The following is a 66,140-nucleotide window of genomic DNA, read 5'->3' as shown; positions in this document are numbered from 1 at the left end:
TTTCTATTTTCCAATAAAAAAATTATAATGATGATACTACTACTATTACTACTACTACTACTAATAATAATAATTATAATAATGATAGTTAATAGTAATGATAGAAGTAATAATAATAATAATGATAATGAAATTATTATAATTATTATTAATTATTATTATCATTATTGTTATTATTATCATCATCATCATCATTTTATAATTATTATAACAACAACAACAATAATGACAATAGCTGATTTTATTACAGCGTTTTTCAGACTTTAAAAGAATTTCAATGTGCGTAACAAAACAAATCACAGTAAGTTATGGAAAGATACAGAATGATAGGAGCCATTTCACAATCAAAATAGCCATAACTGAATTTTGGCAAAACTACTTTCAATGAAATATGTGGATATGTATATTTTTATGCCTCCGCCACGAAGTGTCGCTGGAGGCATTATGTTTGCGGGTTGTCCGTCCGTCCGTCCGCCAGTCCTTCCGTAATCAATTTTTGTGGACAGCACAACTAAGATACTAGGTATCCTGAGTGAGCGAAGTTGTGCCTATCAACTTTTGGGCGCCCATGCTCAAGGTCAAATGTCAAAAGGTCAAGGTCAAATACTCAAAATTTCACTTTTTCCCCCATATCTATGCAATGCCTGAAAATATTTTCTTGAAACTTAGTGTATACATGTACTGCTAAATGAGGATTCTTACAGAGAGAGTTTTGGGTCTGAGTTCAAAGGTCAAGAGAAAATATTAAAATTTCACTTTTTTTCTCCGTATCTCACAAATGGGTCAAGATATCTTCATGGAACTTAGTACATATGCATGTACTGACTGGCAGGGAATTTGGGGTCAAATGTCAGGGGGTCAAAGGTCAAGGTCAACTCCTTAAAATTTTACTTTCCCTCTTATTTATGCAATGCCTACAGGATTTTTCTTGAAACACAATATATACATGTCACTTGGAAGTTTCTTGCCAAAAGGTCAAATGTCAAACGGTCAAGTGAAAGTGCTAATTTTCACTTCTTCCACCATATCTCAAAAGTGAATCAAGGTATCATCATGAAACTTAGTAATTATCTATGCATGTTCTACCTGACAGTGATTCTCTTGGGAATTTTAGGGTCATAGAGTCAAAGGTCAAGGGACAAAGGCCAGGTTAAAATGCTAACATTTTGATATTTAATACTGAAATTGCACCTTTTTCTCCATACTTTGAAAATTACTTAATGCATAAACTTATCAAAAGGTCAAAAGTCAAGTAAAATTCCTCAAAGTCCCAAATGCCTGCACTCTTAAACAATATAGCCATTCATCCGATTATACCTAGTTCAAGGAAAGTGAACATTCAACACAATATTGTGACAGGCCTGTCATTTTAATATTTTGCCAATTGTGCAAAACTATCATCACACATTGCCGAGACATTGTGCTATTAGGAGAACCATGCAATATGGCGGAGGCATACCAGTCGCCAAAGCGACATTTCTAGGAAATATACACCATTCTCAATGTCTTCTATATCTATATAGTATAATTCTTTTCTGTCAGAATACTGTTATTAGAAGAAAGTTTGTATTCAGGTATCCAGGTGGATCAGTGCTGATTGTGAAAGCAATCACTGGGAAGTTGTTTTGATAGTTGCACATCTGTTCTGTACGTGTGTTTGTTTGTGTATGTGTATGCGTGCGTGTGTGTTGTTTGTATGAGTGTATTGGGGGGGGGGGGCAGGGCTGCTGGGACTTGTGATCAACATATCCATCATACGTGCAGGAAGCCGAGTTTTTCTTGATAGTGAAGAGTGTTTATGAACTTTTAGTGACAAATAATATTTACAAAGTTAAAAGCTGGTTATTCATTGCAGCGATTGTAACAGTTCATGCAAATAGAAATGATTACATGAAATCGATCAAGATCATCAATACATTATGCTTCTCTTTAAATGTATGAAGGGAAAGTATGAATGCTGCTTTAAAAAAAAAAAAGGTTGTATAGTTACTATAAAAGCAATTGCATTGATGACATTTTAAGCAACATTGAAACCAATTGGATCGCTACTACTGTTTGCTTATCAGTTCGTCAAGTATGATCTAGCATTTTGGGGGACCATAAAGGGACTGTCATGACCACGCGACAGTAACGTCGCTTGAGTATGATGTAATATTCCGAAAATGGAAAGTTCCTAATTTATCATTTTTTAGAGGGAAACATGTTCTACTCAAGACATACCACAGACATAATGTCTTGTGGATGTCATCCGAAGAAGAGCAAGTGGTTTTACGTCTTGTACAGATTGCAGCTTCTTCTTTTTTCTCTCTCAACAGATCAAGTATAGCATGGAGACCTCATATCCGCGTGATCAAGACGGCTAATTTTAGGTGTCCATATGAGGTGACTATACCGACATTCAGACGGCCATAACTTTCTTATCATCTGTCGGAATATGTTCAAATGCATGTACTTACATTGAGCTGTAGCTTTTAAGTCACCCCCCGTCTTTCTTTTTTTAAAGACAGTTTTCTCCTGTGAGCAAATTCTTGTAAAGGGTGAGTCCAAAGAAATTAAAAGCATCGCACTCCTGCTGGACCCCTCTTAGCTTCTTAAAGGCCGCTCACAGTTGTGTGGATTACTATCACATAGAGCAGTAGAGAAGATGAAGAAAACTGCGAGGGCTAAAATCGTGTAGAGTGGAAGTAATGGTATAAAACGATTCGATGCAATCTATGACTTGTAGGACATTGTAATCTTCCCAGTACCGGATCGAAGTTGGTCGTTCAAAGTGACCATTTTTGCACGTGACATTTACGTCACTAACGTATTCCTCCTTGCTTGCTGTGGGCGCAGGAGGACCAAAATATCGTATTTCTTTGATTTGCAGTGAGCTCCTTCACTTTCTCTGATCTTGGAAAGAGTGAAGATTTTTTTTTTTTTTGCAGCGTCATGGACAAATAATTTTCGTCTGCATTGCCAACGGGGAACTGTTGTAAAATTGCCAACATTTCATGCACTGAATATTCCAGATGTATTTGCGTATCTTACCGGGATTTTGATTTTGCTGCTGTTTCTGTTTCTCTTGTTACATTTTATGACTTTTTTTTTTTTTTTTTTACACGGGTAATACCAGCGACAAAACGGTTGTTACACAACAGCAGCAAATTACTGCCAAGAAATGAGAGTAAAGAAGTCAGTTTTTTTTTGCATTAAAACTTTTCACATATGAAGAGTTCGAATGCAGAAACACCATTTTCAAAGTTTCCAAAGTATTTTCATCGACAAGTATATGTAGAGAAAAATAAAATCTTTTCCCGTTACGTACAAACCAAAAATACTTTTTAAAGATATTATTGATATCATTACAAACGTGTTAACTATTTTCTCTTTTTTTTTTTCAACATATTCAATTTCAAATATCTGAAGTTGATAAAAAAAAAATGGATAGGCCTACATATATCAGTTTTTGCGTTTAAACTCTTCGTATACATTAATATTATTATGCATATTCATTATGTGTGGGTTTTTTTTCTTGTGTGTGTGTGTGTGTGTATGTATGCTTGGCCTATATAGAAATCCAGTTATTTTATGTTCTACTTTTTTCAGCACATGAGTGGTTAATTTTCCTCAAAAATCATTAATCATAACGTTATAACTGTATAAAGGGAAGACAACAACATATCCGAGCCTGAACTTTTGAACCGGGAGCCCAAACGGCTGCGTAGCCACAGCTTAACTAATTTATTGCAGCCTTATCGCAAATATTAACCAGAAAGTTATGATGCAGTTTAGTAAGGAGGTAACACCTGATTTACCTTGTGGTTAGCGTCTCCTTAGAAAATAAGCCCCGCGGAAGGGAAGGCTGCACGAAACGTGATCGTATTCGTCTGCACATCGAGTCACAGCATAAATACAGTATGTGGCCTGCACCTAAAATCACTTCAAAACTCCCCGTATGTATCATGAAATTAGTTCCTTCTAATTACTGTTCTTTGTATTCCCGTACAAACTCGAGGAGATCAGAATGATTTTGAAACATTTGAATGCATGTAAAACCGTCTCCCCCCCCCCCCTCCCCCGCGGCTCAGGCCGTCATTTTGTACTGCATCGCACGCGTTCCCGATTTTTCGGGAAAAGGGGTATATTTTATTAACATGACGTGCAGGTATTCGACTTCAGACTGGAGGGTTTCGGACAATGGAATTTTTAGTTTTTGTGTATGTGCATCTCTCGCGGGCATGATCCACTGATGGGTGTCCGCTCCACATGATTGTCTCTCATTAGCATAGCAGCTGAAGAGTTTAACCGTTGAAAATCGATTAGACACCATACGTGTTTTCCGGAAGTGCATTTCATGGTACTGTAGAGTTTTCAAAGGAAGATGAGTCAAAACAATAGGCGGAATATCAAAATTATCACGGTTTTATAAACAAGTTGATACGTGTCTGCTTCTACGCTGAAGATATTTTGATACGTTCTTTCTTGTTTTTGTCGTACTGTTCAGTAGGCTATCTAAATTTTACATTGACATTGAGGACTTCTTTGCAGTTATTGTACATTTTAAGTGTAGTTGCGATAAGTGATAAGCATACTTGCGTCATAATGTGTCTGTAATCGGTCGGCTCGGGGCACGTCGCTCATGATTGTGTCGTATATTTTGCAGTGTGGTGATTGCATCATTATGTATGCATATCGAGCCAACAATGTTGAACCTCATGACAAACCAGGCGTGCGGGAAACCTCCCTGAAATCACAGTTTTGTCGATGACATTGTTTTTTTTTTCTTTTGAATTTCTAAGCGTTGAAATGAAGTCGACCTCTGAGGAACAAAAAAAAAAATCAATCATACACACAAACTAACGCAAAAAAGGGGTGGGCAAAACAACAGCATAATCAGACTATCATTATGAAAGACGTTAACATTCAAAGTATTATGTGGTGAAACTCGGCTGATGGCATTCTATAGACAAAAAGAAAATCGCTTTATTCAACAAAATATTGATATATAGTAGCCACTGCTTTTAAAGCTTTCTTTGAATGTCCTTTTCCAAACAACATACAATCTCTTGTCATGTTAAGAGAGAGTGCCTAAAAAGGGACTGGAGGGTGGAGGATGGGGGGTTGAGGGTACGGTGGGTGTGGAGGATAGAGGAGTGATGTTGAGAATAGGGGTGCGAGATGGGGGCTGGAGAGTCGAGGATGGGATGATAAAAGTAGGACAGAGATAGGAACGGGTGGTTAGGCGATGGTATGTTGAGAGCAGGGATGGTACCTGGAAATTGATAACCGAGAATGAATCGATTATCATAATTCTTTTCTCCCCTAGAAACCTGGAGGGTGGCAATACAGATAGAGGTATATGGGAGAAAAACTGGTAATATACGTATATTGGAGGCAAGTGGTAGACTATGGAGAGGGAATTGTGTGAATATGAGTGGGGGTGTAAAATATTGTCGAATTGGAATTGTGTAATGTATAATTTGTTTCGAATTTTGTGAACGAATGGAAATAAATCTCAACTGAACTGAACTAGAAGGAAAGATGGGAAGGAGATGAGAGTTACGTCCAGAGGTTGGAAAGTCGGAGATGTAGAGATGCGAAAGGATTGGAGAATAAGAAATTAAAAGAGAGACACTGGAGGACGGAAGGAAAGGTGAAGACGACAAACCAGGGATCCAGAGAGTGAGAAAGCAGAGGGTGATAATGAGTGACGTGAGTTTCTCTAGTTTATTCTTGTATTATTAAAAAAAAAATGAACACAAAACCATGAAGTGACAAACTAATGACATTTGTGTGTAACTTCAAGAAGAAGAAGAAGAAGAAGAAGAAGAAGAAGAAGAAGAAGAAGAAGAAGAAGAAGAAGAAGAAGAAGAAGAAGAAGAATTAAACAACAATCATGTGAACTTATGATTGGAAACTTCATCGGATGAATTCTACTATAATTTTTACACCAAAACAATGCAAGTCATTTTACGAAAATAGATGAAAAGACAGAGGTGCGCAGGAGACAGCGATCATAGTTACAGGTTGACGAGGATAGCGTCCTCGAAACATTATTGTGCTTTTGCCAGAAAATATAGAAATAATGGACCAGTTTAGTTCTCTGGACCCTTGAGGTGTCTTTCATAACAATGCAACGGTATAGCAAAATCCTCCCACCTCCCTCGTCAAGACGTACGAGCAGGGAATGATAGTTCTGCGGAAAGTGTCTGAAGGGCGCCCTCTTGTGCTCATATCTTCCATTATTCTTCCAGTGTCGACCTCGACTTACCCCTCTCATGCGCCCAACCCCTCCCCCACCTCCCCCCCCCACACACACACAGACACTCCCTCATTCCATCTCTCTCCAATTGTATAATATTGTTATGTATAATAATCGCTTTCTCTCTCAACTCTATGTTTGTCCCCAAACGGTGTTGTCTTTCTCGGTTTGCCGACTGCCGAGGGGTCCATGCTCGGGGGTAAACGAGGATTGACCTCACGGTATACTTACACTCTAAATAGAATAAACTAACGACAAACACAACGACAATGGGCTATCAAGTCAAAATCTCCCTACCGGAATGTCTGACCAACTGCGTGACATCCACACCTTTTAGGTTCCTTCGCTCTAATCCATCTCTCTTCCCCTCTCATTTCGTTCTTTACTCTTCACCTCTTCCTCTCCACGCCATTTCTTTCAAAAGTATTTTCATCTCGACTCTGTGAAATCAACTTTCATGCCTGAACTAAAACCATAATTGATTCGTCAAACTACAATTTCCCCTTCAAGCCTATACGAATGAGCTTAGAAGACTGTCCTCCGGAGGTCCCTCCTCCTTTTCTTTTATCCGAGAAGTGTATGTGTTAGGAATTTGTTATGAAAATTCTTACCCCATCGTTCTCCCTTGGGAACCGTATTCTTTTCTAGCTCCGCCCCTTTTTTGTTTCATCACGGCTGTTATTCAATTACGATATCAATCTATTTGCGTGGGTCATTATCACTTGCTGTACAGAGCTTTTTTTTTTCTTTTTGTCGGAACCGAGGGATTATATATCACGGTAATGTTTATTGCGAGGGGGAGGGAAGTTGCAGATTGTAGAAAATTGAATGAGCTCACTTTTCCGGTCATTAAAAAACGTTTCGTGTCGAGACATCACTGACTTGATTTCAAGATTGGAATAACTTGATAATTAATAAAGTGGGTTACGGTGAGCCAGGAGAAAAGTAAGCATACCTCAACTTGATCCCCCATCACTTTATTGGCCGTCCAGGGACGGAGAAGGCTTTAAAATTCTAAATCACGGAGTTGAGAAAACCTCTGAGTAACGACCACAATTTCGCTGAAAGAAAAGTAAAAGAAAATACCGCAGATGCCATTAAAGCATGCCGCCATTATGACAGTGTACTAGTGAGCAAATTTTCAACCTTGCAATGTCAGCTGATGCAAATGCTTGTAATTACTGTTTTTGTTTGTTTTGTTCTGAGGTAGGCCCTACACTGGTTATAAAGGATCAATCCTTCAATCCGTCCTTTTAACATTATAATCAATCCATTATCATCATGACAATCCTAAGAATTACTTTGTAATGTTTTGTAATATGTTTGAAATATCAAACAACTAGCAGCAATAATTGAATGTTCAACTGTAATCAAGGATGAATGATGGAATCGAAATAAAATATTATTTGAAACAAAAAATTAGTTTTTTTTTACCCCTCATCAATAATTTATTTCATTATTTGATAATTACTGTTACGACAAGTATATGAATGTAGTTAATGGATACTATATTTTGGGGGCAATTTTGGATTGTATATTGTACATATATATTGGTTTTGTTGACCCATTCAAAGAATAATATTGATTCTATTATCTAATAATTATTGCGGGGAAGAGTATGAATAGGGAGGTGACTTCTTACCTCCCTAGTATGAACGCAATTATGTCTTATTATTTGTGCAGTGTATATAGTAATTCGAAATATGACAAAATGACAGTCCACGAATTATTTTGTAATATTTTGTAATATGTTTGAAATGCCACGCAGCTAGCAAACAACAACTGAATGTTCAATTTTAATCAAGGATGGATGATAGAATCGAAATAAAATATTGTTTGAAACAAACACACAAAAAATGAATTCTTGATCCGAATTATATGTATGTATAACTCCTGGTAGCTACAAACACATCGCATAATCTTGTTTTAATCATCATCTAACATGAATCAAAACATGAATAGGAAGATATTTTTTCTCCCTCTCAAACAAGCTACGATACGATATTGAGTACTGATGAGAATAAGCTTAAAGGCATTATTTACCATTTGCAGATGATACAAAAACCCAGCTTCAGTGCTTCAAAATAGTTCTAAAATGTGAGTTAGGGATAGAACAACCAATGTAAAAATTTTAATCAGGAAAATCAATGCAAGTATTGTTAAATATACAAAATGTGAACAATAGCTGTAATAAAAGTGTTTCCAGACTAAACCGTCTACAGTTATAGGTCTCAGTATTGCAAAATTTTTATATGGTATCGGATGTTTTGTGATACAACTGACCTACATATATGAATATATATATCAAATGTATTAATTCGAATATTTTCAAAATCACTGCTCCCAATGGTAAATTGTAACTTTAATGAAGATACAGTTCACTTCAGACCACGTGTAAGCTGGGAAGAAACCTCATATGAATTTGGATAAGCTCTCCTGTCACAAAATACTATCAATATTTAAAGAGAGAGAGAGAGAGAGAGAGAGAGAGAGATTTGCTGAGAAGGCTTCTTAACACAAGGTTGGACGGAGATGAATGTCCCTTGAAATAGGTCGTCCAATATCGACAAATGTCACATAATTTGTCACCTGCGATTGAAATGGACCATTCCACATCTTAAATTCGTGTCAAAGATACCACAATGTATTTACAGAGAAATTCCATGTGACCTTGATAAACAAAGGGAAATCAGGCAAGTTAAAGGGGAAGGCTGGTAACTGATCAGTGGGAATCAGTGGAAATGCTGGGAAATGATTGTTCCAATCCTTATGGGATTCATTCAAGAGTTCATTGTATATCTATTGTTGTGTGAAAATGATTTGCTTCAGAACGGTCTCATATTCAAGTAATGTGCAGATTAATGCTCCGTCACTGACCAGGGACGCTAAACTGGAAGCATTAAACTGCACATTACTTGAATATGAGACCATTCTGAAGCAAATCATTTTCACACAACAATAGATATACAAAGAACTCTTGAATGAATCCCATAAGGATTGGAACAATCATCTCCCAGCATTTCCACTTATTCCCACTGATCAGTTACTAGCCTTCCCCTTTTAGCTGAACATTTGTTCACCAATTGGCACACATGTCTGGAGTGCTTTCTTCGCCAATTGTTTGTAGACGAATTATCAATGAACAGAAATTAACTAATCACCCTATCGTGTCATTATGTCCTTCCAGTTGGACTCGGGCAAATTGCTACAGTTGAGTGGGCTTGTTAATCTTCAGGGTTTGTTAATCTTCAGGGCTTGTTAATCTTCAGGGCTTGTTAATCTTCAGGGCAAGTTGGGATGGATTACTCAATGATGATGAAAAAAAAAAAAGACTTGGCAAGTGCAATAGGATAGGTTATACGTACCTGGGCTAATAAAGGTTGAATGCTACATGTTCTATCAAAGTAGGCCATAAACTATAAGAAACTCGTGAAATTTTAGAAATTCCAAATGTTGCCATCAAAATTAGTGGCATTGGTCACAGCCAAATTATGCAAATTATATGCTGGTGTATAATGGTGAGATGGTGTTACCACTCACCCACAAAAATAGAGTAATATATTGTTATAGTAAATACATAACAACTTTTATCATTTCCCACTAAAATCATCAATTCAAGATTTTGGGAAATTGAAGGAAAATATGTGTGGATATCAGGTCAGTGGGAGACCTATAAGGCCTCGAGATCATTACCTTATCTGTATCTACGTATTTATTGTGTATGGTATACTATTGTTTCGTGAGAAGATGTGAACTGTAGTTTCTATTAATTTTGATTTCATTATCTTGCCCCCGATAAAACATTATTGACAAGGTAAAGCACAAATGAAAGTTCAAAGAAAGGACCAAATTAATCAGTGAATAAAATTTGAATTGATGGATACCCCATAACCTATATTGATGTGCACAAACAGCGTTTTCTATAGTATGGCAGGGGTGGTTTTGTATCGTTAGTTACTATCAATATTTCCAAATGAGAGAGGTGTATTAGCTATAAGAAAAATTTGTTTTGCTTGATTTTTTAAATTTGGTTTTGTTGTTGCTTTGTTTTTGCGTGTTTCTTGAGACCCCCCACGAAGAAGTGGATTTGAGGCGGTTTGTGTCATTTACAGCATTCCGGTCAACGCAAAACAGGATACCCGCTTGACCCTCGCCTCATATCACAATCTGCTACCTGACATGCCCCCTGAAGAGCCCGTAACAAGAGAGAGAAAAGGTTTTCTTTCGTTCCGCAAAGGTGTCGAATTTCGCGGGCACGAGGGCGTCGTAATTAAGACATTGGCCGGCGTCACTGTCAATTGTCTTTGGAATAAATCATCCCATTAGAGACTAATCGAACTTATTCCTCTTTAGAGAGAAAAGACGATGAGATGATATTGCCTCGATCACGAGGTCTCCCTTAAAGTGATGATATAGTTTTTGTCGATATGGGGGATTCAGATATCAACTTTTTGCGAGAAAATTAGGAACCACCTATGGAAATATTAAAGAGCATGCAATTCTAAGAGGAATTCTAAGTTTACTTGATGATAATTGGTTTTGAAATGGCGGAGATGTAAAAAAAACAAAACAAAGGAAAACAAAGCGATCCTTAACAAGAGGTTCTTGCCAAGAGTCAAGAGAGCCTATGTGTGAAAATTATAAGTTTCTTGTCCAAGGACGTGAGCATTACTTGACAGGATTCGAACTCGGGACCTCTGTTTGAAAGCCAAGAACCCTGTCCTCTATACCGCAGTGCTTCTACTGAAACAAGTACACTGTTAGAGACATGAATTTGCGTTGCTTACGTATATAGGCGACATGACATACGCGGTTAGACAGTAACTGTATCATGATTCCGAAATTTGTTTTATTAATGTCGTACTGCGTGGAGCAGACCTATAGACTGAGCTGAATTGAAGTGAAATGCTCGTGACTAATTGCATTCATTGTTCGAGACGTTTCTCAAGTTATGTACAAGTTAAATTAAATTCAGTCATTTTACGAAAGGAGACAAACCAAAAACAACCACGCTATCCACCGACGCTCTAATTCGTGTTGCTGTCGTTTCGTTTGGCAAATTCAGGCGAGAGAACGCGACTAACACTGTGATACAACACGCTGGCTGCTTACTCCTTCACGACATTCATGTGGAAAAGACACACTCTATGTTGTAGCCCGATAGTATACCTGCTGTACTGCGAGGTGAGAGAACCCGTAACAAACATCCTCACACAGTATCTTCAAGTCACTGTATTTTATGTTGATTTTTTTTTCTCTTTTTTTTTTGCCACAAGAGAGAAATTGATTAGCATTTGATCGGTTTCGCATTTCTGATAATATTATAAAGACACGCTGTTGTGTCACGCTGGACACACATAAACGGGCAATTTTACAATAAAATTGGCCATTTGCGTATATAGGCTATTTTCATTCATTTTACGAAAGGAGAAAAAAAAATGATACAACCTTCATAAACGCAAGTATGTTTAAGTGCCGCATAATCCTTGTAGATATTTCATGTTGAGAAAAGAGTATATTTACCTGAGCAAGTTATGAGAAACAAGTGGAGATAAAGAATAGACGTAAGAATGTAATTACATGCACGCAATGCATGGAAACTACAGTTAGAAAATCACGTTTCCACAAATAAGAATAATTCAAGTAATGTCTCCACTGCTCCGTCATAATGGTGCTATGTTTGGCTTGACGAGACCTATTTTGTAGATCATCGCATGAAATGGTGACTGGACTATTGATATTGATATAATTTGTCTACTGCTTTAAAGTGTTCGTACTTTCTTGTACATCTATATCAGCTTGGTTTCCGTGCCCGCTTAATGATGGCAAAATAACATTGAGCGCAACAGCTTGCAAATGGAATGCTTTATTACGTCAAGTACATTAGTAACGGCGATCTTGCTGATTCTTCGATTCATTAGGTCCTTCGGAATCTAATGGCATAGAGAGGGAGGGGGAGGGGGAGAAAGAGAGGGAGAGAGATAGACAGAAAGAAAAAAAAAGAGGGGGAGAGAGGGAGAGAGAGGAATAACTTTTGAGGACAACGAACTCTTGGCATTTTTCCTGTGATATGCAGCATACGACAAGATCGGTGAGTGCTCTCCTTTTAGCGGGAAACCAGCTCTTTGCCGCAAGATAAAAGATATCTACATAATCCGTTCAGGTATGAATACCGAATGCGATGTTCCCGCAGAAACCATTATATTTGTGCCAGGGGAGGGGGTATTTGCTTTACATCATGACTTCCAGAGTAGAAAAATTTTCCAAATTGATAACGACAGACGGGGAAAAACGCAGCAGGTGAAAAAAAAAAATCCTATCTAAACGTAATACTATAGTTGTCTTGACCAGGGTCCATTGAACTAACCCTTCTTGCTTTCTTTCTGTGCCCTTAGATTTATTTTTAGCTGTCTTTGATGTGAAATTCGTGTAGATTAGACAGATTATTCAATGATTGGCCAATCCGACTTTTCCTCCCTAACCCCTTTTTAATACCAAACTAGACTGTTAATGTGCTTGTCTATTCGTATAGGGTCACGTCACACCTGATTAATAAGTAAATAAGAGCTATTATTGCATTTCTTTTATGTCTGTAAATGTTAAAATTACTATACTTCGTGCAAACGTCTACTTCAACCTTCACAACGAACTGATAACAACAGAGATATGATCAACCTGACTGTCCTAACGTTACAGAAAATGAGTTTTGAGAAAAATAAGACATGAAGAGTAAGAAGACCAAGAAGTAACACTGGAAGAGGAAGGAGAAAAAGAAACGAATACACGGAAGGATAGGAAAATACAGATAGAGAAAGAACCGATTACTACTCCACCTGATAGTATAGCCATAGTAGCAATAATACTGTCACTTATTCTGATAATACTTCTCTATAAAATATACTGCTAACAAGACTACTATACTGTACTATACTACTAGACTACTATACTACTATACTACTACTATACTACTATGAATAATGCGAATACTAATGCCACACTGACTAGTGATAGTACTATTACTTCTCATCATAGTACTTATACTAATGATGATACTAATACTAATCCCAATGATAATGTTAGTGCTAATGTTAAATATAATACTATGACTTTTAACTTTACAGCAATACCAATGCTAAATACTGCAGGCGATATTTACAAGTGATACTTTGAGTTTCACAGTAGATATGACTCTGTGACAGAGGAATATGGAGTAAACCATAGAGTTAATGTAAATTAGAGTTTAAATAATTTGTATTATAGAAATAAAAGATGAAGAATGAACTCATAATGTCACAAAACAACTTGAAGGGAGGAAAGGAGAGGAAAATGGATAAATCCATTAAATTAAGAAAGGAGAAAAGTCAAAGAGACAGAAAGAAATATCAAATCTATAAAAAGAGGAAACGAATCTAGTACATTGCAATCGAGAACTTAGTCAGTCTCGACCGCTTTCTTTTAAAAAAAGCGCTTATTTTTCTTGGAATACATGGAAGGGTATAGACTTTGAAAGAAAAAAAAAAAAGAAAGAAAGATCGAAATGTACCTTTTGAAGTATATATGAAGTATATGAAGTATATTTAAGATAGGGCCGCATCCAGGCCAAGCTCTGCTTTATGATGACGGTCCTCTCTATTGATTTCTCATTTGTTCATATATAAATACAGTATTCCTTAGCATGTTGCTTTGATTCATATGTTATTACAGACTGATGTTGTTGTGAAATTGACATTTCTTACATTGATTTGTATGTTATACTCTCCATTTTTTTATTTTATTTTTTTTTTTGGGGGGGCATATTCTGTATCACTTCGTTTTCATTTGTTATTGTATTTGGAGAAAGAAAATGTAGAAATAAAACAAACCAAACCAAACCAACGTATATGTTAGCAACGTATAAGTATGTATATTCAAGGTGTTATAGAGACGCTCAGAGAATTATACACTCAAATTGTGATATCAATTAAGAATTTGCTGTGCGACTATAAATTCACGATGGTATTTGTTAATTCTCTGAAGAAAGTGTCAAGCACTAACTCCTTGTCAGATTTCTACAGGCAATGGCGTTGTGCGAAATACAACGAGTGATCATCGAATACGCAGTGAAGTTGTATATGAAAAGTTATTTTAATGGCCTAAGAATGTGCGATATAGTAACAATGACGATGGCAATTCGCAGAAATCTGAAAGCAGTAACTTGATATAACTAGGTCTTTCAAGCATCACATGCAATAGAGATTGTACGAGCACTTGTTACGTGTTTCAACGGAGAGAGAAAGAGAGAGGGGAAAAAAAGATTAAATACGATGACATTGGAAAGACGGTTTGAATGATTTGGTATAGCTATTTGTTGAATCTATCTGTGACGAAACTTGAGGAAGACCTTCTGCTAGACTTTAACACATTCATTGGCTTATTGTTGTCGGATTCGTGTATTCTTTCTTCGCCATGGTCGTCGATAGATAGTGACTCCGCCTAAAAACACACACAAATAAAACACATTAATTTTGTAGAGAGACGCCTGTTCACCTAGTATACAATAATGTAAAGACGATGTACATTAACTACAGTTGTTCATCGATTTTGAGACATTAAGACAAAATTTATGACAAAATAGTGAATTTATTGACATTGTCTGAAAGGGGGGGGGGGGGGGGGGGAGAGGGGAGCTAGCCGTATCCAGAGGGAGTTTGAACCGGACTTTGCTTGCATGCACCTAGTTTAACTAGCCGTCATCTTCAGACATGCATCCAGGCCTCTTTCTTCATTCTCCTCATGAATCTTTGAGGAGAGACGCTTCTGCTAAAGTGTCGACACGGGAAATCCTCTTCGCCAGCACCCAACCGACCGTTAAACCGACACGTCTTCAAACCATCCATCAAGAAACCTATGAGGGCTTTCTCTCCTGCCTCCCCCCCCCCACCCACGAGCTCCCCTGACACGCCCCCTAATCAGGACTTCCCCGAATTTTGTTGACTGTTTCTTGCATCTATTTCTTTCTTTTATATGTATATATTATATATCCAGCAAAGCACAATACAATTCCTATCACAGTGAAACTACATAATCCACTCTTAAACATCGGACGTAAAGTGGAACATTCGATACAATAATTACTTAATTCTTCTTTAGTATTATTGTCATTGCTGTTCAAGGAATTTTGAATCGGTCTTACTCATGTTGTATGCTGATGTAAGAATGTTGTTGCATTTACGTTGTAACGTCTTATCAGAAGAAGTACTGCATGTCATTAGATTGTCAATGCTATTACTATACTACCACTGTCGCTATCATTGTTACTATAATCATGATAACTATCGTTAAATTATTATGAAAAAAAAACCAAACTATTAAGACTAGACTGTCATAGCATGAATATGATAATGTTGTATGCAATCGCATGACTATAAAAATTAATATTATTGGTGTCCTTTATCATTATTTGAGATACTTGTCAAAGATATACTTTATGTTGTTGTAAACGTTTGACATAACAATGGTTATAATATTGGTGTTTGATGATTATTGTGTATTGACAAATCCAGTTATACTTTAGAAAACAAGTCAAATGGGCGATGTTAGACTTACACTTAATGGCTACGACAAGCATGTTTTCTTTCATTTGAAGCTCTCCGATGATATCATTATATTCTAATAAGTATAAACCTGCTATTTCAATATATTTCAATATATAAATCTTTCGTTAAACTCATGTAATGCTTCAAGTAAAGCATATTTGCGTTGATTGAATTACAAGCATATAATGGACCACAACTCTACAGGGGTTATTCAGAATTTCTTTAAAGTTGAAGAAAAATCCTCAGAAGAGAAAACTTTGTTTTTTAAGGTTAACTTTGAGAGAGATAGAGTTTGATAATGAAAACCAGCCATTTTAAAATACGTCCATTAAATGGATATATGTGGTAAATTTTACCACATTTATGAATTTATTAATTTAAAGCATACTGTGGGAGATGGACTTGTCAGCTCAATTCATCCCATTCTTTCCCTCCCCTTTTTGTATACCTTATTAACAGTTTTCATGTGCGAGAGTAATTGATAAGAGTCAATATTTATTACGTCTCGATGTTTTTTCCTTTGCCTCCTATTCCTATCATATATATATATATATATATATATATATATATATATATATATATATATTTATATATATAGCTTATGTTCTATCCTCTTAGTTGCAAGAGTGTGTCTCTTTTTTTGAACGCATTCATGTCATGCTTGAATTATGCATTCGTTTGAACTTATATGTAGCTGCTATACCGTGTATACTCGCGTTCTTGTTCAATAAAAATGGGCGAAATTCGACACTATCTTGAAACGTCATTATAGGACATACCTTTGCACCATGGGTACTCCTTTTGTTCAGTAAACAGCAGTAGCAGCAACAACAAAACAGATTAGCCCAAATCACAAGAAAGTCCACTAGTCCTATCAATGAAATTTATAACAACTTACGACTTTTAGACCTTTAAAGGAACTGGCGAGCAATACTATACACTTACATTGTTGTTGTAACTGCTGCTGTTTAAATCACATTGACTGCGGTTTTTTTTTTTTTTTTTTTAATTGGAGTTCAAAGTTGTTTTTCCCAGGGGCCTGCCAAGGTATAGCAATTATCAAGGATACTGACAAGATAAACGCAGTCCTCTTTAGGTCCAAACTGAGATTGGGGAACACCTGGTGAAAGACATAAATTCCAAGCCTAGAATTTGGCGAGGGACATTGTCAGAGATACTGTACAATCTTGACTGTGATAGTTGTATTTCAATATAGAAGTATTCAAATTAAAAGATGCACGAAAAAGATTCACATTAGTCAATGTTTATCCACAGACATTAACCTAAATTAACCTGAATATACAGAGGGGGGGGGGGGGGGGGGGGGCGAAGGACTTCAAACAAAACGTTTGTCGTTCATTTCTCATGGTTAACTGTATGCATGATCACTTCATTTCTCGATTGGGTTGACAGGTTGCGGTAACACGTTTCTCTCAACACTGCGCTTGAAATCATACTGCTTGTGTTCCGCCATGACACGCGGAAATCAACCAGTCGCGGCCATTTCACTTGACTCCCTCCGCTCTTGTATCGTCTGCGCAAAAACATTTAGTTTAGATAAGGACGCATAGATATCTCCAGGCGCCATAGAAACGGAACATTCAATTTTTCGACAATGGAATTCTTGTATTGGGTTCATGTTTTGACTCCCAGTGGCCCCAAACACGGACGTGTCTGACAGAATTCTTGACTGAAATTGACGTTTTTTCGACAAGTCAATTTCAGATCAGCAGAAAGGCGTGACCCAAACAATTAAGACAAATTTGAACTCTCGGTCATTTTATTCAAATCATGTATGAATCAGAGCGGGTTGTTGGTTTTGTTGCTGTGATTGTTGTTTTGCACTTTGTGCTCCTTTAGAAATCGTCTGGATTGTTCTACAGAATCTCTGAATTCACCTCATGTGGAATGTGGACAATCGCAAAGCAACATGCAACAAAACAAAAAAAAAGGGGGGGGGGGGGAAAAGAAAAAGAAAAAAGGTGTCCTTAGATTCTCGAATCTGTGTCCTTTACGTTTCCCCTGCTCTCTCTTATGTCGCTGATGCCGTATAATGGCATTGTGTTTGAATTGAAATTGTTCCGAGTATTTACAATGTACATGTATTTTTGTGTTTCAGTCAGGTTGTCTGTCTTTCTGATAGCGTCAGTATAGACACGTACAGGACGAGTCCATTGTGTCAGGTTTGCTTTGTTTGGCTTTCGCAAATTTTCTCTCAGTGTTAGCGTTGCAGTCTGTTAACAACTTAACCACATCAACCCTATAATCGCATATCGACGTGCATTGTCCGCATATAAACAAAAACAAAAACAAATTAACTTTAGCGAGAAAATGGAAGAAGGAAAAGAAGGTGATTACCCACGGGTTTCCCCTTTTTACTCTTGATCATCGCCGAGTTTTCCTTTTGGCGGTGTCGCTTTCACTTTTGGCTCTCATACGATCAGAGTGCATTTTTGGCACATCCAGTATCGCATGCCCCGGTAGCTTTTCGGGTGCGCATTGTGTCATTCCTGACCTCTGCGATATTCTGCAATTTTCCTGTCAAAACACACGCCATTTCTAAAACAACAATAATAATAATAGCAACAACAACAGCAGCAGCAACAACAACAACAACAACGCGAATACAAAGATCATGAATGTCGAGTTGTAATTCTAAAGGAAATACACATTTCCTACAGAAAATGTCGCAACTTCAAAGTTATTGGCAAGCATTTTCTCCTTCATCGGATCTCATGAAATTTACTTTTTTCCCCTTTAGATCTTCCTGACATAACTAGTGTGGCGGAAAAGGAGAAATAAGGAATGTATCCGTGACAACATTATGCAGAATATGAGGTGACATTGGAACCACTGTCTATTTTCCACTTAAGAATGAATCAACAACTTTTTAAAGCTTTATATGATTATATATTGTGGCCTACATAAATTCATTCCTCGTCGCTGAATGTCTGAGGAAAAAAATAAAACAACCCCAAGATAAATATTTAGATGTCTCCAGGACATTTTGATTAAAGTTGACTCAGAAAATTTCCAGAGTACTCCATCCTTTGCTGCTGAGTTGGTAAGTGAAGACCAAATTGTATCCTTCATATTTCCCAACATTCCACTAATTTGGTAATGATTATTTTTGTGAAATAATGGGGTTATAGTTGCATAATTGTACTGACAAAAGAGACAATTTGATGCTATACATGTATAGGGCCTACTAACAATCGGGAGAGTTATGAGGCAATTACATGTAAACCTACACCTGTCTGATATACGTCTACAAGGGTGATTGTGTCTAATATCACTACTTTGCAAAAGTATGATCAACTTAACAATTGATAAATCTTATCCTCTGTCCAATCTCATTGAAAGTGTTATTCTCTTTGTTCAACTCAACTCTTCATATGATACTCAACTTGGGCATAGACTGGATTGCTCCTTTCACTTCCTTTTTCAAAATATTATGTCTCTCTCTTTTAACTTCATACAAAATGTCACTCCCTTCTCTCTCTTCCACAAACAGAGTTCTCTCTTACCTAACTCTCCTTGTTCAAAACCAATGTTTCCTCCACTCTACCCATCTCCTCTTCTCTTACTTCCCTACATTTCCCCAAACCATTTTTTTTTTCTTCTACTTCCTTCTCATTCCAATCATCCTCCTTTCATCATCAGGTCACATACTTTCACTTTAAACAGGGCACACTGGGCTGATTTTTGAGACATAACTTTTATTAAGTACTCTTACTTACTTTAAAATCTAAGCACTCATTTGACATTGGATCATATCTATGATATTGCAAATATATTTACTTATAAAACACCAAGATCCATAAGTCTTCTAAATACACACACACAAAACTAAAATGTACTCATATCATTGTGTCATAAGTTCCATTTGCTAGGCTCATTATATCATCATACATCATCCTATGTGAGCAAAACAATGAATTCAGCATTAGATGGGCCTTATAGTAGCCACTATTAAATTGATTAGTTAAAAAAAAAAATCATACACATGTGCATAGTTTCAAATCCACAGTGTCTACTTAATGTGTAATCATATCTGCTGCTGAGCCATCATTGTAGTGTTATCTGTACTGTGAACTGGATTGTGCTGGACAACAGACCTGCTATACAGAAAGCACTAACACACATGGAATCTGGAGCTAATGGCCTGACATAATAATGGCATGACATGATATATTTCTTGCAAACAATCTTCTTGATGGCTTTGACAGAAACTGGAACCAACTGAAACAACTTATGAAATACAGTCCATAAGAACATAAACACCACTGGGTTCAAATCAATGGATTTTTGGCTATACCTTGTTGCTGCAAATCACCATTGCAAAGAAGTGGACATTAATACCAGGCAAGCTGACATATACAACTTACTTTGCCCAAAATGGATCCATATTTTTTTTTCTTTACCTTAAAGTCAAAATAACTTGATTTTCCAGTGATGACAAACTGCAAGACACGATATTCGCAGCATGAAAATTTTGCAAATTGGAGCTGATGGCCTTCCTTGCTGCATAAAATTTTCGCGACTTACCACTGGCATCCAATGCATATTGTGTAGGCAAGAACTTAAGCGTGCATTTTAATTTCATGAATGTTGCCGCTTGCGAAATTCGCAAAATTAAAATGCACGCAAACATTCCACGTTTTACAGTACATGGCAAACCATTGGTATAAAAATATGATATACCTGGTAAACTCTAATTCATAGTAGATTGTACAAGTTATTGAACCGAGGTGGGCCAGTTGAAGGTTAAAAGTGGTAAAGACACCTAAAGACCATTTAACAGGTCTTAACCAGCAAAATAGGCCATGTCTACCTTTAATTCTTAATATACTTAATTGTCCACATTATGTCAAATGTTCTTTACTTGCTATCAAATCATATGTCTATTCTACAGCTTGAACAGTGGGGACAAAATAAATTTTAGTTCAAATGAGTCTCCAAAACTTGAAAACAGGCCTGGTTTCATCACTGGGAGATGATTGGTATAGATTGAAATACCAATCATCTCTCACTGCTGAAACCAGGGCAGCACATTTGCATCCATCTTTTCCCTTTATTTTAATCCAGTCATTTTAACTTGTCTGATTGGGGGTGTATTTACTTATCAATCATTATCATCTTTATTATTACACATCTTCTGTTATTTCCACACTTTGCCAACAGCTTATTATGAGGAATGAATTAGTCCACAGACAGTATCTCATCTTCTCAGGGAGTAATCACAGTATCACTGTTGATTATTGTTTATCTCTGAAATGACCAAGTTTTCATGAATTTGTAAACAGTGTTCCTCGATTATGCTAATGAAATAACGTATGCATAGAATGTGACCTTAACTTGCAAGGATCTTAATTGTTTCAGATCCAAAAATATATGAATAAGTAGCTTTGTCACAGTTTATATTCAGCAATACATGTATGTATCAAAAGAAAACCAATCCTCAGACTTCTGCCCCTAACTTGGCAAAATTGTGAAAAAGGACATTGACACTAGAACACTGACTTTTATACCAAGTGTATAAAAAAGATAAAAATAGCTAATAGCCCAGTCTTTAACAGCACATTGCCATTAAATATTTCAATCATTGCAGAAAATATGCATGCCTAGACTTTGATTTTCACCTATGACCTCTGATCCTTTGACATCGAAGCAGTGAGAGTCCATATTTGTGTGACCACACAAGCAGATATAAATTTTCGATGAAATACATATTGTCACTGGGGTGACAAGACCTTGTTTCTCAAAGTTTGGTGAAAATGATTTAAAAACAAAAAATCAATGGTCAGATAACCAGTTAAAGTGATGTCCTGTCCAAATCCTAGCTGTCTCACCCTAAAAATAAAGCCACCATGGCATGTCAAAGGAAAGACTATCCCATTTGATTTAGTGTTTTGGCTGCCATAATTTTTGCTCTCCTGAACATTTGACATGTTGTAGATATGAGGTCTTGTCGCCCCAGTGACAAATTATGCTTTAAAGCCATTGTAACAGCACCAACAAGTAACACAGAGATAGACAAACTGAAAACACACAAATGAACAGAAATGTTTCAAAACTTCATTCTCAATGAATAACTGTCCAATAGAATGAATTATGTATGTGCTTGACTTTGTACCGTGCCACACACGTACAAAATATATGACTGCATCAGAACTGATAACTCTTGTGATGAGAATGATTGATATTCTTAATACTGCGTTTACACCATGTTCCCAGTGGCCATGGCAGTCACATTTCAGGCTACTGTGGACTAAATGAAATGGATGTGAGACAACGTGGGGGGGGGGGGGGGCAGCATGGGCAAACGTGACAGGCCGTGATTGCCGTGGATGCCGTGTGAGATTTTCAAACTGTCAAAAAATTTGCCATGGCAGTCCTGGTGCTAACGAGAAGTCTTGTAAGCCATAATAAAACAGGGTGAAACAACAAAGTGTGACAGCATGAAATAGGCCGTAACAAAACTTGTGTAGTCTAGCCTGATCAGACACCCTAAGAACGGTGTCTGAAGTTTACATGTTCATTGGAGAGAGTACTGGAATGAACAAGGCTAGAATATAGAGGTGAAAAACATGAGAATATCTCATCCATCCACGGCGCACTATGTTTCAAGCAAATGGGGCTGCCGTGACCACTGGGAACATGGTGTAGCAGTAGCTTGTCAATGCTATTCTGCTCTGGTATGTGCTTACAGTCTCTTTGAATGTAACTAAATAATGTGTGATGGCTACTGTTGATGCAAGTTACTGTAAACAATGCTGAAGACCTACTGTGACCAGCTTCATTACACAATGAAATAACTGAATTGAAGCTCACACTGTGGTAGACAGAATATCTCATGATGTATAAACCTGTGTTTTTTTCAACCCATGGTAAGTGGAAACCGAGTACAGCATGTATTAAGTCTATGAGGAACTACTCTAGCTCAGAGTCAATAGGTAAATGGTACAGCATTCTGCTGATGTACATTAAAAGAGTCAGGGTTACATCACAGAGGGGCATGAAAGAGTGAAAGACAAATGGCTAACAAACACAATGCAATGTCTAATGTCAAGTACAGGTACAGCTGATGAAACACATCACTAGCTTAGCCATGCCAAAGGAAATAAAAACTATCAAACTGTATTGGAAGAAATACCGCATATAAAGTACACATAACTTTCTTATCATGAGTATACATGAGCCATCTTATCTATTTTATTTAATTTTCTTCTTTTATTATTATTGTTATCATTGTTATTATTATTATTATTATTATCATTATTATCATTATTATTATTATTATTATTATTATTATTATTATTATTATTATTATTATTATTATTATTATTATTATTATTATTATAATTATTATTATCATCATTATTATTATTATCACTATTATTATTATTATTATTATCATTATTATTATCATTTGGTGTGGGAGGATTGAGGGGGATTCAGAGTACAGTACTAGGATGTATACGACCATTTGCATAAATTTGTAAAGATGCTCACAGATTGATTTTGGCAGCCATCTCCTGCTGTAATACGATGTTATGTGAAGTGTCTACTATTTTTGGAGCACCTCTATAAGATATGTTAGTCTTATACACACTTGAAGTACTGAGTCTGAAATAGCCACACTTGCTGATACCATACTCAATGGTGTGAATAAATGCCACATCCTATGGCTATCTCCATATATCATATCTTATTTTTTTTTCCACATTTGATTTTCCTGACATGACCTATACTTTTCAGTACCCATTTACACATGTTGTGATTAAAATGATGTATGATGTTACACAGCATTCAATATTCTTTGCATATTTTCTTCAAATGATGTAACAAAGCAAGTGCACAATAAGACTCATAGGGTTACAGTACTCATAAGGAAGCTGCAATACATGAATGGAATGGTTTTCCACATCACCTCAAGTTTTGAAACTGCCTTTGATCGAAAACTCTTAATTCTCTTTAACTATAACTACATACCATTTTGTGCATCGTGTGCCAAGAGCATAGTTTTAGCATCTGTGTAGACTCTATAAATATATAGACATTATCACAACTATTATCACTTTCACACATATCCTCTCTGTTTAGATAAAAGATTAAATTATTCAGCCTAGGGATAAGCTTGTCTCATCTGATATAGCCAGCCTTTGGTATGTCTAGGGAAGACCATTTGGAATTCAAACCTGGAAATGAAATGGATATTTATCAATCTGTATCAACAGGAATATCTCAAAACAAATGATTCAAAGACAATTGAGAGGGTACTCAGACTGCTAATTTCATTTACTGTAAAAACTTTTGCAAGGTTGAGATTTTTGCGCATCTCATGTGACCAACCACTTGCACGAAAATAAAAGCACACAAATATTTTTGCTTCATGTATGTACCACTAGGTGAGGTCTTGATTCCACAGAAGAAAACTAGAAATGTCGCTATGGCGACTGGTATGCTTCTGCCATAATGCATGATTCTCCTAATAGGTCTAGATAGTACATGTGGACAATGTGTGATTACATTTTCACAAAATTGGCAAAATATTAAAATGACAAGTTTGTCACAAATGTGTTGAATGTTCACCTTCCTTGACCTAGGTTTAATTGGATGAATAGGAGAGCATGTATTCGGGGATTTAAGGCCTTTAACTTGACTTTGACCCATTCATACATTTATGCATTGAGTAATTTTCAAGATACCAGTATGGAGAAAAAGTGCAATTTCTGTATTGAATAGTAAATTGTTACCATTTTCATCTGGCCTTTGACCCTAAAATTCATAAGATAATCACTTTCAGGTAGAACATGCATAAAAATGTAGTAAGTTTCAAGATAACTTGAGCCACTTCCGAGATATGGAGGAAAAAGTTAGTTCAGAACTTTCACTTGATCTTTGACCTTTCGACCTTTGAGGGAAAAAAAAGAAAAAGAAAATAAAAAAACTTTACAGAGAATTTCTATTAGGTTACACATGTATACACCAAGTGTAAAAAAAAAAAAATAATCCTGCTGGCATTGTATAAACATGAGGGAAATAGTAAAATTTTGAAGTGTGCACTTGACCTTTGACCCCTGACCCCATGAACCCTACATTCTCTAGATAATCACTGCCAGTCAGTACATGTATTCTATGTTCCATGAAGATACCTTGAACAATTTTCCAAGGTACGGAGAAAAAAAAAAAGAAGTTTTGATGTTTTTACTTGACCTTCTGACCTTTGACCTCATGACACAAACTTTCACCAGAGAATCTTAATTGGGTAATACATGTATACACTAAGTTTCAAGAAAATATCTTCAGGCATTGCATAGATATGGTGGAAATAGTGAAATTTTATGTATTTGACCCTGACCTTTTGACCTTTGACCTTGAGCATGTGCACCCAAAAGTTAATAGGCACAACTTTACCCCCTAATACACATTCATGCCAAGTTTCATTAGGATACCTCAACAGGTTTTGATAGACCTTGTCCACAAAATTCATTACGGACGGACGGAAGGACGGATGGATGGACGGAAGGATGGACGGAAGGACAGGCGGACGGACAACCCGAAAACATAATGCCTCCGGCACCACTTCGTGGCGGAGGCATAAAAACATGCAAGACTCACATTACTCGGCAGAGCATGAAAAGTAACTCAAGTGAAAATATCCATTTTTACAAGTCCTACTGAACAAAAATGGTCATTCGTCTACAAACATTTCCTAAGGTTGGTGCCACACAGTTCCAAATTGGCACACGATGGCCATATGAATGTGGAATTTTCACTTTGTCCGAAGCTGGCCCCAAGCCTGGTTAAAAGCTGATCAATAGCCAAAGAAAGTACGACCTTTTGTAAGCAGCCTCGGAAACTCCACCTGCAGTAACACGATGGCTTTAACCCACTGAAGACTAGTCCCGAGTATACTCCGGCAGGTGTCTATGGGAAATGAGTGTTGCAGCAAAATTAGCTCTTCCTCAACGGGTTAAGATGTTCTCACAAATTACCCAATGTTTATATATATAGTGTGATCAGAGTCAAATTGGAATATCTCCTTTATCACGTGCCCATCTTTGCTCAACTTCAGGACAGTGTGACGCCTGCATAAATAAAGGATTGAAGTGTTTTCTGACATATATCGGATTATTCTCGGATATATTGGGATTATGCTTTTTTCGGTGTTGAGGGCAAAGCAGGGGAAAGTATACACAGATAATCTGGTCTAAGGGCACTTTCTGGAGTTTTACTGGGGAAAAAAAAAGACTTCTTTGCACATGGAAAATCTGATCCCCCACCCCCCCCCCCCCACCAATAAAAAGAAAGAAGGAAAACCTTTCCTAGAAAGTCTAATCTGAAACATCTTAAAATTTCAAGCACAGATCAGAAAATCTCAAGCCTGATGCAAAAGCCAACCAAGTGCAACAGAAAAACAAGGGAAGCATTTCACTGCGAAAAAGTCTAATAAACCTTGAATAGTACACATCACATCCACTGTGAACTCAATTCCACCTTTGACAGTGGAAACTGAAGATACGTATCTCAGCGCTGCTGTAAACACAACCTTCAAATAAATGAAGGAAAGTAACTGACAACTCACAACATATGGTTGTCATACTGTGCACCAATAAACCTCAGAGACAGACTGCATTTACAGAGATACATACTTCCTGGCAAAGGGTTTGATGACAGCGGTACTTTCAACTGTTAACCTTCACACACAGGGACCAAGTTGTCAATATTGTGACCTACAACACGCTGAAAAATGAAATAAACAACAGAAAAGCCTTCCTGCCGAACCAGCTGTAAGTCTAATATTTTGTGTGCATTGTTGGCACCACAGTTTGACACTGTCCAATATTGGCAAGCACCCAGCAGCATTCATGCCAAGTGTACATGAAACACTTGGGAGTGTGATTTGGACAAGGTTCTTGTCTGCACTCTATACACAAGCAGACTAGCAGTCTACAGGTCAACCTTATAGACTGTTCCTGCCGTGTGTACTGTCAGAAACTGCTGTTTTCTCTTTGTGTTGTTCTCAGCAGATAAATATGACAATATCCAATATACAGAAGTTGACTGTCTTCAGCAAGACTTCACACCGCTAAAACACATGGAGCATCAATGAGGTAAAGGCAAAGGGGTGGGGCTGTGATAGAACTATGCCTTTTCAACATCTCCAATACTTCATCATGTTTGTAATGTTTTTGCTTGTTTGTTTGTTTGTCCAACTTCAGTATTCAATGCGATGCATTTACCCTGGGTATCCATGCAACTCCCTCATATCACCCACATGAAATAAAATCCAGTTACAGAGACAAAGAATGCACCATGTCTCAGACCAGTCAATCATATTGTGTAATCACAATAGTGATAGCCCCAAAATATCCCAAATTTTTTATATCAGAACTGCCGTGTTTACACTGGAAAGCCTCAGGAAACTCAGACATGCCAGATAGGATGTACCAGGTACTTCCATATACCTGATTCTACAACACACATAATGGTACATGCATTTTACAATATCTTCATAGCTTCACACGCTTAGGACTATTTGAACACAGAATGAGTATCTCTAGAACCACAGTAGTTCTGTGATAGCTTTTATGAGTCAATATCTATCAAATTCAAATCATGAATATCATTAGAGGGCATAGAAAACAGTTCTAAGCTTATTTTCATGTATTCTCTTCATTTTAATATCGATGTTTATTTCTGTGTTCATTTTCACGCCAAAGATGCTCTTTAATGCACTGGTGACAAACACATTAAAAAAAAAAGATTGTTGCCCTTGTCATACTTGCCAGATCATGAGTGACAACTTAATGTGCCATGCATGGTCATCAGCTAACATCGAATGAGACAGGATATGGAAATTGCCAAAAAGTGTTGTTTTGCGGGAGGGGCAAGATTCTTGGAATCTGCATCCAGTGTTTCACTTGATTGGCACAAAAGAGTAATGACTCATGAGCTATGATGAACTTGGAAGTGCACAGGTGGTAGGAATCCTCCTTCAAGGTTATCAGTTTGACAGTTGGTGTCATGATTACCTATCAACAAAGTCAAGCTGATATGCATCGTTTTTAAAGGTGAGAATTATTCACTCAATATCCACTTTTCCTCTTTTAATGCTTCTATACTATCTTCAGTTTGTTGCCAAGGTAAGAATAAGTTGATTCTTAAAAAATAATAATAATATTATAACTCTGTATTCTTTATCCAGGATAGCCTTTTCAGTATTAGCACTGCTCTACTAGAGGGTCCTGCCATTATTATTACCCTAGTATTGCCAGGTACCCATTAATACACCTGGGTGGCGAGGGACGTGGTGGGTAAAAAAAATCTTGTCCAAGGACGTAAAGCACAGACGGTAATCAAACTCGGGTCCTCCGATTGATAGTCAATAGTCTTTTCCACTATGCCACATTGTCCCCGCTAACGTGACTATCGATACAATACTCTGGCACTTCTGCCTCATTATTGTCATTTGAAGTAGAAGTTGGCCATTTCCGATGGTGACCTCTCTATTCACACACTCTTTCCATGGTTAAGTTTTGGTAACTTATATCCCTGCATCCAAGACTGCTCCGACATAGAGCATATTTTTCTCTTGTGGAGCAGCATGTTGGAAAGTCAGAGTACAAGCTCTCCAGAAGCTATGTATGATGGTGCAACTGAGGAAGGGAGCAACCTTGTGTTTCACTTAATATATTATCAGCTTGAGGTCCAAGATAGCAGAAATATACTGGAGTGATTGGGCAACAATCTTTTTTTTTTTCCAAGTAAGTGGATGTCAGAACTTCATTCTTCTTCTGGAACAAAGCCATTGATGACAGTATGTCATTCTGATAAATGTTCTGGATATCATGTGTACGCAAATGGGTGCAAAATATCAGACAAGAAGCTCTGTAATGAAATGTGATCAAGCTTTGGGCTACTTTTGGGTTCACAAAAACTTTGAACATGAAGATCATACACAGTAATTTCATAACATAAAAAAAAAGTGTTCTCATAAGGAGTCATATTGCACGGAGGTGACAACTTTGAGCAAAGGCAGTAGATGCATGCACTAGAAAGAACTGCTATTAAAGCTAGTGATAAACTAGGAAGTAGTTTGCACTGAAGTAGCCATCTGCCCTCTTTACATACACACACTACAGTGGAATGTGCACCTGACATCAGAAAGGAAAAAGAAACCCAGTATGAAGAAGTTGACAGTGTGTGTGGGAGAGGAATAATATCAGAGTGATGGACAAAGTCTACACACAGTTATCAATACTCAGCTGTCCAGCAGGTTCTCTGATATCTCTGTTATATTGTAACAATTTTGATATGACTGATGTAAAACAATAAACCTTATACTAAGTCTCACAGGATGAAATTCTGCGTATTAGGGGAGCATATGCACAATCCCTCTCTGTTACCATGGCTACCAGCCTCTCAGTGTCTGTATAAAAGCATCCTCTCTACACATTTCTTTCCAGCAAGCCGTGCATACTCCTCCACTTCATCGGAGTCCTTGGCGTTGGGACGGTACTGCTTGTAAACGTTGTATGTCATAGCTACATGCTTGTGCAAGACCAGGATGTCTCTCAGCGAATATGGTACATCAACTGCAAAGATAAATATTGATTTAGATATCAAATTACTTCTTGCATCTGGTAAGTAAAATATCACAGCGTTGAAATCTCAACTGATTTTTCTAACCCTGTGAGGAATGAAAACAGCTAGAAAACTTCATTGGAATGATACAGTTAACATCAATGCCTTTGAGTAGGTATGTTCTAGGCTATTTCCATTCCCCCAATAACCACATGAATACAAGAAACTGAAATGTTCATCAGTTGTCATTGAGTCAAGAAAAACTAATATGAGCAACGCATTATAATGCCAAGCTTCATGAACTATACAACACAGGGTTTGTGCAGGCGTCTCAGTAATGGCAAGACATACAAAGAAGGCATCTTTGATAGGTATTGTGCAAGTTATTGCATTTAATCACTTCATATCACTTTTGATATAAGATTAGTCTACTTTAACAGTTGACATTTGCTGCTATTATGATTCCTTTATGGCTAGGATAAACCCATGGATGTTTCCATACTGACAGCTGAAGCATAGGGGCATAAAATGTTTCAGCTGTATCTATGACAGCTTGATTTGGAAGCAGATTTTGGAAGCTGTTTTTTGTAAGATGCTGAAAAACCCTGCACTTTGCAATGTAGAGCATAGACCTACCTGTGGTTGGGGGGCTAAAGCGGGAGTACTTGTTGGCATCCAGAAGGGGTCTGCATTCCTCCATGGGGTGCCAGGTGTACCCCTCGGGGCACAAAAGGTAAGAGGGGTAGTACTGACCCTTCAGGTTGAGGAGTTAAAGAACAGACATGGATTAAGAGGAAACAGAACGAGAGGCAAGATTCTATTGACTTATCTAAATGTTGAATTATTTACTTTAGCATGTGATGGTGCTGATACAGCATTAATAAAAAAAAATATGACCTTTAAAACTAGAACAAAACATCAATTGACAGCCAGTGAGTTGGACATATGATGTGTTAGGTTATTTTTCATATCATGGCATGTAATGAGCAGCACAGACCAGCATGGAGCTTGGCGTTTATTGATATCAAGAAAATCAATACCTATAGAATGAATGTCCTGAAAGATTACATTTCCCATTCAGAATAAATCAGCATTAACTAAAATAGACACAAATGCAATTATGGTGCATTTAAATTTTTTTTTTCCAAACAAAAAATCTCAGGGGTAAAAAAGATACATAACTGTACACACACTATAACATCTAAGCGTCATTTCCGCGACTTTTCTACTTTTTTTTTTTTTTTTTTTTTGGGGGGGGGGGGGGCTATTTCTTCTGTAAACTAAAGTGAAAGAACTAATGACCAATGAAGTTTCTTGCATGAACCTCACTTCACTCTTTAGAGTTTTGCTGACATAGGTTTCTATTGGAAATTACGCAAGTATGTTGTTTCATCTCGTAAAAAAAGAATGTGGTTATACCGTTCAAAGAAATCTGTGGTTTTATTTTGCACGTTTGCTTTGACAGCTGCTGCTGTTTCCATATTTTTTGGGTGGTGGCGACAATCATGCCATTCATCTTTAAGACTTTAAGGGAAATTCCTATCTAATCAATCTGAAATGGTGCACACATGACCAGGAAAGACCATGTTGACTCTACATTAAAGGGAAAGGCTTGCTGTGACAGTGACATTTCTCCTGCTCTGAAATAACAATTTTAAGCCTAAGATAACAAAATAATCAAAACACTGTCAGATGGCACTGTACACCATTGCAAATTTCAGTGGGTAGGTCAGTTGAAATAAAACACAGACTTACATGCTCTCAACTTTAATTTCCTTTGCTGATTAACCTGCAATGGATTTTTTGTTTGTTTAAGCACTGATGATTTTAGTGGAATATTGCAATGGATTCAGATTTTGCTGCATCATCACAACTATGGCCTATGCTATCATGATTTTATGACCCACATATTTGCAATTTCCCTTCCCCAAAACTCCTATTCATCTTTGAATGATTTAGATTCAGTCACACAATTAACTGCACAGAGGACCTGACATTAAGTGTTGATGAGGAGAGCTAGTTTTTACGACCAGTTACTCAAAGGGTCGATTTCCTTCAAAACAAACATAAAGTAGAAGCACAAAGAAAATCTAAAACTTTGACAACATACCTCCCGAAATTTTTACTCAGAAAGTGAAACCTTTCACACGCTCTAGAGTGGCAACATGACATAAAACTTACACAGACAGGGGCTAAACTAACACTTTAATGAGCATAACACAAAACCACTGATTAATGACTTTCTATTTCAAAATAATTAAATGAAGGTTCATATCTCTTGAATTTAGGGGAAAAAAAAATCTCTCAGAGATTCAGGGTCATTTCAAGCTTACATAAAATTGTTGAAACTTTGGATTTCAATGAGGTGCCAAGAACATATGTCTTGCTTTGAATACACGTGTTGTTGGTACCAGAGCACAGAATTTGCAAGATATAAAAAGAGGTGGAAAAACAACAAAAACAACAACAACAAACAGATTTCGAATTGATTGTTGATTGCACACAGCAAAGAACAGATTGACTCTGGGCACTGTCATAACTCTACTTTTATTTTCAATCTGTGCACTGTCTCCAGTTCAGGGATGCACTCCTTGCTACTAGGTGTCTAGATTGAAAATGTCCACAATTCATCTGCACATTGCACCATGAAGATGCTGTATTTCATGTATATATCGTACAGAATTACACACAGGAAGATTTCCCCCCCCCCCCCATCAAATGCACAACCCATTTGATATGCAAACGAGAGGAAATATAAAGTGATGCATTGTGAAATACATGGTATACCAAGATCACAGTCATGATCTTTCATTTCTTCCTAGAAGTGGTATCTTAATCACAAGGGAAACTGGTTGGTGCTGTACAGAGTCTACTGGGAGCCAGATCTCATACAATGTAGTAAATGAGGTAATTCAATGCATTCCCCTCCTAATAGTTTTGATGAATTAACAATGTCTTACCTTGTATCTCATTTTTCGGCAGGAGTGAACATAGAAACCCATGTAGTAGTACTCTATGGAAGGTGCTGTAACCTGTAGAAGTCTTGTGAAAGCTATTTCCCTGGAAGTCACATGGTGATGAGGGACACAAAGAAATTTGACAAAGAAAGTGTTTTATTCTGAGATGAAGAAATCTGGAATTCATGCATGTTTCAGAAAACTACATAAAATAGGCACAAAGCAAAACATGTGGTTATTGAGTGAGAAAGTAAAATTTTATTTTCTCACAAGTGAGTATGTTTATCGCATTATGTTGGCAAGCTGAATTGAAAGAAAATAGTCAAAGCTCGCTGGATCCAAGTGCTAAAATTAGGAAGTTGAAGAAGGATTATTGGTATTGGGACAAATAAGCCTGAAGGCTTTAATGAAAATATCAATGCTAATGATGTTGCAATGATATGTTGTATTAATGCATATTGAGAATTATATTTCAACACTGTGTACGCACGCAATGCAAATGGCATAGACTCATCTACCAGTCTGTATAATCAATTGGAGGAAATGTTCACAATGATCCAATGTGAAAAAATGACACAGAGAGGTATAATGATATTGCAATTGGGACCTAATGGGATTCCAAAATGCGCTAATCTAGATACATGGCTTAGTATAAACACATCAAGCAGTCTTTTATTGAATTTTTGAAAGCAAGAAAGAGGTTGCTCATGATTTTTGCTGGAGGGTATTAAGATCACTCTTAAAGGATTGCACCAAGATGTATTAGGCTATGGTCATATCATTCACACATCTGCATTTGTATGTTACATGATTAGTGACTAAATTTGCTCTAGAACTGGGCATGATTCTGCTCTTCCCGTCTACATTGTCATTTACATATAAAATTTCATGGAGCTTGTAGGTTGCTGCCAAAAATGGCTGCTGCCCTATTTCACAGTCACTCCTTGTATTTTTAACTTCACATACCTATTTTGTACAAGGCACTCAAAATGAAGTGAGGCATAGACCACAAAGTTGTTCCATTTGGGCTAAAATGAATAAAAGTACCGGGCAACTGAAGCCACACATTTTAGTTGCCTTGTCTATGTTGGTTTCTCAACTTTATGCACCACAAAGAATGGTAGTCCACATACATATTATGTGTCTATGGATGGTGCAGTTGCACCGCTGGTGAGAGGACACTGAAAGTTGGAATGTACCTGAGGGCAGAGAAGGTACCAAGGGTGAGGAACCGGTAGTCTGGGTCATAGTAGAAGTACACTGATGAGAGGCAAGTGGGCAGGATGTCAACAACGCCAACAGCAATGATCTTGCCATCCAGGACGTAGTGCTGATGGAAAGATCCGTAGCCACACTCTGGGGTCTCTTCTGAATGGTACTCCAGCAGTGGGGAGTCTACCAGGAATCGCTTGTACTAACAGAGGGAGGCAAAAAATGAGTGGATACACTGGATGATATAATGGCATTATGTAGATTGATTGTCACTGTCTCAATGAGGCATCCAATGCTACTTCCACCCAGAATGTGAGGATAGTGACTTTTCCTCACGGAACGCATTACATTTAATGCTTGAATATAAGAAATGAAATTTTGATGTCCTTGCCTGTGTGTTGTCTACGTGAGTTTAGAAGCTCTACATACACAAATAATTTCAATGCTTAATCACATTGCTGAGATAGGGTAGCTACAGCAAGTTCATTCAGCAAGGAGTAATTCTGCACCTTTACAGGCAACCAAACAATGATTTGATTCCATGAACGTAAAAAATCAAGCTGATCAACTTTACAATCACTTCACACACTGACACACAAACACACACACACATACACATACATACACTCTTTCTCCATTAAACTGTATCTTTCTCTCACTCCCATTACAGGTAATAAACGCTATACCGTATGTCCAAAAAAAAATTACAACGGCACCCTCCACAATGATAACTTTAAAAATAGTGAATCAATCCAAATACAACTTCAGGGTATGAAACTATAACTTATTACACACATCTTACAGAAAACCCCATCCAATTAGCTTCAGTAGTCACAGAGAAATTAGGAGTTTTGTATAACATGTCAGGAATCCCTCCCTCCATGTTCTGTCCATTGTGTTCACACATTATGCAGTTCCAAGAGCATCCAAGTGCCTAACTTGGAAGAATCAGACCCATGACAAGCATTACAATATATCTGTGAAACCACTCGACCAAATTGAATGGGGTTTTCCGCATAATATAGCTAAGATGTTATATTTTAAGACCCTGAATTAGCATTTAGATAGTTAAATCATATTGAAAGTTATCAATGCAAAAATCTGATCGTAATTTTGGGGGGCATACTGTATGACACTGATGGCTCATTTAACTCACATCTTGCAAGGCGCATTCCTCCAGGGGGTCATTGTGGACATAGGTCTGATATTTGACATACACCCTGTGGCTCTCCTCCTCCGTGGCAAAGTATTCACGACTGGGTGGATTTGTCCGGATCAATCTGACCTACAGGTCAGAGGACAAAGGTCAGGCCAACTGGGAAGATATTGACTTGTAGTATATCACTCAAACAAGTAAGTTGAAAAATGCTGGCAGAAAATTTTGATCATGGCAAATAATGGAGATGATAATAGAATCCCATCACACCTTTTGCATGGAGATTTGATCCACATCTTGAGATTCAACCCATAAGTTTAGTATCTTCATGAGTGTATTCATTTGTATATTGGGTATACACTCTGTGATATAAGTTACCAAAACAGAAATGTAACAGAAGAGGTAGCAGGATACAGGTTTTGTATGGCAGGACAGTTTGCATTACTGGTTTCTTCTCTGCGAAATGGATTACATGTATGCACGCAGGAACATGATATTTACTGCAAGGGATAAGAATATTTTGCTGTAGAGGTTTAAAGATAGATGAATTTGTATATTCCATGGAAAATCAAATTTTCCATGAATGTGGTGAATCAGGCAAATAATTATTATATGACACCTGAAACCATTCAGCCATCATACACTGAAGTCAAATACAATTTAATAGGTACCTTGATCTACATGTAGCTGTATGGCAATGACCCTGTGATGTCACTCATTTTGATACATTTCTGAAGGCTTACTGTACATACAACTGAAATCGAACACAATTCTGTGGTTTTCTAATGCCTATTCTATTTTGTTCTCATGTCCTTCACAATGTACCTCAGACAAGTTTTTACAATCTTAGTGCATGAACTACAGGCGCTATCAGTATTTTTATGACTATGATCAGGTATTATATTTATATATCATGCCATGTCAAGTACTACAGAGGACTGATACAAATACTGACATACTTATCTTGACCCTACTCTCCCCGTGCAATGAAATCCTGCACTGCCACACGAAATTTTGAAAATATGAGTGTTGAACAGTGTAGCAATATACGCGCTGTAAGTTTGCACCAAGCTGTGACTTTATTTCCTTCACAGAATGTTAGGAGTAAAGTTGGAGGTCATCATCTCTGATTTCAAGTGATATGTTCAACAAGAGGTTTGTAAACCACGAATCCAACTACATGTGCGAATTGTATGCGTTAATACTTATGAAATACAGGCGACTCCAGTTATAATGAAGCCCTCTGAACCAGCAATTTTCTTTCATTATATCAAAAGAGCTATGAATATGATTATTTTGGAACCTAAAATGTTACTTCTTTGTAATGAGAATTTTGTAATAACCATGTTCATGATAATGGAAGTGCACTGTATCATACTTTGCTTGAGCAGACAATTCTACATGAAATCATACCTATGTAACTACATGCCAAACAAGGTCAAGAAAATTCACCTTATCTGCCTATTTACGATCAATCTATGAAAGAACTGTTACAATGTCTGATTAGCAATAGTGCATCTGCCTCAGTAATACCGTGAACAGTCTCGAGATGTATTTGTATTTTTGTCTGAAGATGGACTTGGCAACGCGAAGAGTATTTCACTCCATTCACTGGTCCTTTGCTCTTATTTCACCAGTGTTGTTCCACACAATAATCTGTGTGTGTGTGTGTGTGTGTGTGTGTGCGTTCTTTTAAAGTAGCATTTAGGAGGAGAGGAGAGCCACAGGCAACCTAAACACATTTCTAGCCACGATTCCTAACATCCACTGAATACAACACAACATGTTTTCATGTATCACCTACACAGACCATCAAAGTCCCATCAATGTGACACAATGAATACAAAGCTTTACCGCACACATGTATGATTATCAAACACCACTTCATGCCATCCATGCATCATAGGGTGCTTTCAAGTGCTCTCCTAAAGGGTACCATGCATTACCTGAACCAGAGGAGCACTCAAACGCTCCTAAAGTGTACCATAACCCTACTATACCGAGCTAAAAGTATACCACCACTATCAATGTGCTCCTACCATAACCGAACCAGAAGTTGGTATGAGAAGAATGTGCCTAATGTGCACATATGTAATAATGCAGGGTCCATTTCTTTGTTTGGGACACCAAGGCACAGCGCCAGGTGAATGACCCTGTTGCTACATATTACGTCTGACTCCCACTAAAAGTAACCCATGAGGTATGCCTTCCCCACAGAGTGCTTGAACGCTCCAAATCTGGCATAGTATGGTATGGTAGGCATTGGATCAGTTTGCATAAGTTCACTTTTGGGTGCTCAAACATGGCCCAACTGTCATTACAACATTATTGAGGAAATTGACAACAAATGATTCTAAATTGTTGATATCTGTCAGATGCCCTACAAAAAAGACAAGTGTGTGGATTGTTCTGATATAGGGAGTTTAGTTATGGCTCATAAAGAGAACATAGTCTCTCAGAATGCCATTTTGACTCTCTCAGAAGCAAAGCTTCACAAACACCACTCAAACGCAGCTCAAAACCCACACAAACACTGAGTTACAAGTCTTTACCTTGAACTTTAGAGTCATTATTCCCAACACAACACAGACACACATTCTACAAATTTATGTCATTGCAATAATATGCCCACAGAAACATTTAAGCATTAAACATAGAAGTTCTCAATAACAGTGAAAAGTGAAGCACTTAAATGTGTGAAATTATGTGAGATGTTGTAAAAATTTGCATAGTGAAAATAGCTTGCTCAAACCATAACTGTTCAGTAGAAAATGCTCGTCACTAAAGCTATAAATGATAATGCCTTATCTATCTGTACTCAAATGATCACTTTACAGAATTGAGAGGGGCACAAGATGACTTTGAAGTTCAATTCTTTTTTCTTACAACAATACACTCAAATAAATGGTACACATAAAAAGAACTTAAAGGAAAATATAACATTGCCTTAAAAAAAAGGAAAGAAAGGGATGAAAAAAAAAAATATTCATCAGCTAGAGACACTGAGAAGAAACCAGTAACACAGCTAGCTATACTGCCATATACCTGTTTTACAGTGCACTTGGTTTCCGGGTCTTTGTGTATGGCCATCTGGTATTTCTTGTACACAGCATAACTCTCTTCAAATGTCCGCCTGAATTCATCTGACATTGGGCTGGATCTTACTAGATTGATCTTTCATGGAAAGAGACAAACTTAAAAAGACTTCACGAAGGATTGAGAGACTTCCAAATTCTTAGAACTGGACTCTGAAACATCAAATCTTGCATCATCTCTTATCTCACACCATCTTATCCTTTGTCATGTCTGTCACCAAAGAATTCTGAAGAGGGTTGAGATATTGCAAAATTATGGTGTACACAGTTGCTGCAGACACATGTTAAAGGCATACTCTGGACTTTTTTGACACATACTTAAAAATGTACTTTCCTGGATGTCTAGATATTTCAACCATATGCACCCACTTATTGGTAATCCATATGTGACTGTCAAAAGAGCAGGCCAAAAAGAATTTTCACTTTTCTACACAGTCTAAAAGAGTACCCATAAATTTTTACAAAGGTATCACTTGTCAAAATTGGACCATCCTAACACATTCAAAATATGATTGAAATAAGAAAGAGAATAAGGAGGTGCAGTTTCATAGAAATAGGAGAAATGAGGATTTAAAGAAAAAGGTAATTCAGGCATGCTGTGCACAAGTTTCAATGAAAACATGTTCTATGTCCCAGTGAAAGTAGCGCCAGACTAAAAAATTGTGGTCCTGAAAAACTCAAATATCTTAATTTTGTTAGTATGTAGAGAAAAGATTACTCTCCCAATGGCAAGACAAACATAAAAAATTTGAGTCGGTCAACCCAAATGACACATTTTTGTCCATTACAGAGAATTCTCATCTGCTACTTTTTGTGGATTTTGAGCTGGGCGGTTACTGTGCAAGTTACAGTTTTTCAAAATTTGACCTACATAAGTACCAATTTAACAGGGACACCATCATTTTAGCTAGAGCATTAAAGGACAAGTTCACCTTCATATACATAAGGATTGAGAGAATGCAGCAATATTAATAGAACACATCAGTGAAAGTTTGAGGAAAATCGGACAATCCATTAAAAAGTTATGAATTTTTTAAGTATCTGCGCAGTCACTGCTGGATGAGAAGACTACTACAGTGTATGATGTCACATGCATACAACGATATAAGGAAAATAAAAAGAGAATTTCACAAAACTTTACTTTTTGAATAAAGTGCACATTTCTTCGACTTGATACTGCTGTATGTTAAGGGTAATATTATTCCCCATGCCTTCTGAAAGAGAGAAGTCGAGCGTTCTTTTGTTATGCGAGAAAAATGGAATTATGTTGAATTTTCTTTATTCTTTTTTTATATCGTTGTACTCATGTGACATCACAAGCTATAGTAGTCTTTTCATCCAGCCGTGACTGAGCAGAAACTTCAAAAATTCATAACTTTTGAACGGATTGTTCCATTTTCCTCAAACTCTCACTGATGTGTTCTAGTAATATTGCTTCATTCACTCAACCAACATGTCTATAAAGGTGGACTTGTCCTTTAAACAAATAAGAAAAAAAAAATTGAGCATGCTGATCATCTCAGTAAAATCAACACCTGTTAACCAGCATTATAATATGAAATATCTCATGAAAACTCTTATGGGATTGAAATGAAAAGTTGGTACTACATCCCAACCAACGGAGTCAGCAAGATTGTGTGTAGTGTGTAGCTGTTGTAGTTTCAACATGTCAGTATATATGGCAATTAAGATCATATGACTTACCTCCAGTTTATGCTTTGAAGGTTGATTTGATGGCATGTCCATAATAAGTTCTTCCAGGGTTTTAGGGCCTTCAACTGCTTTGCTCTGGTTGTCTGCCTGTTCCAGTCCCTTAGCTAGTTTTTGCTGCTTCTTCTCTAAACGCCTTAACTTGGCTTTCTTGCACTGTGGCTTTGTTGGATCTGCACCTAAGCCTGCATTAATCAGTGTGCACAGGAGTGAAAAAATTGAAGGCATGCTGTAAAATGTGAACTTTCTAGGCACATTCTGCAACATGGGCTGATTTAAAGATATCTTGAACAAATGGATTTCATTGCTTGCCTTTATTCCTTTTGTTAGGTGATACGCTATCAGCGTATCACCTATTGTGATTGTCAAAATCTCTCTTTATTTTTTTTTATTCTTCTTTCTTTCTGGACAATTTTGTGTCGTCAATATCTCAAGAATGACATTACGAAATAACATGACATTTTCAGTCAACATGTCTCATGACAAAATCTAGCCACAATATGGTTTTCATGACAGTTACATATCTGTGACGTCATCTAGGCGCCATTTTGTGATTTTCGGACCTTGTCACATGATCGATCATAACTTCATAACTAGATGTCATTTCTGTATCATTTTCGGTGGACATGAAGTTCAGGTCACGCTCTATCTTACTTTTTAACGCTAGTTACACAGGTCATCATTACGCGCGCGTAAGCGCGCGTCAAAATTTTAAAAGGCTCAAAACGACTTCCCAATGGGAAATCTCGAAGTTTCAGACAATTTTAAGCGTTTCAAACATTTTCTCGCGTGCGCGTCCGTCCGCGCAATTTCGCGCGCAGAGCCCGTAAGCAACATGAAAATGCAATTTTTTTGACTGATTTGGATTCCTGATACTTTGAGTAATAATATCCATTGATTTCCGATCGATTACGACCTATAACAAAGGCATGCACTGGCGTCAAAGTTGAAATTCCGCGTGCGCGTCTTTCTGCAAATATAGTGAAAAAACATGTCTTTGTTTATTTCGCCATAGCTCTTTAAATCGTCCGTTGACCCTATATTTCTATTGCATATTACAAAAGTATATGAATTGTAAGTAACATTCCAAGTATCAGTATTGCCAGGAATACGCGATGACGTCATCATATCGTCATTTTAAATCAAAAAAGTGGAATTGATTTTTTTGAGGTACTGTTTCTGACATTCATTTGCTCGTATCTCTGTTGTTTAAGCTCAATATTACCCCAAATTCAGATATGTTGCACTTTGAACATTTGCCTTTCAAGGCCATGTGATGGTTTTGAAATATGATGACGTCATCATACTAGAAATTGTGATTAAAGGTAAAGACTCAAAATCAGACAAGTTTACGTGTTATGTCTATGGGAGGTGATTTTTTTTTAAACCATGCATTGACTTGACAACGTTTAAGCACCTTTACCTCATCTGATTTTACTCCATTTCCTCTGAAACATAAATATGTTGTAGCTGAGACAACAAGCTTTAGTAATCATGCATTTTATGTTTTCAAATCTCCTCATCAGGTGACAATTTTGCAATTTAAAACTGAAAATGAGAATGCAATCTGTACGGAACGATTCCCAATTTTTCTTTGCAACTGTATATTGATCGAATCCACGCTGCCACTTGTGGGAAGTTGAATAGCGCCATCACAAGTCAACACTGTCACGATAGTATTTAGATTTAAGTTTCGCACTCGATCTTCAGGACAGCCATGTGGCATAATCGGTAAGCGCGCTGGTTGTTCATAACGCCATACCGGAAGACGAGAGGTTCGACTCCCGCAGGACTTTTATCCGTTCTTTCTTTTTTTTCTCTTTTTTTTCGGCAGTTCAGCTTTACTCCGATGTCATTTATCGTATTACTTTATCAAGTGTATGTAACCCGTGAACACGGCTGCTCTATTTCCCTTGTTTTGTATTGGAGTTTGGAGATTGGGTTTGCTTCATTAATTTTGTCACACTTAATGTTGTAAATTGCCCCTTGTTACAGTGTCCCGCTTGCCACCTTTCGTTTGCTCTTTCCTTTTCTCTTCATTGGTTATTGTTATACTGTAACAGGATAGGTAGGAACATGTATGTTTAAATAACTTGCAGGAATGGGAGCTGAATTGATTAACTCTAGTCCAGGTGTATGGCGTCTCGCTCATCTCTTTGAAATTCCAGGTTGTTATTGTTTGACCCAATAACGAAGTTGTAGACAGGTTATATGTTGTTATAGAGGTATCTTGTGCCACATGAATGGAAAGCATCACTGTTTAGTAGTAGTAATGAACTTTTTCATGTTGTATATGGTATAAATATTTAAGATAAATATATATATATATATATATATATATATATATATATATATATATATATAAATAAAAAAAGATTAAAGATAAATTTCACATCCAATCTTCGGTACAGCCGTGTGGCTTTATAGTCACTTAGCGCGCTGCATGGTCATTATGCACTACCTTAGGACGAGATGTTCGAGACCCGCAGGACGCTATCATTTTTTTCTCTCTCTTTCTTTGTGTTTCTTTTGGCAGTTCAGCTTTATTCCGATCGATGTCATTTATCGTATTATCTTATCAATTATACTACCCCACGACACACAGTCGCTCAAGTTCCTCTTTTTTTTTGTCGGAGGCTCTAGGTTGGATTTGCTTCATTTATCATACGTATTGTTTAAATTGCCCTTGGTACAGTGCCCCGCTTGCCACCTTTCCTTTTCCCTTTCCTTTTCTCTACGTTTGTTCCTGTTATATTGTCACAAGACAGGTCGGAAAATAATTTGCATAACTCAACTGGAGCAGGAATGGCAACTGAATGAATTAACTCTAGGCCAGGTGTATGGCGTCTCGCTCATCTCTTTGAAATTCCAGGATGTTATTGTTTGACGCAATAACGGAGTTGTAGACAGGTTTTATGTTGCTATAGAGGTATCTTGTGCCACATGAGTAGAAGGCATCACTGTTCAGTAGTAGTAATGAACTTTTTCATGTCCCTCCATGTCAATTATAGTGTGGTTTAAAGGGGTTGTGTGTCTATCTGCCAAAGAAAAGGAATAACTTATTTTCGTCATGGCTGTTTCTCTATACGTAGCCGTAGGTAATGAGTGTTGTTGGTATCTGAGCAGTGAAGAACAGAGCATCAGGCTAAAATCCCCCTTAGTTATACGCGCTAAGCGTTCAATTTGATATATCTTTCTTTATGAAGTCAATCCCTGCTAATGGAGTTACAGAATTATGTTATGACACGTTTCACTGAAAGTTTGTAAAGCAAAGTTTATGGACAAGGCAAGCAATTGTACATGAATATACCTACCATTGATTTCAGAGGGAAATTATGGTATGCATAAATGTAAGGGTATCATTGCTTTGGAATTGCTGAGATAATATGCTTGGCACGAGGGCTTCCACTTCTAATAACTGATCCCTTTGAAGATGTGTCGGTCACGGGTGATCGTCATGATTCATCTTTCACGTAGAAGCTTGCGTTCCACACTCTTGGTTCAAGAAGACTTACCATCATACTTCAAATTGTTATTAAAGGTAAAGACTCAAAATCAGACAAGTTTACGTGTTATCTCTATGGGAGGTGATTTTTTTTTTTTTATGTGCATTAACTTGACAACGTTTAAGCACCTTTATCTCAGATGATTTTGCTCCATTTCCTCTGTAACTTAAGTGTGTGGTAACTGAGACAATAAGCTGCAGTAATCACGCATGTTATTCTTTGAAATCTCCTTATTAGTTTGACAATTTTGCAGTTTAAAACTGAAAATGAGAATGGAATGTGGACAAAACGATTTCTGATTCATCTTTCACATACATAAGTTTACGTTCCTCTTTTTTTTCTCGTCGAGACGTATGGCCGAGTGGTTAAAGGCGATGTCTCAGAGACGTGAGGTTGCACACGTGCGGGTTCGAACCCCACAAGATCACGAAACAAATTACTTAGCTATTTTACTTTTTTTTTCTTCAATTTTGTATTACATATATCGTCCATGTAGAAATCACATTCGTATATAAACGCACCTATACACACACACAGACACACACACACACCATATCCCTCTTTTTTGTGTTGGAGACCATATTGCTTCGACTGCTGCAAAATTTTGCAGGCTGACTTTGTCAAACTGATCATAATATGTAATGACGACGACGAAGGTGTTGTACTTTGAACAATTGTCTTTCAAGACCACATCATTGTTTTGTACTTTGATGACGTCATCACACTGAAAATTGTGATTAAAGGCAAGGTATCAAAACCAGCCGATTATAGGTTTTATGTTTACGGCACGTATTTTTCCCAAGTTGCCAGAAATGGCATAGCGACATCAGTAGTTACAAGGCCGCATTTCCGTCTAGCAATGCAATACATGTTCATGCGGCCACGTTGGTTGAGTGGGCATTGACTTTTCTCCCTGTAATATCTATACATTTCTTTTTTGCCTTACCATTTCCGTGGATGTCCCGTGGCCGAGAGGTTAGGGAAACGGTTTTGCATGCAAACTCAATTATAACTTCAAGGTGTCTATATCACATTCTTTTCTTTGTCGATCACAGATGACCGACATCTGATAACCCCAAGCGTATCACCTAACTCGTCAGTCTGACGAGTTTCATATCTCGTTGGTACTTGTTTTTTTCCCTGGCCTCCATTCCTTTTATCTACATTACCCCAAGTCTTTTCAACTGTTGTATCAATGAAAATGATGCATGTGCACTTGGTTTTCCTGTGTATCCAGCATACTAGTATTCAGTTACAAATATGTCGAGAAAATTTGAAGAAACTGTTATACCAATCGGCTTAAGTTTAAGCTAAACATGAATTTTTATGTGTCATCAATATTGTATTATTTTCTTGAGTCTTTCATGATCAAAGTCATTCAAATGAATAGTATAGAACAGGAGAACTCTATTGTTGAGATGGTGGCACAACATAAAACCTTGGTCTTTGGATACATGGATATGATAACTCAAGCTTTTTGCCTGATGCAAAGTTAAAGTGGAATGTTAATGTGAAGGCCACATGCACTGTACCTGGTTTAACTGGCTTCTTTTTACACCCTGTTGAGGTTTTCTCTTGCTGGCTCTCCGGTAACCCTGCCTCACCAGCCATTGATGAATCCCCATCTGGGCGTGGCACTCGGCTCTCATTGATCTCAGTGACACCAGACCCTGCTGTCACCTTGACCTTCCCTGCCTCTACACGCCCCAGTTCTTCCCCAGACATCTGTGGGAGTCTGCTGGGGGGTGGGGGCTCCTGGTGACTGGGGGTAGAGGTGTCCTCACCCTGTTTGGCAGCATCAGACGGCGGTCCATCCCCTTGCTCTTTTTCTTGCCCTCCTCCACTCTTTTCCCCTGTTGCAAAGTATTTTGTTGCCTTTTTGAGGACTTTCTTCTGAGATTTTGAGATCTTGAAGGCAGGGGCATGGCAGCGGATGGTATACAGAGGGCAACACATCTTGTCCATGGTTGGCTTGTACACATACTTGCCACTCCTGTTCATTTACAAATCAAAGGTTTGTGACAAAAATATTCGTTGACAAGTATTTCAAAAAGAGCACTGCATGAACTTCACATAATGTTCTCCATGTACCTTGTATGCATTTTGAGCCCTGCACTGTAACTTACAGGAAGACAACATCAGGAGTAGTACAGCATCTAATATGACTTTTACCACAAATCGCCAGCAGTATTACCAAAATCAATACACCTACACTGCATGTTAAAGCGGGTCAGACTTGAAATTTATACAAACCCTCCTAATAATATCCTGAAAATATGTGAGTTCACTACATGTACATGTACATCCCAGCTATTCAAGCCTTACAAGAGTCTGCAAAAATCACATCAAAGCCCCTCCTCAAACTCTCCCCCTCCCCCAGAAAAAAAAGCAATTCAAGTTGTAAGATAGTTGAATGTAAAGAGGATCATTGGACATTGGTTTACTAACCTTCTCCAGCCCCTGTCAATCAAATCCAAGTAGTCCTGGCATGTCATTGCATGGGCCCACATACCTGCAATATCAGGATGCATACATAATAGCAATTCCTGTTAATATAATAATCAAAGAATCTCCTGCCAATATTCTTCATAGCAAGGTAAAAAAATGATCATTTCCAAATTCAATGTATCAATTGCAGTGGCGGATCCAGCGTCAACTGAGGTAGGGTACTGAGACACCTACATGTATGATGCTCTGGCGCTGCTCTGTTGGACATGTTTCGCTGTCCTGATGTTGATGTTTGTGTGGATAGATAGCTTTTTCAATACTCTGTGGTAATCTGTGGTAACCACACATGCAAAGTGCTTCCTGGAGATGTTTCCGTTCTTTCTCCTTTGCCTCCTCAGTACGGTAGATGAAATGTAGGACGCCCTGTGAAAGAGTGTTCTTACCACTCCCAATTTGTGAATGAGAGGGTGGTGTGAATCAAACAGGAGGTATACAGGAGGTATTGGTCTGTATGAGTGCCTTTCCTGTAGAACAAGGAAAGAAGCATTCCATGGTCTTTGATGGGGATGAGACAATCTAGCATGCTAGTTGTTTGTCTTTTGCTGTCTGAACCGTGAACTTGATACACCGGTCACAGTTACAAATGTGTGCAGGGAAGGCTTCTACAAATTCTGCAGTCTTGATCTTAACCTGGGTGTCATCTACATATCTAAACCAATGAGAGGGTAATTGGCCAGAGAATGAACTCAAAGCCCTGTCTTTGAAGTCTTCCATACAAATTTGGCAAGAAGTGGCGATATGGGAGAGCCCATAGCATATCCATGTTTCCTTTTGCAAAAGTGCCATCAAAGGTGAAATAGGTTGTGGATAAGCAGAGTTCTATTAGTTGACATATTTGATCAGGATTAAGCTTGATTCTTGAGTTAAGGCTAGAGTCTTGAACAAGGCAAATGCGAACTGTTTCTTTTCCCTTGTCGGACGGAATGCTTGTCAAAAGGGCGGAACGCTTGTGAAAAGGGCAGACACATCCAGGAAATAACATGTTAATCATCTTTGACCTTGAATTCCTGCACCTTCTCAATGAAGTCTCTGGTCTTTAATACGCTACGCTCTGATAGGATGAGAATTGATGTGAGGAACTTGGCAGGTTGTTATGCGACACTGTTGCTAGGGTAAGGGTACCAGCATTCGGTCAGCTACCGGTATTCGGTCACTTATCAGTAGTCACCAGCCAGTAAGTTCAACTGTCACAACACACGCAAATCACATCAATTCACATACTTGCACATTCATTCACAACAGGAAACTCCCTTGGCCCCCTCCAAAAATCCATCCAAAATCCCAAATTTTACTGTCAAAAGTGCAGAATCGGCACCTATTTTCGGTAAGAGTTCCTTTTGTACCCCCCTTAAAATCGGAAAAAAAAATAAGAAGAAAATATATTCAGTCACAAAACAAATTTATATCTATCTATATAGGTAGAAATAGTGGCAGAAATTAATAAAAACCTACAAAAATGTAATGATAGTGAAAATTTACTCACAAACTTAATTTCACGTAGGTGGGACCAACATTATGCTGCTAGCGATTAATCCTAACTTATGTGCGCACTTTACAGCCAATTGGTTGTCGTGATCAAGTTTAAGCGATAATACCACGTCATTTCCTCCTGAATTAATCGCCTGGTGGACAGTAGTTGTAAAAAAAAAAAGGATGAATTCTGATGTTAAACCAGATCGTATTGCTAGCGAAATGCGATGGATGGACACCTGGCCTACTGCTGTATATTGTGTGCACGCTTTGCACGTACCTACGTCGCTCGGTTGAAGGTAACTAGTTCGCCCTTATATCAACTCGCCACAAATATTAGACAACTCGGCCGTGACCATGTACAGGTTGACAGTCAGGATGTAAAAATGTTATTTCAATGGTTACTTTAACATTAGAGCTAATGATTAGGGTTAGGGTCAGGGTTGTGTCAGGGTAACGTTGATCCCAGAGTCCTAAGGTGACGTGGACCCCGGTGTCCTACGGTTAGGATTAGGGTTAGTGTTAGGGTAACGTTGACCTTGGTGTCCTAGGGTGACGCGGACCCGGAGTCCTAGGGTTAGGGTTAGGGTTAGGGTTAGGGTTAGGGTTAGTGTTAGGGTAATGTTGACCTCGGTGTCCTAGGGTGACGCGGACCCCGGTGTCCTAGGGTGATGCGAACCCCAGTGTCCTAGGGTGACGTGAATCCCAGTGTCCTAGGGTAACGCAGACCCCGGTGTCCTAGGGTGACGTGGACCGCGGTGTCCTAGGGTGACGCGGACTCCTGGGTTATGTGATTCCCTGTGACATAGACTCTTATCCACCTATAAACCTTCAGTTCTATGGCTTTCATTTTATGCATATGGCTCTTCAATCGCCTGAAAAACAGTCAAAACTAGAAGAAGTTTGAGGTCAGTTTGTACTGGGGTAAAACTTCAATTGTCGAGGCTGCACCTATTATGCAAAGCAATACAAGGCAGACGAATAAAATAGCCGACTCAGAAGAAAGTCCAGTAGCACCATCTACGACGAGCATAGTACAGTTGATGCATTGGATATTTGCCACAAATTACCTCTGCCTCGCAACTCATCGTGCAGCATGATCGTGAATGCACTGGGCTCTGATACTCATGATAGTGAGTTCGAGTCCCAGACCAGTCAGTAAATTTCAGCAAAATGTTTTCTTTCTAATTATGTCATGTTTATCATTACAGGTTCATGCAGGAAGTCCACTGGAGATGGCGATCGTCAAATGGAGAGACAGAAGAAGAAAGGGGAAAGAGAGGGAAAAGAGAGAATAAGGGAGTCATGTGAGAGGAGAGAAAACATTTTTTCAACGTTTTTTTTAACTTTTAGTAATGACCCCCCAAAAAATTCCACGTCCCATTTTTACTCAACCCCCATCAAAATGTCGCCCTCTTTCAGACAGTTAGGTAGAGCTCAAAGTACGCAATCTTATGGGGGGGGGGGGTACAAAAGGAACTCTTAAGAGCGCGCGCGGATAAGGCCCAGTTTTAAGAGTATGGGTCGCCGAAAAAGCGCTAAAAATCGAGAAATACGCCGTTCTCTTGCGGGATTTTTCGCTTGGAGTGTAATGGTATCCTCAAAAACGCAAAAGAAAAACAAAATTTCCGTTCGTGCCGATACAGTGTCTCAATGTACAAGGACTGAATGCAAGTGCCGAGGCCCCAGTATTCGGTCACCAACGGTCGCCGCAACGTCCCCGATGCAATTTTGCACCAACAAGGTAGCGCGCGCGCATTTTTCAGCTGCCTGGAACACGCATTAACTTTGAATGTGCACATCGCGTGACCGAATACTGGTTGCGGTGACTGTATTCTGGGGCCTTGAAATATTTCGGGATTTTGTGCAATTCTGTGAGATATTTAACAAAATGAAAGTTGAGATTAAAGAAATTTGATATACACGTATTTCACATACATTGCTGTAGATATGATGTACAGTATGTATGCATTATTTTAGTTTGAAAAATATTGCAAAAAAGCTTAAGTGACCGAATACTGGGGATGTTACCCTACTCACAATAGGTAGTGGCACAATCTCGTATCTCCTTGTGGATTTTGGGAAGCCTGGAGCCCTCCCTTAATAACGGTGGGGGACTGCGACACAACCTCTCTTGGGTGAACAGCTCTGTCAATGTTATCCAGAGCATTCCTCGACGACTGACTCCCAACAATAACGTTAGTAGTGCGTCTGCTCCGATTGGCAACGACGCCTTCCTACCACCAAGTCAGACGAGCTGATCAAGCATCCAGGATCGGACGTGAAACCATTTTCGCAATTAAAACCATGAAAACAGTAGAACTACTAGTAGCGGTACTAGTTACAGTTACGTCCAGATAAATCTATTTAAACTACTAATTCTATTTCTGAACATTTACATTCTTTAGACTAGATAAAGATTACAATGTGAATACAATGTCAATGACAATGAAATCAACAAAGGAAAATGCTCTTGTCACTGTCTATGTAACATTAACGAGTTAAATTTAATTGTAAACTTTATCAATCTAACGTTAGAATGAGAAATGCATGGGAGTTCTTTATACTAGTTAGAAGTCTACTAGAAAAAGAATGTTCAGTAAATTTATTACCTTATTTGTGCACAAGGAAAAATCACCGACTATATATTTGCACATAAAAATTCAAAAGACAATTCATTCTAAAATAACTTGATCTAGATGATAGATCTAACGTTAGATCTCAGCCTACTTCCTGGAGCGGAGGAGTGACGTGAACATATGAGTGGTTTGTGAGCAATCACAGTCCCACACAAAATCTTACTAGTGGGACTGAACGATTTCTTACCGTGCGAGAAGTTGGAATCGGACGCCCCACAATATCCACATCTATAGCCGTTGTTTTCGGCAAGATATTCGACGATGGTGTGTTCCATGTTTATCAGCAATTATTTTGCAGGATCAGGGAATACAAAATGGACGATAACATGTAGTGACGAAGTGGTGTCGAAGAATTGTTCCTGCGTCAGCACGGGAAATTCCCAGACGTCAGCTCTTCGTCTCCGCACGAATTTGGCTGGCAAATTGTGATACAGTGTACAATGCAATGCAATGACGTGAACCTCCACTTGTCAACGCGACTCGCTCGCTAGATCCTCCTTGGTCACTGATGTGCCCTAATATCTATCGTTTTACTTTTTTTCAGGGCGTAGGGCCTAGTAATACTTGTTCCACTACTTTTGACAAAAAATATGAAGAAGAAACACAAAGGGAGGAAGCAGCCGGTGACTGCGCTCAATTTCAAGAGGTGAGTGAGTAAAACGAGTTTTGCTAATTAATTTAATGACCAGTCCCACCCATATCATTTTGTGTTCGCTAATTGTACACCCTGTAAGCTGGGCTGCAGCTGTAACGTTTTAGGGTGGTGTATCCAATTACCGGACGCTTTTTTTTTTTTTTGGTGGCTTTGAATTCCGTACTCAGAGGATGAAATTTCGGCTAAAAGTAACACCACTGCACTTATTCACAGACTCCTGGAAATTACGAATTCAGCCTACTTATGTCAATTGTTTGCTCCGGTTTTTAGAAAATATGCTTCAAACATACCCCTCTAAAAAAGTTGTCTTTTTGCGCGGTGGCACCCGGTGCAAAATCGCATTGTAAATTTATTACCGGACACGATTTTCGCAATGAAATAATCAACGTCTTTCGCACCTAGTCCTTGCACCAGAATCACCATTCATCCCACAAATCACCGTACACATTCTCACCGAGCGGATGACAAACCAAAAATCGGCAAATGAGGCTCAAATTTCGTATTTTACGGTAAAAATCAAAATGTCTGTCTTGAATATTTTTGTATCTGTATGGTTTAGTCAGCAAAATGTCCAGGAAGACACATCCACGCTAACTTGTTAGAGGAGCACTACGTGTGGACAGGGCGCTACTATTGAAATTGCATCAAATTTTGCTTGAACAGGGACAATGATGGACATTGAACCACTGCTTTGGGGAGTTGGTTCCAGTCTTTAACAGTCGTTATGAAGAAGGAATCCCAGAAAACTGTAGCTCTGTGTCGTTGTTGGATGAATTTTTTATTATTACCTCTGGTGTCACGTGCGTTGGGTTGAACATGATTATACAGGGGGACGTTGACTAGACCGTTTTTCATTTTGTACAACATGCAAAGCCTCTGATGCTTTCTCCTTGTCTGGAGCGATTCCCAGCCCAACTCGGATAATGCCCTTGTAACAGATCCCTCTTCCCTGACCCTGGTATAGGTGTTCATGCAGAATCTGGCTGCCTGCCGTTGGATTCTCTCAAGAGAGTTGATGGAGTGTTTAGTTGTAGGGTCCCAGACGGATGATGCGTATTCGAGTATGGGTCTCACTAGAGCCAGATATGTAGCAGATTTCACTTTCATATCACAATTCCATAAGTTCCTGCGGATGACATTCTGCACATTTTGGGCTTTCTTAAGAACTTGCTGAACATGGGGGTTGTTGGATAAGGTGATGCCCAGATAGGGATGGGACGATATACTCTTTAATTCGGAGTTACAAAATTGATATATGTTGTGGGGAGGATTTCTCTTACCAAAGGTAATAGTACAACATTTAGATGGGTTGAAGTTCATTAACCAAGTACTAGTATCCTGCCAGTTTTCCAGTGATGTTAGGTCATCCTGAAGAATACCGACATCTTGGGTAGGTGAGATGGGTGAGTAAAGTAGACAATCATCAGCAAATAGTCTTGCTTTAGAAGAGACAACATTTGGTAAGTCGTTTATATATAACAGGAACCATAAAGGGCCAGTGACTGTGCCTTGAGGTACACCTGAGGTGACGCTCGCAGATGAAGAAGAATGACCGTTTAGGACAACTCGTTGGGTGCGATTGGTGAGAAAATTCCGGACCCACGTGGATATCTCACCGTCAAGTCCATAATATTTCAACTTAGAGATGAGTCGGCGGTGTGGAACCTTGTCAAAGGCTTTGGTGAAGTCTAACAGTACCGCATCGACCAAGTTGTTTTTATTCAGTTCATTACTGATATCATGTATGGTTAAAATAAGTTGGGTTTCAGTTGATCTCTTAGCCCTGAAGCCATGTTGGTCATCCGAGAGGATATTATGGGATTCAAGGTGTTTCATCACATGGCTATGGATAATGTATTCCATGACTTTGCACACACTACTGAGGTAAGTGAGATGGAACGATAATTGGCGGGACATCTTCTGTTGCCCTTTTTAAAGACAGCAGCAATATTGGCCTCCTTCCATCCCTGGGGGACAATGCCAGAGTTGATCGATGACTGGAAGAGGTCTTGCAGTGGCATAGCTAACTGTTGGGCGCCAATTTTCAGGAACCATGGAGGTATGCCGTCCGGGCCAGGAGATTTGTTGGAGTTCAGACCTTTGAGTAATTTGAGTACTCCATCTTCAGTGATAATAAGATGATCAATCTGTTTGTGTGGACAGTCGCCAAGCAAGGGGACGTTACCGTCAGGTTCGACTGTGAAAACACTTTGAAATTGATCACTAAGTATATTGGCTTTTAGGTGATCTTCGCTGACTATCTTTCCCTCAAAATCAAGATCGGCAACCCCAAAACTTTCTTAATTAAGGCGTTTGATAAAAGACCAAAAACGTTTGGGTTCTTCAAGCAGGTCAGACCCTAAAGTATTCCTGATGTAGGAAGACCGCGATTTCCTAATGAGTTTGTGGGTGGATTTCCTAAAGGATCTGAAAATTTCCCAATCGGCTGATTTATCCGATTTTCTAGCTTTATTGTACAAACGTTGTTTTTTCTTTACCGTACGACACAGGGTTCTGTCAAACCAAGGTAGGTTGAAGAGGGAAGAAGACAATTTATGTGGCACATGGCGTTCCATTGTTGAGAGGATGTTTGATTTAATCTCTTCCCATTTTTTGTTCACATAATCAAAACAATCTTCAGCATTTTTCCTGTTGCAACATGTGAATGGGATTTCATAGAATTTCAGTCACGAAATGTGATTCAAACATGCATATGACGAGGTGCGGGTCACTCAACTATAAATTTGAGGTAAAATGTTAATTTTTTTGTGTTTTTACATTTTTATGTGGCGTTTTTTGCGATTTCGGTCCACACAAAGTTCTGTGAGGCTAATCTACAAAGTCTCGCGCGTACAGAATGTCATTAGTACACAAAAATGTGCTTGTCCGGTAATACCATGCTTGCCTATACTTGGTACATGTGCGTGCTATAACTTAAATTTAAGCGCGGAGAGCTCGAGAGAACCCGCCCAGAGGGAGAGAATGCAACTGTTTCGTGAGAAGTAAAATAAACCTAGGCTCATGCAACCTCCTCATCATGCTGTGTGTGATGCATGATGCGAGATCAGAAGTAGCAGTCCAGTGTAAATTACTAACAGGTTGAACTCTGTGCTCGTCGCTCGGTTTGGTTGTATGGATGGCGATAGTATTCCAACAGTAATCTGCCACCAGGTATGCCGTTTGGCTATATTTACATCTGCCACTGGGAATATACTTTACAAGCCAATACTGGTGTGGCGGTACATTGTGTTTACTGCTGGTGCGTAGCCCCGTCTGTCGCCACTCATAGTCATACACTATAGTATGGGCTTGGGCCTTGGCCATATGGCCGCGTAACCTGGTAATATAAGCGGCGTATGTGCCAACACAGGCTGACGGACAGCACAACCCCCAACAAACGTGCATCCACGTACCAGCCGCATGCACGGAAAGTTCACCTGGAGGGCAAAATAGCGACAGACAGACAGACAGACGTGAGACACAGGACTGGACAGGACACACTCCCAGACGCGACGCGACCTTGACTGTGCCCCGTCCTCCGTCTCTTCCTTAGAGTGCAGCTGCTTATAAGTGGATGCTATACCCATACAATATTCTTAATTTTTTAATAGATAGTACCGGTATTTTGATGGCGCTTACACCCCGCAATTCTCGTCACCTCCGATCAGGGTATAAACATAGGAGCGCTACAGCAGCATCACAGTTGATTGTGTTTAATTGTTATTTATACCTCGAGGTTCATTGATTTCTAACTAGATTTCATTGCATTTTTCTTTGCAAGCGAGAAGAAACAGACGAAGCAGCAAAAGAAGATGCTCATATCCAGACTTCATGTCATTCTCAAAGAATTGGAGAAAGCCAAAGCTAAGCAGGATGACAAACAAGCAGTTTCAGAGAAGACTCTTAAAATCCAGCAGCTGCAGCAAGAAATTGAAGAGGTATTTCATTTCTGAGTTCATTGCATTATATAGTATGTTATCAATGCTAAATGTTTGGCAGTTCCATCAAGTGACTTTGGAAATGATCTGCCATTTGATATAGTACACATTTGTTTTTATAGATCTACATTACAAAGCACCAGCATGAGGTTTGGATGTATATACTATTAAATATTTTGTTTTGAATCTGTTTTGCATAAATTAGTATTGAAAGTTGAATGTCAGTGTCAATAGATAAAAGTTGCATTTGTTTATTCTGGCATGAGATTGCTTGAATATCAAATATGATAAAAAAATTTCTTTCTCTCTTCTTTCTTCTTTAAAACAACAACAACATATGATAAAAATGGCATGTACACATGTAGCAGATCAGAATCAATATCTTCATCATTAAAACATTGCTCCCTGACAATGTAAACATACTTTTTGTGGGCTGCATACACCACAGTACTTAGCTTCTGTAGATCAAATAAAATTTGTAGTCACCAGTTCACTTGCTCTTTACCTAAATTCAAGCAAGTTCATGGAGGCCAAGCAAATGGCAAGTGTATTCATTTCCAGTAAGACAAAGATCTTACTGACATGATTTACAATTATGTATATTGTGTAAGTGACATGTCTTCAAAGGGCTGTAGAGTTAAGAATTGTAAAGGGCTGTTTGTTTTCTTGATGTTTGAAATGATACCAAATCAGATTTCATTGTTTTGTCCATACCCTCAGCTTGGAGGCTTAGACAGGTATCAGCAAAGCTCACTCCACGGGGAACAACTCCATGGCAATGTGAACACATCCAAGTGGGTTTTGGACAAACTGAAGGAAAACAATGTCAGAGCCAAAAAGGTATTTATAAGTCACTTTCTATACAGTAATTTCTGTCTGAAAAAGCATTAAAGAAATATCCATGTTTCTTTGCATGAAGAGTAAGTGCAGCATTTCTGCTCTGTTTCATTCACCCTCTTCTGACACACAGGGATTTGTAGAAACTCACTGAATGACACAAATAGATATAGCCATATTCATTGTAATCTTCACCATAACATGTGAATTTTCTTCACAAAAATATATAGACATTGCTGGGTAGGATTTCTTGAAGTTCAAGTCAGGCCTTGAAAGAGCAGATTCCCTGCTTTGAAATTATGTATATCAATAACTTTTCAATATTGGACATCCCTACCTAGCTGAACCTTATGCAAGGTCACATGAAATTTCAAGCAACAACCAGTTCTTTTTTTTTTTTTTAAGAAAAGGGATGAAAATTAAATCCTGTATTTTCCAACTAAAATATCTTTGCACCAGAACATTTAACGAATGTTGGTTTTTCTGGAATTATAAAACAATGTGTCAGCACAGTCCACTAGTTTGAGTCATTGTGTGCCCATACAGTGAATTAATTATACCTGACTTTTTTTTTTCTTTTTTTTTTTTCTAAATATAACTATACTTAAAACTTGATCTTACATGTATCATTACCTTCCCAAAAATTTGAGTGATATCTCAACATTCAGTGTTTTTATAATCCCAGAGTATCACCCATTCAAAATAAAACTATCACAGATACGGGAAAAAGCACTTTCTTTGGCCTGCCAATCAAATTATAAAAGCAAATAAGATTGCAAATTAGCAATGAGCTTTCGTTGATACTAAACTGATAATGGTATGTCAGGGCTCCACACTAACTTTTATTTTTGGTGGCCCGAAGGCAAACATCCGACCTTTTTTGGTGGCCCGATCAGGCCACCAAATTCTTAATTTTTGAAATTTTGGTGACCCGACGTACGTTTTTGTCGAGCCCACCGGAGGGGAGGGGAGACTAAGGGATCGTCTGCGGCGTCTCTCCGTCCGTCGTCCATCTGTCCGTCGTCCGTCCGTCCGTCTGTCCGTAACGCTACAAAAACTTCAATAACTCTTTACTCTGGGCTTCAATTGCAATCAAACTTCGAGGGAAGAGGGGTCATGCAAAGTTTCACATTTTACCATATATGAAGGTCACCTCAAGGTCAAAGCTCACAGGCAGGGGTCAATGAACTTTAGGGCCCAATGTTAAGTTTTTATGGCGCGTTTCTACTATGGGTCATAACTTTTGATCCATATAACTCCATTTGTGACCAAACTTGGATGGTAGATGTCCCTTGGGAAGTGGATGGTCACCACAAGGTCAATGGTCACAAGCATGGGTCAACAAACTTTTAGAGCCCAATGTTAAGTTTTTATGGTATGTTTCTATCATGGGTCGTAACTTTTGATCCATAGGTCCATTTGTGACTAAACTTGGATGGTAGATGTCCCTTGGGGAGTGGATGATTACCACAAGGTCAATGGTCACAAGCATGGGTCAACAAACTTTTAGAGCCCAAGGTTAAGTTTTTATGGCACATTTCTATTATGGGTCGTAACTTTTGATCCATAGGTCCGTTTGTGACTAAACTTGGATGGTAGATGTCCCTTGGGGAGTGGATGATCACCACAAGGTCAAAGGTCACAAGCAGGGGTCAACAAACTTTTAGAGCCCAATGTTAAGTTTTTATGGCACATTTCTATTATGGGTCATAACTTCTGATCCATAACTCCATTTGTGACTAAACTTGGATGGTAGATGTCCTTTGGGGAGTGGATTGTCACCACAAGGTCAGTGGTCACAAGCATGGGTCAACGAACTTTTAGGGCCCAATGTTAAGTTTTTATGGCGCGTTTCTATTATGGGTCATAACTTTTGATCCATATAACTCCATTTGTGACCAAACTTGGATGGTAGATGTCCCTTGGGAAGTGGATGGTCACCACAAGGTCAATGGTCACAAGCATGGGTCAACAAACTTTTAGAGCCCAATGTTAAGTGTTTATGGCGCATTTCTATTATGGGTCATAACTTTTGATCCATACAATGTAACTCCATTTTTGACTAAACTTGGATGGTAGATGTCCTTTGGGGAGTGGATGGTCACCACAAGGTCAATGGTCACAAGCATGGGTCAACAAACTTTTAGGGCCCAATGTTAAGTTTTTATGGCGCGTTTCTATTATGGGTCATAACTTTTGATCCATAACTCTATTTGTGACCAAACTTGGATGGTCGATGTCCCTTGGGGAGTGGATGATTACCACAAGGTCAATGGTCACAAGCATGGGTCAACAAACTTTTAGAGCCCAAGGTTAAGTTTTTATGGCACATTTCTATTATGGGTCGTAACTTTTGATCCATAGGTCCGTTTGTGACTAAACTTGGATAGTAGATGTCCCTTGGGGAGTGGATGATCACCACAAGGTCAAAGGTCACAAGCAGGGGTCAACAAACTTTTAGAGCCCAATGTTAAGTTTTTATGGCACGTTTCTATTATGGGTCATAACTTCTGATCCATAACTCCATTTGTGACTAAACTTGGATGGTAGATGTCCTTTGGGGAGTGGATGGTCACCACAAGGTCAGTGGTCACAAGCATGGGTCAACGAACTTTTAGGGCCCAATGTTAAGTTTTTATGGCGCGTTTCTATTATGGGTCATAAGTTTTGATCCATAACTCCATTTGTGACCAAACTTGGATGGTCGATGTCCCTTTGGGAGTAGATGATCACCACAAGGTCAATGGTCACAAGCATGGGTCAACAAACTTTTAGAGCCCAATGTTAAGTTTTTATGGCGTGTTTCTATTATGGGTCATATCTTTTGATCCATAGGTCCGTTTGTGACCAAACTTGGATGGTAGATGTCCCTTGGGAGTGGATGGTCACAACAAGGTCAAAGGTCACTGGCAGGGGTCAACGAACTTTAAGGGCCCAATGTTAAGTTTTTCTGGCACATTTCTTTTTTGCCATAAATTTTTACCCTTTTATATCTCTTTTTATCTGTTATATCTCTTTTTTTTTTTATCTGTTATATCCCATTTACGTACAATTTCTTATACGCGAATGGGTGAGACACATTATGGCACTTGCCTTGTTGGTGGCCCCGGGCCACCGGGCCACCGGGCCACCGTTAGTGTCGAGCCCTGGGTATGTATGTATGTATGCATACTGAAAAAGCTGCACACAAGGAACTTGCACATTTTTATAAGGAATGTCACATGTATGCCCTAGTATGTATTATCGTTCTATTTTATTTTGATCATTGTTATTATTGGGTTTTTTTCGTCAAGGGGTCAAAATTGAAGCTGCTAGACGTCGGAGCTGTGAGACTGAACTACACCAAGCAACAGAAATGGTTAGAAACAGACGCTGTAGACCTCAATCCACAGGCACAAGACATTAAGAAAGCCAACTTCTTTGAATTCAAGGTATTGCTAGAGCTGTGTGTCTCTGTTGTGCATGTGTGTGTGTGTGTGCTTAGGGAATCTGTTGATTTGAAAATGCATAATTGTAAGAACCCTATGATTTTTTAAGCAATGTTTCATTTTTACATTGACCTAGAAATATTCCCAAAAGAAGGGTTTCTCTAAATATTAGCATCCATCAAAAGCTAGTATTAGCTCTTGGAAAGGAATATTCATCAGAAAAGTTGCTCTAATAGTCATTTATACAATTTCTCTTACTCTCAAATTACTCTCATTTAATCATGCTTGTGGACTGTGTGTCACCAACAGAAGTAGCTACTTTGTGTGATTTCTTTAGTAACAATGATATTTGAAAAGATTTTTTTTCTTTCTTCAAAGAAAAGCACTGTGATTGTGTCTACTGAGAACACTTATTCACCCCCTTGCTTTCCTTGTCCCTTATATATCTGGGGGAAAAATGCACTTCTTATGTTGGACATAAAAAGAAAACAAGTAGAAAATCTTGTTAGTGTTTTAACAGTTTCATGCAGTATGCTTTGCTTTTGCCATGGAGCTGAAAAATCCTACTGAGTATATTCTGTAACTCTCAATGATTATTGTTAAGATCACATTGGTCTTTGTTTCTCTGTAGAAGTTTTCTGGAATTCTAGTGTTGTGGCAGGAAAGTGCGAGGATTTGCTAACCTTTTCATGCATAGGGACCAAGGATACAGCATGTGCTGATTGACCCCTTGGGGAGGAAAATAATATATTTGAAAGGTAGCAGAAGAGGAAATGTAACTCATTCAAATCAATGAGATACACTCTCCAGGTGTCTTATCTGGTTTGCCCTACATGTTCTTTTTTTAACCTTATTTTTGTAGATATCCTTTTTTCTTTGTTTAAATCAGGGGTTCTCCTTAGTGTAAGAAGACATTTGATGAATTTTAGTCCGAACATGCAGCCTTTTGCTTCTCGTTTTCCCTCTCACGCTGTCTAGGTCGGCGAGAAAGGCATCTATGACATCATCGTCCTCAGTCTTGTCCTGAACTTTGTCAGTTCGCCAGCACAGCGTGGAGATATGCTGAGAAGATGTAGGAGTCTTTGTGCTGATAGTGGCCATCTCTTTGTAAGTTAGTAGTTGTCCTATTTGTAATATGCAATTTTCCAAGAATTAATGCTGGCCAAAGTCAAAGTGCTTTTCTCTCAATTTGGTCTTATACCATGCACTCCCGTTGTAACAGACACATTTATAACAAAATTCCGGTGACAACGAAATAAAATTCTGGCTGCAAAATTATCTGCTCTGTTTTTTTATTGTTTATTTGTTCAGTTATAAACAAATTTTGATAAAACGAAAGAAAATTAACGGTCCCGAGGACTCCGTTATAACAGGAGTCCATTGTACATCCTTTTTCTCCTTCTGTAACTTACACTTTCACACCCAAAAGCATGCTTATAAAATTGGAACTGAACCAAGGTTACTGATACATGTAACATGTAAACCCAACGATCATTTGTACATGGTTTAGGAGAAAGAAATTTGCCATTAAACTGTATACAAAAGCTGCTGATGTATTATTTGATGTTGTCACTGGTGTGGCTAAAAGAAAGGTTTCCTCTATTTCTGCTTGTATTTCATCCAGTTTTCTTGACTTTATTCTCTAAAATTTATTCGTTGCTCATCACTGGAAGTTACCACATTAAAAATTGTTACTAATTCTTTGTTAAATGTACAATGTCTAATTAAGCTTTTAAGTAAACATATGTGCCTACCTTTTTGATGGAAAACTGAAGATAACAAATAATACTGTTGGATGATTGTCAAAGTTTTTAATGTGTAAATGCAGTACAACCCACTATGAATGTTTCTGTCAATACATTCAGAGAAATGTCATGTATCTATATACAGGTTGTCCTTCCTCGGGCTTGTCTGGAGAATGCACGCTATCTGGACCATGACCTCTTCCATGAAATGATGGCTAGCTTGAACTTTGACCTTGTGACCCACCATGACAGCAAGAAATTGAGCTACAAGATGTTCAGGAAGTTTGAGAGAAGGAAAGAGACGGGCCTCTCCAAGAAAAGTGCGTTTCCAAAGCATGAAGTTAGAAATGGAAAGAACTGCAATAATTTTTGCATTGTTCTGAAATGACACTGGAATAACATGCTTTGATAAGCTTAACAAAACTTGAATGAATAGGGAGTGATGCAGGAGGTGTAAGGAACATGGCTCTCCTGGCCTTTCTCACTGTGAAGTCTATGCACAAAGACAAACAAATGTTAATTGTGTCCGACTCAAAAGACTTCCATGGCTTACATGTTGTTGGAACAGAGAGACTAGTCAATTTTTGATCCTTCTCTAGCATCAAAGGAATTCAACCACAGCAATAGAGTGTGTATGAAATAAAACTCTGTTCCTCTAGCAGTCCCTGAGTGACAGTCTTTCAATTCGCAGTATTAGAAATTTGATTTCCTTTCATCTTCTGGGAACAGAAGTACACTTGCCCCCCCCCCCCCCCTCCCCCCCAGAAAATAATGAAATGGATTCTCCCTCAAGGTCCATAGCAAATTTGCCAATATTCTTTGTTACTATCATTTTGAGTCACTTGAAATCACCTTGCTCTGATGTTTCCTTAGTAAGGATGAGTTTTGTCATTTTTTTTTTGTTGAACACATCCATGGATTTGACGATGGAATGTCTGTTCATGAGCCCCAATATCTGTTCAAATACTATTTTCCAGTCAAGAAATGTCAGTCAGATCTGACAAGATGTCACATCCGTTTCTTTACCTCTTGAACCATGACTTCTTGATGGTAGGGTCCTCCAAGGAGGCTTAAATCTCCACCCTATACTTTGTCTTAGGCAGCACTCTCTCATAGGATCGTGATCTAACTGCAGGTTCACATGATTTATGGCATTGTCAGCTTCCTGGAGCAAGTCGCATTACAGCTTATCGGCATTGATCAAGCCCCACTCGTACTCACAGAATGTTTAAGGGCTTGTTCGAGAGGCATCAGGTGATGAGTCTGGTATGCAGATCAGATGAACAGCTCTTGTCACTGTACACATGGAGACTGCACAATAGCCTTGATGGTAGTATTTCAATTCATTCAACCTGATGTTCAGTGGTCCCAGATATAATCAACTAAGGTGGTGTAAAATGGACGTGAACAATGACTGACCCAGCCACAAGTCATGAAGGTCTGACATCTTCTGCCAAACCAGGTTGCTCCCTTCTCTCCTGCAGACAAAAGTTGTTTTTTTTTCTTTTTTTAATGGGTAACACAATGTACATAAACAATCTATAATTGGGATGGAAATGATAATGGGATGATGTATATAAATACACCTGGGCCATATCTTCTAATAGTAACATTGTTGGTATCTTTGGCAGTTAGGCAGATTTCTTCCCTTCTTTGCAAACATTACTCCTCGAGCTTCTTCAGTGTTTGTCTGTGTACTTGTGTGATCAAAGAGAAAGAAAAGTAGATCTTTCAAGTGATGCCAAATCTTCATCACACATTTTTGACACTTCAGTTGACAGGATTAAAAGGTGGATATTATGATATTAGCATAGAACTTACAAGTTTCTCAGGCTGTTTTCTTCCCTTTGTACAATGGGTATGGTGTCATATGAATCTCGCACACAATTGCAAGAAATTTACTACTGAGTACACTAGGCCTTTATATCGTTCAGGTCTAAATTCTGAAATAGTGATCCAGCTACTTCTGAACAAATTGATAAATTGTTCTGGAAGGAACGGTAATTATATAATACTACTGGAAATAAAAATCATCAAGGTTAGGTTCATGCACTGTAGTAATCACACACATTTATGTATTTGCCCTGTATTTGCCCACTATGTCTAAATTTTAACACTAGGTTTGAATTACAACTGTGGCCTCACACGGCATCTGGTCAGGCTACACACTCTCTCTCTCTGTTCTGCCATGGACGTCACTGCCCGTTGGCGATCACTGATGCAGTAAGCCTCCTCTATTGTCGCGCGAGTGATGTATGTAATGTTGATGCTCTCTTGCCAGCTATCCCAGCCATTGTGGAAAGGAAACTGAGTCGTTGTCGTCCGCGTGGTCTCTTTCTGTTTGCAAATCCAGTCAGGACTAGATGTTCCGTTTGCCTTTTCTGCATGACGTGACCTAAAAACATCATCTGGCGTTTCCTGATGGTCAAGAGCAGCTCATGTTCAGCCGGCACCATTTCTAGCACTTCTATGTTTGATTTTCTCTCTGTCCATGATATTCTCAACATTCTCCTGTAGCACCACATCTCAAAACTTTCTATCCTGTGTCTCGTCGCTTTGTTAATTGTCCATATCTCTACATATATAAAAACTGGACTGTTGCAAATATGCACATGTGTGGATATGGCTTCATATCCAATATCTTAACTCGGGCATTCACCTCCCTCCCTTGACCATGATTCACGAGGCAGCCGAGTCTATCACCAAAAGTGCACTCATAAGTAGCATCAAGAAAGAAAAGCACATGTATACAGTATCAAATGTACAATCAAAAGATAAAGTACATTTATGGTCCACATAATGCATTCTTATTCAAAGGTGATATGCATAGCAAATAGTGATATATATAGGGAGTGACAAATAGATAAATGAATAAATAACCACTTTCTTTGGCTGCAGGATTACTGTTCTTCCTGGGGGCCCTGCACATATAATCATAACAGAAAACAAAACAGTGACACACACACATCAGCATATGTACAGTTCTTCCAGTGAACATCGATACATACAATCACACAATAACTATTCACTGACATTTTATAAACATACTAATCAAACAAACATTAATACTATGGTGGGCCTACATTTTCATTATAACCAAAAACATTAAAAAAACATTTGAATAAAAAATTGTCGCTTAACTCTTTCACTACGAAATTTCAGTTTCCGAATTTTCCCATATCTGTACGGAATGAAATGCAGGAAATTAGGGAAAAATAGGGGATATATAGGAAAAGCATTGTAAGTTTTTAATTGGTGTTTAAAAGTATATATATTCGGAGGTCTTGAATAGAAAATATAGTCATTCAGCCAATTAAACCTAGTTCAAGGAAAGTGAACATTCAACATTTGTAACAATCATGTTATCTTAAAATTTTACTCATTATGTTAAACTTTCATCACACATTGTCAAAACGTTTAGACCTATTAGGAGAATCATGCATGATGGCGGAGGCATACCAGTCGCCATAGCGACATTTCTATTTTGTTTGTTTTTCCAGATGCTTGTCTTGGAATTAAAGGCAAGTACAATGTATAATGAGCAGTAACAGTTGAACAATATAATTGTACAACCAACCCCTTTTTAATGAAGCACTGTAATATCTTTATCACAGGATAAGCAAAAAACATATAGATAAAGGCTATAATAAATCACAATCATATTTCTACATGCTTAATTTTACCTGAATATCTTTGATTCTTTCTGGAATGATCAAGTCTTCAGGAGGAAGTATCACCCACCACCAAATTACAAGATGTGCCCAAATGAGCGGACCCTTCAGAAGGGAACTTGACACTATCTTTACAGATTCCGGACTTGTTGACATGAGGGAGAACACAAGAGGAAAAAGAACATATATGTACGATAAGGATATTGAGCATTTCACAGGAGAATTCCAACCTGATGCCCTATTTGACTACATTCCAGGCAGACGGCACTTAGCTTTTTGTGCATTTGAAGTGAATCCATCGGTGCAAAACCCTAAGAAGTTGGGTCAGAAGTTGCAAAATCTGTCACAGACTTTGGACATGTGGAAAAACATTTCTTGCTCCAATGAAATTAAATAGACTGACAACTTTAGCAACAAGTACATTCCAAAACATATATTTGGGTGATGTTTGATAATGATTCAGTTTGAAAGAGTGTATTAAGAAGGAGCAATCCATCTGAGTCAAATGACATTGATCAGTATTATAAACTGACATGAATGATGGAGGAAAGAAACACATTTGAAATTGCTAAATGTTTTGAGCTTAGAAAACTTTTAAATGGTTGAGAAGAAGGGAGGATCAGAAACTGATGTACTCGATTTCAGTTGCACCAATGCAATACAAATTACTTGATACAGACTAATTTAGGATAATGAGTTTGGAGAAATCAAATGTCGGGTCTTCTGGACGTTCTTCCTTGAGAGAGGTGAGGTTACACTGATTCATGGCAAACAATGCCGCAGTCTGAATTTTGGTGTGAGATGGCACTCGTCTCTTTCTGAGGAAGGAATTTCAAAATTCCTTCTCTGAAACATCTGGTTCTTCTGAGAACGTCGTGGAGGAGCTCCATCAGTACTGTGTCAACTCTCCCCGAGTCCAGAGCCGAAGGTTACAGGTACATCTTTGCTTCTGCCTTCCTCCCATCTCTTCCAGCTCTTCCGACCTCTTGCCAGTATGCCATTATGTCCCCTGCCGCTCCCCAGAGGATGACATATGTGATGTCGGGAGTGTCTATCCCTAATCCTAAGCGATGGTAGTGACAACACAGCAAAGTTTGCTGTCTCTTTCAGGCATGGATTCCGTTATTCATCTCTGCGAATGGGAGTCCGTACTCCCATGGTACATTTCACATAGTCTTTCGGCTGGAGGCATATTGCCTAATTCTGTGTGGATCCATCCCCAAATCTGAGTCACGTGATCTATGTTACGTATGGATCAAAGAGTATAGAAAGGACATTTTCAGGAAGATGAGTTTTATGAAGACTTAAATCTGCATGTGAACAATCATGTACTGTATACGCCATATATTTCGGCGTATACAGTATTTCTTTGCAGTGACATTGCCATGCTTTCTTTTGTATCTTGTAGGAATAAGAAGCTATTCCTTTTTTCTTCTTGCCGATACAATAGTAGTAATACTTGTTAAACCCCAAAGAGCCCAGCTGATGTGGAGGCAGGGTGCACTCCGGTGCTTAGTTTGGGATCAACCTTGTGACAACAGAGTTCATGGTTCCTCAGTACGTACTTTTTTAATATGGGTTGTGGGCATCAGTGTCATTCAAGAGATATGCAGTTATATTCCCTATGCAGTATCAATTTTAACAGAAAATCTAAAGAGTATCAACCTCCACTGCCCTCCCCTCCCAAATAGTATATGACTATTTAATATCATTACCTGGCATAGATTATGGCCTTGGGAATTCTCTCCTTGTGCACCTTGAGCAATGCCACATACCACTTCAGGGACTCTTGAAATTCCCTGATGTCTGCTCTTTGTTCAGACAAGTAGATGTTTGGTCTGAAAGAAAGAAAATATGTGTATAACCATTTGAATCAAGAAAGCTGTCTTCCATGCTGTATAGCATATTTTGATTCTAATGAATATTTCAATTATGAAATAAGATTAAAGGTAGTGCGTAATGATGTATGGTTTACATCATGTCTCAAATAGTGCCCATTATATCCTTTTCTGTCTTCAGATATTAGATTGTTAAAAATTATAGAGGTATACAAAACCAAGAGGAGAGTAGAAATAGTTTCTAGAAGGAAGAAAGAAAATATCATTTGCCATGAAATGATAGCAGCCACATTCCTTGTCTTTCAACATTCACTTTATCAGGATTGCATAGTATGATGTTCTGTATTTTGCAAGTTTACATGC

At 38.3% G+C, this 66,140-nt stretch overlaps 2 protein-coding genes across 2 annotated transcripts; one reads left to right on the top strand and one right to left on the bottom strand.

Annotated features, from left to right (window-relative positions):
• Positions 1–28,668: 28,668 nt before the first annotated feature.
• Positions 28,669–49,999, bottom strand: LOC140242607 (arginyl-tRNA--protein transferase 1-like). Its single transcript, XM_072322359.1, has 9 exons — positions 49,853–49,999; positions 45,497–45,560; positions 44,581–45,041; positions 39,537–39,727; positions 34,738–34,866; positions 33,569–33,783; positions 32,373–32,472; positions 30,049–30,166; positions 28,669–29,423 (listed from the first exon to the last, which is right to left on the bottom strand). Exons 1-9 carry the CDS (start codon positions 49,938–49,940, stop codon positions 29,251–29,253), a joined length of 1,539 nt encoding a protein of 512 aa, XP_072178460.1. The 5' UTR covers positions 49,941–49,999; the 3' UTR covers positions 28,669–29,250.
• A 256-nt stretch (positions 50,000–50,255) lies between these two features.
• Positions 50,256–60,656, top strand: LOC140243040 (uncharacterized). The gene is made up of 6 exons (XM_072322780.1): positions 50,256–50,311; positions 54,102–54,258; positions 54,979–55,098; positions 58,389–58,526; positions 59,502–59,630; positions 60,414–60,656. Exons 1-6 carry the CDS (start codon positions 50,256–50,258, stop codon positions 60,654–60,656), a joined length of 843 nt encoding a protein of 280 aa, XP_072178881.1.
• The last annotated feature ends 5,484 nt before the right edge of the window (positions 60,657–66,140 follow it).

This window comes from Diadema setosum, chromosome 19 (assembly GCF_964275005.1).
Source record: "Diadema setosum chromosome 19, eeDiaSeto1, whole genome shotgun sequence".
Lineage (NCBI taxonomy): Eukaryota > Metazoa > Echinodermata > Echinoidea > Diadematoida > Diadematidae > Diadema > Diadema setosum.
This window is presented reverse-complemented; position numbering and strand designations above follow the sequence as displayed.

Coding starts and splice junctions, on each gene's coding strand:
- LOC140243040 (XM_072322780.1), top strand. CDS start 50,256: ATGAAGAAGAAACACAAAGGGAGGAAGCAGCCGGTGACTGCGCTCAAT. Junction 50,312..54,101: donor ACTGCGCTCAATTTCAAGAG/GTGAGTGAGTAA, acceptor TTTCTTTGCAAG/CGAGAAGAAACAGACGAAGC. Junction 59,631..60,413: donor CTGATAGTGGCCATCTCTTT/GTAAGTTAGTAG, acceptor ATCTATATACAG/GTTGTCCTTCCTCGGGCTTG.
- LOC140242607 (XM_072322359.1), bottom strand. CDS start 49,940: ATGGAACACACCATCGTCGAATATCTTGCCGAAAACAACGGCTATAGA. Junction 45,561..49,852: donor CGATTCCAACTTCTCGCACG/GTAAGAAATCGT, acceptor CTGATATTGCAG/GTATGTGGGCCCATGCAATG. Junction 33,784..34,737: donor AGGAATGCGCCTTGCAAGAT/GTGAGTTAAATG, acceptor TCCCTCTGTTAG/TACAAGCGATTCCTGGTAGA.